Source organism: Eriocheir sinensis, chromosome 11 (genome assembly GCF_024679095.1).
Source record: "Eriocheir sinensis breed Jianghai 21 chromosome 11, ASM2467909v1, whole genome shotgun sequence".
NCBI classification, from domain to species: Eukaryota; Metazoa; Arthropoda; class Malacostraca; order Decapoda; family Varunidae; genus Eriocheir; species Eriocheir sinensis.
Window position 1 is genome coordinate 9,417,071 of NC_066519.1, and position 72,089 is coordinate 9,489,159.

Below are 72,089 nucleotides of genomic sequence, written 5' to 3' on the forward strand. Positions count from 1 at the left end.
AAGACACCAGAGAATGTTGATGAATTAAGATCATTTCTCGGGTTAATTACTTTTTACAACAGGTTCATTCCAAACTTAGCAACCATAGCTCACCCTCTATATAACCTTCTGAAACAAGACACAGAATGGAAATGGACAGAAGAATGCACCAGTGCAGTTAACCACATAAAGGGCGAGATAACTTCATCTAGATTTCTCACCCATTACCAACCAAATTTGCCTGTAAAACTTGTATGTGATGCATCGTCTCATGGCTTAGGAGCAGTAATTGCCCATGTAATGCCGGACGAGTCAGAAAGACCTATTGCATTTGCTTCTCGTTCACTTAATCAAGCAGAGAAAACTATTCACAGATTGAAAAGGAGGGATTAGCATTAGTGTATGGTGTAACTAAGTTTCACATGTACTTATATGGGAAAGCCAAATTTACCTTAGTCACAGACCACAAACCTCTTCTTGCAATACTGGGTGAAAAGGCAGGTTTACCAACCTTGGTAGCCGCCAGATTGCAAAGGTGGGCAGTCAAACTAGCAGCTTACTCTTATGAGATAGAGTATCGTTCTACCAAGAAAATGGGAAATGCGGATGCCTTATCACGTTTGCCAGTGGAAAGGGCTCCAGAGGAACATGATGGAAGTGTACTCATGGTAGAATGTCATAACTTACCTATAACAGCTAAAATGATAAAACATGCCACTAAACAAGATCCAGTGTTGTCACGTATCTTGCAGTCATTAGTTACTGGTTATAACACAGTACCAGAGCAGGCAGAATTTCAACCCTATCTAAAGGTATGGTCAGAACTGTCAGAAGCACAAGGATGTATTCTAAGGGGAGCCAGAGTGGTTATCCCAGAAAGTTAAGGAAAAAAGTCCTGAGTGAGGTCCATGCTGACCATCATGGTATTGTAAAATCAAAGGCGATCGCAAGGACGTATGTGTGGTGGCCAGGAATAGACGTCATGATAGAGTCATGTGTAAAACAATGCCCAAACTGCTCAGCATTTCAAAATGATCCCAAGCCAGCACGCATGCATCCTTGGGAATACCCAAGACACCCTTGGCAAAGATTGCATTTGGACTTTGCAGGTCCTTTCCTTGGTCATTCATTTCTAGTAATTGTAGATGCCTACAGTAAATGGCCAGAGGTAATACCCATGAGTTCAACCACTTTTTTCTTTTTTTTTCAGCTTAGGAGAAGCTTTTTTTTTTTTTTTTTTTTTTTTTACTTTTTTTTGAGCTGTCTGTCTTAAAAAAAAAAAAAAAAAAAAAAAAAAAAAACAGCATAAGCTACTATAATAGCCTTAATGCCAGTCTTTGCCACCCACGGACTTCCAGTTCGCATTGTGACGGACAGTGGTCCACAATTTTGTTCCAGTGAATTTTCAGAATTTCTAAAGGTCAATGGAATAGAACATACTAAGGCAGCACCTTACCATCCCGCCACCAATGGTGAAGCAGAACGCTTTGTGCAGACCTTTAAGCATAACATGAAATGTAGGAGTGCAACGTCTGCAGACATTATTGCTCATGTTAGCAAGTTACTATTGTCCTATAGAACTTCTGAACATTCTGTTACCGGACAAACTCCTTCACAGCTATTGATGGGTAGAAGAGTCAGGAATAAATTGGACTTACTAAAACCAGACTTCTACATACAACAAAATAATCGCAAATGGCAACAAGTAGCCAAACATCAAACTGTGAATGAGTTCAAACCTTCTTCACCGGTAATGGTTCGTTCTTACAACACAGATGTGAAATGGGTCCCAGGCCAAGTTACTAAAGACCTAGGACAAATGCACTATGATGTCAACGTTGGTGGACGTGTATCGAAACGTCATGTCGACCAACTTAGACCTAACACGGCTCCAGCTCAAGAAATAGAAGGAGACCAAATCGATGAAGAGCTATTGCCATTGGAGAGTAAAGAGATAGATGTACCTGATCATTCTAGTGACTCTAGTGATACTTCTACTCCTCCAGAAAATGTAAATAGGAGAGTTCTTCCAGCTCGGAGCACGAGAGGAGTTCCTCCAGAACGCTTAAATCTGTAAGGTTTCCTTTCTTTCTGACAGGGGGAAGGAAATGATATGTACGTAGATTAAGCATAGTATTAAGTATTTATAAGTTATGCATTAATGTTAAGTTTTCTTTGTAAGCGCCCAGACAAAACTATGTAGTAACAAGGAATCCAAATCCCTTTATATAAGTTTTGATACCTTTATACTTTTGTATGTTTATATACTAGGATTGTATACCATATGTAAGTTTCAGCTACATATAGCTCCTAGAGGATTCCACACACACACACACACACACACACACGAGGACACAAGGCGCTGAGATTCAGGGTGTAATGTAGAGCTTACTCAATAAATACTGTGTGCCTCCACGCCTATCCATCCCCCTCAAGACCGACACCACGGACACGTCGACGAGGATGGGATATAACCAGTTGTCACATATTACAGGTACGTTATAGTGCTGTCAAGAGTAATTAAGTGCTGGTAGACTACAAACACAACAGGCGGCACCTAGGGCAACCGGCAACTCCAACTTCTTCGGGTGTGCGTAACACACGGCCAAGGTCGGTTGCCCGTATCCACATCCACAACGCGTACACAAAGCACTAGCCCCGTATCGACATGGCGTCGTCTGCTAAAGTAAGGGCTGTCTCGGCTTATGCTGCTATTACCCAAGTTATGGACTTGTTGCTACAGTTAAATGAAAGGAAGAAGCGGTTGTGGGTGTGGCGTGCCTGCAGTTCCTCCGTGCCAGAAGTTCTCATTGTTACCATTGTACGTGTCCGGCCAACCCACTCATCTAGACTCCGACCGCATAAACACGTGGCAAGAAGAGAGCAGTGTTAAAGATGACTGCTCTCTTCTTGCCAAGAGTTAGGTTTGGTTTATGTGAGCCACTCACCAAATACGTTCTAACACACTCAAAGAAATGGTGAAATCGTTTCTGTTTGTCAGAAACATCTGCCATGGTTCCTAATGAGTCTGGTGTGTGTGTGTGTGTGTGTGTGTGTGTGTGTGTGTGTGTGTGTGTGTGTGTGTGTGTGTTGTTACTCGATCCACGTGTTTATGTGGTCGGAGTCTAGACGGGTGGGTTGGCCGCGCACGCTAGTGGGGACAATGAAAACTTCTGCACGGAGGAACCACAGGCACGCCACACCCACAACCGCTTCTTCCTTCCATTTAACTGCAGCAACAAGTCCATAACTTGTGTAATGGCAGCACAAACCGGGACAGCCCTTACTCTAGCAGACGACGCCATGTCGATTCAATGCGTGTTTTGTTTACGTTGTGAGTGTGGGTACGGGCAACCCAAAATCTGGGGCAACCGACCCTGGCCGAGTGTGACGCACACCCAGAAAAGTTGGAGTTGCCGGTTGCCCTAGCTGCCGCCAACGCGGTGGGAGGGAAAAGGCCCAGTGCGACACCAGCTTACGGACAACCGACAATTCGCTCCCGGTTGGGCGTACGGCCGTTGCCCGTAGCCCCAACGGTTGGAGGTAAACGGCCAGTGTGACACCGCCTTAAGGCAGTGAGACCGTTGATAAGGTGACCGCCGGTGATGACGTCATCGGACTCCCAGTGAATCACAAGCGTGTTTTTAGAACTGTCAACCAATCGTATGCTAGGCAGCCGCCTTCAACTGCGGCTTCAAAACAACCGGTTCTCTCTTCCCGTTCTCTTCCTTTTTCCAAGGTACGTATTTTGAGATTCTACTTGGACAGAAGTTCCTCACAACCCCCCCCCCCCCCCCCCCCCCCTCCCTCCCACTCTCCCCAACTGGCTTCATCGTTTAATAAGTCTCTCTCTCTCTCTCTCTCTCTCTCTCTCTCTCTCTTGCTGTACCCCCAATGTTTAGAGGAAAACGGCCAGTGTGACACTACCTTTTAAGGCAGCGCGCGTGACGCCGATGGTAAGTAGACGCGACCCGTACATGTCAAAGCAGCGCGAAACTCGGGGTGATAATGCGTGAAAGTCAGGGTGGGAAGAATTTAGTACTAAACGTGAAACTCGAGGATCGCGAAACTCGGGAGTGTACTGTATACTTATTTCAAATTTCTAATTTAAATCATAATGCATACATCTTTAGCATCTTTTAATATTATACTCACTATATGGAACTTTAAAGGAACAACATAGAGCATTTGACGATTGTTTGTGGGAAAAAATATTTAAATTCCCTATTTCTTGCATTTCCCCGTTTCTTAAATACTACTAGTAAGTCAAGTGTCTCTATACCGTAGCTATGAGAAAAATGTGATTTCTAAATAATAGCAAAAAAATAGTAAGAAAAATTATTTGGAAGTACGCCGCATGCATACTTATTTTGGTAGTTCCACCAGGGCCACCAGATGGCAGGTAGTGTTCAGTGAAGGACCCAATTGAGGACTGCACAGTTTCATCATTTGCAGGAGAACTTATATACGACATGTGACTTATGAGTTGTGTCCATCTTCTGTTTGGGACTATTTCTTTGTAGGAGTTAACTTGTCTTCTTATTTTTGTAGTAGATGAGTAGTCATATTTTCTTGTCTGGATCTGTTGCCTTGATGTTTCTGTTGATATATTCCCTTCATTATTCTTTCTTCTTTATAGGCAGTCGAACAGAATTCTCTGTAATAGATAGTGATATCTTTTATCTCTTCTTCGGTTGGTCTTGGGTTGCACCAGCAACCTATGATGCTTTCTATTTGACGTGTGATGTCTTTCTCGCTTAAGCCATTGTTGATGACTACCTGGGTAGATTGATTTCTTTGTGGACTTGCTCCCAAGTACTTAAGTGCATTAGTGATGGTGGAGTCCTTATAACGCTGGGGGTACACACACACACACACACACACACACATTCTTTTTGACCACTCCCGTGGCACAACTGGTTAGAGGTCCGCGCTACAAGGCTTCACGACCAAACAGGCGGTGGTTCGAGCCCCGCTCAGGCCGGATTCTTTCCGTTGACTAGGAGTGGTTACTGTCCCCCCTTGAGCAAGGGTGATGGAGTGTGTGGTGTGTGAGGTCATGGCAGTACACAGAGATCGACGATAATGAGCATACACTTGCTCATGTTGGGAGGGTACCTGCTGGCGAAAGCGAGTCCAACTCGTGATCAGGCCGTGGTAAATTACACACACACACACACACACACACACACAATCTCACACACACACACACACACACACACATTTTATATATATATATATATATATATATATATATATATATATATATATATATATATATATATATATATATATATATATATATATATATATATACTACTATTAGTAGCAGCAGTAGTAGTAGTAGTAGTAGTAGTAGTAGTAGTAGTAGTAGTAGTAGTAGTAGTAGTAGTAGTAGTAGTAGTAGTAGTAGCAACAGTAGTAGTAGTAGTAGTAGTAGTAGTAGTAGTAGTAGTAGTAGTAGTAATAGTAGTAGTAGCAGTAGTAGTAGTAGTAGTAGTAGTAGTAGTAGTAGTAGTAGTAGTAGTAGTAACAGCAGCAGCAGCAGCAGCAGTAGTAGTAGTAGTAGTAGTAGTAGTAGTAGACCTGGACTTTGAGGCGACGGTGGTTGATAGTCGTATCAACCATAGGCTCTGTTAGCTCAAGAACAATATGTTTAATAATGTTTGTAATACTAAATAAAGATGGTTGTGAGCCACAGTCATTGGCAGGTTGGGGCCAATGAACTGCTTTGCGAGAGAAAATGAGAAGAGATACCTCTCACAACGCAACTCTAATGGATGAAGGCCGTATTATAAGAAAATAAATAAATAAATAGTAGTAGCAGTAGTAGTAGTAGTAGTGATAATATTATTATTATTATTATTATTATTATTATTAGTAGTAGTAGTAGTAGTAGTAGTAGTAGTAGTAGCGGTAGTGGTAGTAGTAGTAGTACCAGTAATAGTGGTAGTACAGGTAACTCACGATGTACGCGAGTATTGTGTCCTTGAAGAGGTCACGTAAATCAAAAACAATGTAAATCAAACAAGAGGTAGGTTTCTATTGAAAAATAAATATTCATTCAGTGGAGAGAGAGAGAGAGAGAGAGAGAGAGAATATCCATATCTCCAAGATATCCACTCAGGCACTCAATCTCAGCCTCACTCGTGTGAGGAAGAAATGAGGGACACCATGAGCGACTGGCTAGTATTGGTACCGGTACCGAGCAGTCTTTTACCGGTACCGTACCGTAAAGCTGGTACCGTTAGTACCGGTACTGGTACCGGTACCTGCGCACCCCTATTGTTGAGTAGCGTGGCAGTTTGGATACTTTATTGTTGTTCAAGTGACGCGCGGGAAGAACTGAGCTCAGCTGTGTGGCCGCGGCGCCGTGTGAGTCCAGTTGCGTGAGACATCTAGTGGCCACTCCATAAAATATCGCGTATAAGTAAAAAAAAAAACGTGTAAATTAAACATTTATTTGGATTTTGGACCCCGCGTTATTTAAAAAAAAAAAACGCGTAAAGCAAACTCGTGTAAATCGAGAGTTACCAGTAATAGTAATAGTTGTAGTCAGGGGAATATTAAAAAAAAAAGAGAAATGTTGCAATTACTCTCATAATCAAAGCTATTTAAGGACCAAAGCAGGAGTCACAGCCTTTTCATACATATTCAGATATTTACCTGCCAGATAGATGCAAATGCTGACCCACACCATACATATGGACGCCTAGCCTTAGGCCGCGGCCACACAGGGAGCGAGAAACTTTAATACATAATAACCAATGCAGGTGGCCACACTGGCAGCGAGCAGGTAATGGCGAGAAAGGGAGGTGATAAGCGAGAAAGAGAGGAGAGTTAAAGATTAACTTTTCTCGCGCGAGATCACTCAGTCAGAATGTGTGACATCACAGGCATGTTTCCATATTATATGCCATAACTAAACTCATACATTAGATAGGATATTTTGGTTAACACCGTTAGATGCAGCAGTGACTGGAGAACTCGAATGTTTGTGAAAATTCAATAAAACTGAAACTAAATAAATAGTGACGAGTTGAAGTTAAAGAATCTATCCGTAATGTTTATAACACGTTTTACATATAGCTATCATTTGCATCGGCTATGAAATAAAGACTAAAATAAACATTTCCATCTTATAGAGAAAAGCCTCCTGAACACGATGGTATATACAGATTTTTCATAAAACGCCAAATAAGTGAAGCACGAAACTGTTTATGAAAACTTTTCACCTCATCCCTCGTGTGCACCGACGGGGTGGGTGCTTTATAGCAAGGTGCTAGGAGTGTGTAGTGTTGCTAGGCTTTACTGCTCCGCAGCGTCGCGTTGCCATGACAACCCTCGCCTCGCCTCGCTTTTTGTGTGGCCATAGAAACTCGCCTTGTCACTCTTGCTCTCGCTAGCTTTCTCGCTTTCTGTGTGGCCGCGGCCTTAAGGTCATCAGTAAAAGGGATGCTCTCCTAATATGAAATGAGGAAACACAACTAGAACCAAACTATGGAACATGAAGCCAGTACTACATACATTTATAACTTGCTGTATGTATATTTGTGCAGAAGTCAAATTTCTTTAGACTTTTTAAGATAACTTGAAGGGATTAAAATTTACATGGATACTACTTTTCTAGGGGTTACTACTACTATTACAACTACTACTGCTACTACTACTACTACTACTACTAGAAGACACTGACTTAACACGAGATATGTTCCAAAGAAAGTTGAATTCATCTTCACCTTCATCTCATACACTGATGAGCTAATGGAAAGTCTTTGGCATTGCATCTCCTCTGAGCTATTACTTTGTACTGTCTATTACTACTACTACTACTACTACTACCATTACTTTTGACTAATTCTCCTAATTCTCTAGAAGATGGAATTCATCCCTCACTAAAATATACAATCTTGGGGGATCAACTTTAACATGTATATTTAAGGTATTTAACAGCAAAGCAACAACACCACTATCTGGAGTCATAACAATGGTAATGAAAGACACGGTCCAGTCCTAGGCATGGCAACTCATACAGAGCTTCACTATACAAAAGTAAGTCTGGCTAGGCAGGTTGCAACAAATGACCTCAAGTAATGGAGAATATGCCTCTCCACCTTTGTCAAGCCGTGTATGTGTACATAAATGAACAATGACGATGAAGCCGACATGAAACAAGATATGTGGAGTTTGTTTGCTAGTCTGTGCACAATTATCTTTGTTATTACTTCGCCATACCTCAACTTTTTGATGCATGTGTTCATCTAATCATCCTGTCTTATAGTTTCCCATTCTTTTGCCCCTTTCCCTCTCTGCCACCAATACTACTTTCCCACTCTCTCCCTGCTGCCTTCACGACCTTCCTCTTAAACCAACTCTCGTCTGTTCTCACTCTTTTTGCTCCAGTCTCTCACTGCAACCTAACAACCTTCCTTTTATACCAATTCCTGTCTGATCATTTTATTTTCTCACCCTTTTGGCTTCATTCTCTCTGTCAACCCTCACAACCTTTTTCTCATACCACCTCTCATCAGTTCATTTTATTTTCCTTCTCTTTATGCCTTCTTTTATCTCTCTGCCACCCTCACAATCCCCATTTTACATTACCTGTCCTTTGCTCATATCATCTTCTCACTCTTTTGCCTAATTCTCTCTCTCTGCCAACCTTACAATCCATCCTACATTACCAATTCTTACTCTTTTTAGTCATTCTCTCCTTGTGAACCCAACAATCTTCATATTAAAACAACCTCTCTTCTGAGAATGACACACACAGACTGGCATACAAACTCAATCCCAAACTGTTAAAATAATTTTTTGTCTAAACAGGAGGCAATGCAACTAAATGCAACTAAATCTTCCTCAAAATAACATTGGCATTCCTTTTAACTATCAAGCTACAAGGTCACTCATACAAAAACAGTTTAAGGGTACTTGTTTGCATAGTTCTTTGCATGTAAGGTGATGAAAAATGGAGTAATTTTTTCATGTGGGTCATCTAGGGTTGCAAGGCCAGAAGTATTACCACAGTCAAACCCAAGATCAAGCCAGCAACAGGTTGTGCCATGTGTCCTCTGTCTTCTGGAGATGTAACAAGTGTGTGTGTGTGTGTGTGTGTGTGTGTGTGTGTGTGTGTGTGTGTGTGTGCGTGTGTGTGTGTGTGTGTGTGTGTTCATTCAAGTGTCCTGTCATGTGGAGGTGTTACTTGAGTGTGTGTTTGTGTGTGTGTGTTCAATCATGTGTCCCTTGCCCTGTGAAGGTGTCACTTGAGCCATTATGATCTGACAGGGTTCAAAACTCCATAACAAAACAACAACTCTTACAACATAGAGAGAGGACACAAATCACAAGAAAAATAAGTGTTCCAACCTCTTCTAATTGATGTTTGAGGCATTGTGACTCTTAAGGGCTTGCATGAAAGCTTGAAAACTTTGCAGTCAAGGCATTATGAAGAGCTAACATGGTTCAAAACTGCATTACACAACGACTCTTATGACATACAGAGTGAGGACACAAACCACAAGAAAAATAAGTGTTCCAACCTCTTCTAATTGATGCTTGAGGTCTTGTGACTCTAAGGGGCTTGTATGACAGCCTGAACGAATTAACAGTCAAGCCATTATGATGATCTAACATGGTTCAAAACTTCATTACATGTCAACAACTCTTATGACATGCAGAGCACACAAGCCTCAAGAAAAATGTGTTCCAACCTTTTCTAATTGATGCTTGAGGTCTTGTGACTCTTAGGGGCTTATTTGACAGCCTGAAAGAATTTTCAGTCAACACTCTTAATGGATCTCTAATGCAGAGAAGGAAGAAAGTACCGTATTTCCTGCCATATAAGACGCTCCGGAGTATAAGACACACCTATAATTTGGCAAATCCAGATTTCCCGGAACTTGATGTATGTGCAGTATTACATTTGGCCACCTTACTTACAATTATGACTATGATACCGTATGTTGCTTTGTGCCCTTTTCTGTATTCAGTGTTCCATTGCTGGTTGAAAAGTTACTGTGCTCTTACCCCAAGCAGCTGTGACTTTGAAATGGTAAACAAAAGGGTTGGTTGGTAGATTCACTCAATGCGCAGTGTGCAGGCTGTAACTTTCGCCGAGCTACTGAGGGAACTAATCACACAGGGATGTTACGTTCGATGGGCAATCTTGGTCTTGATCTTGACTTTCAGGGACCAGCTCAAGTAGAAGTAGATGTTGATTAATTTCTGTCAATCATATTATGTTTCAATATAGTTATTTTTACAATGAGAAACAAAAATGCGTTTACAATAAACACTTTAGTCATCCTCGGATATCCATTCTTTAGAATATGTATCACAGAAAATGTCAGCTGACCAGGCCATTGCACAGCAGAAATACCTCCAGACTATGGTAATCCGCCCAAGTCTGCCCCACGGTAGCCGAGCTGAATCATGTCAGGCAGCACACTGCTCCACCAATATTGTTCTCGTGTAATAGCCGCTTTAACCATCACCCAGCACACTGGTGACTGGCGCTATGGTGGAATTGTGTTTTGTGTTTCCTGTTCACGCCACTCATCGGCTCCCACGTGTGGCACATCTTCTTTTTGTGACCTGTATGTTTTTTTCGCATCAGATGTCCTCCTCCTCTCTTCTGCTTATTCACATTTTCCTTTTCTATTGCATCACACTATTCATTATTTAAGGCAATCAGAATTTGTACCTTCGGCATATACCGCGCAGGGGTAACTTTTTGGCATTTTCTGAGTGAAAAAAGTGCGAATTACACGCCACAAAATACGATATATTTAATTTTTGGGACATCATGGAACTATTATATCAAACGGAGGTGTTTTGGGTGTTGGTTTCGTGCTAGTAACAATAACCCCAACCCTGGGGTCGCGACCCCAAGTGGGGTTGCCAAGTGTTTTTCCTGGGGTCGCCAAGACCTCAATATATCAAACATGGTGCTATTATATTATAATAACACATATACAACTAAACTACAGTCTATTCATTTGGGCAAGGCCACTCACGGTAGCTTAGTCCCAGCGACTCCACTTCCCCCTTTTGGCTGGGTAGCTCCGAGTTGGATGATGTAACCTACTTGTCATGTTAAGTAGTCAACATAAAATGGTAAATAGTGATAATAAAATGTTAAGTAGTCAACATAAAATACATATCATAAAATACATATCATGTCAAAGATTTTTCTTTCCTCCATCATGTAAACTGTAATTAAATCACCTTGGGCAGTGCTTGAACATAAATCAGCAGTTTATGTTGGATATGTATTTTATGTTGACTACTTAACATTTTATTATTACTACTTACCATTTTATGTTGACTACTTAACATTTTATTATTACTACTTACCATTTTATGTTGACTACTTAACATGACACGTAGGTTACATCATCCAACTCGGAGCTACCCAGCCAGAAGGGGGAAGTGGAGTCGCTGGGACTAAGCTACCGTGAGTGGCTTTGCCCAAATGAATAGACTGTAGTGGGGTCACAGTCAAGTCTAGAGGTGCATGTTTGGGGTCGCCTGAAAAAAAGGTTGGGAACCACTGCCCTAGGCTTACCAAAACCTAACCATCGGGGTATAAGATGCAGGGTGATTTTTTTTACTCTTCTTTTTTGAAAAAAAGTGCGTCTTATATGGCAGGAAATACGGTAAGTCCACCCAACACACAGCTATTGTAAAACCTTGACAGACAGCCAGACAGCCAGCTTCTACTAGTGACACTCTCTCCCTCTCTGTCTCTCTCTCTTATTACAGTTCTTCTTTCACAGGTGCCTTTCTTCCAGCATCAGGGTCATTCTTCCAGTGCTTGTAGGTAAGAAGTGCCACATTCTTTGCCCCGATGACGCTCATCTCCATGGCGCTCCCAGCCCACTCTATGGCATTGAGGTGGTACAGGCCAGGCACTAGTTCAAAGTTCCCTAGAGTCTGGTTGGAGGAGTAGTGGGGGTAGGCGAGCCACGACACAACATCTGTTGACTCCCGTCTCTTGAAAAATATGTCCAGATGCTCTTCAGGGATGTTGTGTGGAGAAAAGATCTTCCAGACACCAACGGCATTTTCTTTACATGTCCCGTCCTTCACAGGAGTTTGGAGGCCAAACGAGTTAAACATAAGCTTGGGGTTGGTGACAAGGACCTCATCCAACACCTCGTCCTCAGTCATCATGAGGCTCTCGGGCCGCAGCACACCCCTCACCATGGTGGTGCGGATGGCCTCATAGTGGCCTGGGAAGGTGAACTGCTGGGTGAAGTTAGCCAGCCTGATCTTGCTCTTGTCACTGGTGAGTGGCGTGGCCAGGACCACAAAGTCGTACTCTTGCTCCCTGCTGAGCTCCTCACCCTCTGGTGCTGCATTATATTCCTCTGCTGCAGCTGCTGCCACCTTCACCTCAGCCTCAGTGAAGAGTGTGTTCTTGAGCCCCTCGACTTCCTTTGACCTGACCTAAAGGAAAGGTGTGGTGTTGGCAGTGCAGAAGAAAGATGTCATATCTAACAGTGATAATCTGCCTTAAAAATGCTTTGACAAGTTCCATTCTGTCCTCCAAGATACAGTGAGGCATGGGTAGGTTACATCTATTTTACAAACAGTGAGCTTGATATGAATATTTTTTTGTTCAGATCCAAACAGTGAGTTACAAATACATAATCATCACTTGACAATTACAAGTCTACTTCACTGACTTCACACTGGCCTGTATCCCAAGGTAATGGATTCTTCCCACCACAGGCTCGTGGGGCCAATGTATTGGATAATTTGTTGCCAGATATATACATAAATAACTGAAGGTAAGGCATTCAACCTGATGAGAAACATAAAAGTTGCTATTCAATATCTGGATGAGGAAATGATGAAGAAACTGATTGTGACAGTGATTCATCCAAGGTTGGAATAGGCAGCAACAGTGTGGTTGCCGAGTATAAAGTTGAATAGAAGGAAAGTAGAGAGGATTAGGAGGATAGCAACAAAGTTGGTTCCTGGACTAGGAGATTTAACAGACAAAGAGAGATTGAAGCATTTGAACTTACCAACATTGGAACAGAGGAGGGAGAGAAATCTGATTGCAGTGTATAGGGTGCTGAATGGGATGGAGAAAATGGACAAGGAAGATCTAATAAAATGGGATACAAGAGAATCAAGAGACCATGGAAGGAAGATGAAAAAGAAAGGCTGTTGAAGAGACATGAAGAAGAACAACTTTCCACAAAAAGTAGTGGAGACCTGGAATGTCCTGGAAAGAGATTCAGTCCATGCAAAGATGATTCATGAATATAAGGCCAAGTTGGATTATAGTAGATATAGAGACGGGACAGTACGAGCAGAGCTCCTTTCCTGTATACCACAACTAGGTAAATACACACACACACACACACACACACTCACCATGAACCTGTCTGGGGTGTCGGTGCTGGGAGCCACATGAGTCACCTGCCGGTGCAGCAAAGACGCACGGGAATGTTTGAGGAGCTCCTCCGCGATACGCTTGTTGCCTCCCTCCACAGACCACAGGCTGCTGTCTGCACCAGCCAGGGCAATGAGGCCTGTTGGAAGGAATGGGAATAATGTAGAACATATCCAGGTCAGTCACTGACTTGGGTATGTTCATATGAAGTTCAAATTAGCACTCATATTTGGGAAAAACACTACAAGCAGACCCCGTTATCTAACCATTCAATGTTCGTTTTACTCTTTTAGTATGTCAAAATAATTACCTTTACTCATTTTCTCAGCCTGTAATCCTTGCTTTTTTATTTTCAAATTTGATACCAGGTACAGTATTAATTTTCAAACTGTGTGCCAGACATGTCTGCCAGCCAGCTAATGATGCTGGTAGCTAGTCAAGTGGAAGGTTCTGCCCCACACTCACATTCTCTGCTGTGCTGATTTGACCCTGAGGACCATTACTGCCATGGCTCAACCCACAGCATGCCCTTTGTGGCCTACCATTATAATGAGTCACAAATGAATGATTTAAGAGGAACAGCTCAGGAGTGGTTCAAGTTCACAGAGAGGCCAGACAGTGAGATCCCATTTTTAAAGCACAAGGAGACAATCCAAGAAAACAAAAAAATTGGAGAAAGAAACCAACATCTTGCTGCTAGCTCCAGTATAAAGGAAACCAGAAAAACTCACAAGAAGGCTTTTCAAAATATGGCCATTGAACAGGATGAAGGAGCAAAAATACTGATTTAACTTTTGCATTTGGATGTATATGCCCCTTCATACGCACCATAGGAAACAGCATAAAGATCAAAACGAGAGTACATATAGCCTAGCAATGAAACACGTACATTCACATAGCTGCAGGCCGCGACGTGGGCCAAAGCATCCCACAGCAGCCCTAAACGTCCAGCCGCTTATCACAGCCGACATTCAAAACAAATGTTCCCGCTCTTTCCTAGAGCGCTTAGATTTCTCTCTCTTTTTTTTTTCCCCTTCAGCTGTTTCCTATGCTGAAAAAATAAGCAAAAAAACCCTCCAGCACACGCAGGCACACGGGTCTACACTCATATTTCATTGCCATTTCCACATGTGCATTAAACTCTAAGCTGTTTTCTATACTTTTCCAAGATGTGTGAAAGGTTAGTAGAAGTCATATGATAATACAAGAGTAGATCATAAGGTAGGAAATGAGATATGAGTACATTAATGAAACCAATTTTAACACCCAAGGTAACCACATTGATGTGAAAAATAGAACACACATTCCCTGAGAGTGGTGTGACTGTCAGGTGTGTCAGGGTGTGGAGGCTGGCTGGAACTCAATTGGGCCAGGAAGGGGGATTTGGGGGTCAACAAGAGGCACTGAAGTAATGTGGGGAAGGGTAAAGAGGGAGGGAAGCTGGTGAACTGCTCGACCTGAAGATTCCCTTACCCTCTTTTGCATTTTTAATTTCTTTCTTGTTATTCAATATTGTAGAGGCCACTGATTTAGCTATAACATGTTCAACACTTCTTAGGTCTATCTTTTTTCTTTATTCTATAATCCTCCATGATCCAGTGATTAGTGTGCCTAGCTACGAATCTAACAGCCTGGGTTTGAATCCTGGCCCGGGCAGTCAGCGTGCAGCCCACCAAGCTGTTCATCCTTCCTTTCAGCTTACTCAATAAATGGGTACCTGGGAAAACCTGGAGAAGGTAAACTGTAGTATCATGGATGTCACACTGACCCTGTGTTCTGAGGTAATGGGTTCTTCCCACCACAGGCTCAAGGGCCAGTGTGATAGAGATGAGTACTGCCACCATGTGCAGCTATAGCATATGCACCCAACTTTACCTCACCTTTTTTCCACTTTTACATGGAAATTATTTCTTTCCTAATTTCTAAGACGAATTTTCTAACTTTATTTTGCTGGCTCATGGCTAAAGCTATGTTACACAATAACTGAAATAAGGAAATCAGGGAAAGGGAGCAGAGGTGATTGTAATAGTTACAGGGGAATAAGTCTACTCAGTGTGGCAGGAAAAGTGTATGGAAGGGTTTTAAATGAAAGGATGAAGAAAATAACTGAGAAAAGTGTAGGCGATGAACAAGGGGGGTTTTAACCCGTGTGGGTCGGGTGACAGGAATTCCCGCTCGGGCGGAAAGCGTCGGGTGGCGGGAGTTCCCGCCATCCGACGTGCTCGACTTGGCCAAAAATAGCACCTCTTCCCAACATCTTATCTCTGCCGTGCTGCAACCTAGACACTTCAAATTTATTTCATCGTGGAGAGGAAGGATTGGCGATGAAAAAACAGTATAAATTATTATGTTTTCTTTAGAAATTGCCACACAGGGCATTGATAAAAGACACCTATTTTTCAAAATCTATCAACACCGCCCGCGCCCTGCAAGGACGACAACAGTCCTCTAGCCTGACCCTTATGGGTTAAGAAAGGGAGGGGTTGTGTAGACCAAATATTTGCACTCAAAATGTTAGTTTAAAAATACTTAAGAGAAGGATAGGAAACGGTTTGCTGCTTTCATGGACCTAGAGAAGGCACATGAAAGTGTTGAGAGGAAGCGGTTGTGGGATGTTCTAAGGATGTATGGTGTGGGAGGGCATTTGCTGGAGGGAATCCGATCCTTCTAAAAGAATCCAAGTGCCTCTGTACGCGTGAATGGTGAGTTGAGTGAGAGTTTCGGTGTTGGTGTGGGTGTGAGACGGGTATGTGATGTCACCATGGCTTTTTAATGTGTACATGGATGGATGGATGAGAGAAATGAAAGTCAGAGTGGGGGAGCTTGGTCCAAGGCTGAAAGTGAGAGGTATGGAGGAGTCATTAGTGGCAGGCCTGTTTGCAGATGATATAGTGTTGTTGGCAGTGAATGAGCAGACGCTGCAGAGGATAGTGGATGAGTTTGACAGGGTGTGTAAGAGGAGAAAGCTGAGAGTGAATGCTGGAAAGAGTTATGCTGGAATCCACACATCTGCGATTTTTCCTCTGCGACTCACTGCAATCCCGAAAATGTGAAACAAGTGGTGAAATCACAATCTACTACACTCTCGCTGCAACAATCGTAACAGGAATCGCAGAGTCTTTCCGAAGCGTAGCAGTGTCACCACGTATCATGGGTGATCACGTGATGCGGCCACCGCTGCGATTCATTTTGGAATGTTCAAAATAGATTGCAACTGCCTCTGCGATTCCCATATCACTCGACTCATCGCAGCGTGAACGCAGTGAGAGCGCAGCACACTGCAACTTGGCAACGATATCGTTGCAATGATTCCAGTGGCCTGCGACAAATCGTTGGCGAATCGAGCAACTTTCTCATCGCGAGATGTGGCAACGAGGTATCACAGTGGCATCTCCTATAAATAAGCTGGGTGAGCGACGTTCCCTTGCTGAGACTCCCCACTGCCGTGCTCTGGTGACGACTGCCTCTCGCTCTGGCAACCACCGCTCCCACCCACAGCGTGCCACACAATGTCTTGTGCCCTTCAGGACACCTACATCATGCCGAAGACCAAGAAGACCAAAGTCTCACCACCAGCACCTTACACCTACCAATCCACCAAGCCCCAAACCACCACCATCATCGTCAACATCGTCCAACACACCCTCAACACCTGACGACCATCCTGCTTCAGGGAGATGTTGGCCACCTACCATTCTGTGGAAGTAATCGGGAATCCACATGAAGTTATACATGTACCCAAGTACTTCGGGCTTTCCTTTACTTCCTTTTCTGAATCAGCTGTGCAACGTATTGGAGGGTTATTATGTGCAATCTTTCAAAGGCCACTATAGCTGCCACTGAGGATTCTTCACAATATCACTGTTGATAAAGTCAATGAGGCTCATGGTGTTGGCGTTGCTACTCTGCAGGGGTAGACTGGTTAGTGTAAAAGTAGGTGGACCTACCCCTTATTCACATCCCTGTGGGGACACCCAGCAGGTGGTCACGATTAATTGCAGTACATCAATGTGAAGTCGAACTGTAAACGAGAGCAAGTCGAGCAGCAGTCAAGCAGCATTCTTTATCCATTGCAATAATCATGCATACGTCGCAGGTGCTCACGATGTGCTCACGATGAATCCCTGCTGAGTTTGCAATAATTGCAGCAAGCTGTGACACACACTCGATCTTTTCTCGCTTTGCCTGCAATGATTGCAAAGGTCTACGACTAAACTAAGCCAAGAGAAGATGGCGCAACTATAAACACTTGCCTGCGCCATGACTGACTGGGGCTGACTAGCATCCAGGCCCCTCAAGAAAGCCTACTGGCGCTATAGGCATACACGTAAAAATAAAAAATAAAAAATAGAAAATAAAAAAAAATAAAAAAGTGGATATCGAGCACATGTCGTTTTGGATCGTGAGACCTTTCTTGTCGCAACAAATTGCGCTTCTCGGGTGGCAAACGAGCTGCGACTCCAAGATTTTTGGTATCGCGGTGAGTCGCAGAGGCCAAATCGCAGATGTGTGATCCCATCATAAGGTTATGGTATTTGAGAGGGCGAGAGAACAGGTCACTGATTTTGCAAAACCGTACAGAGTTAGAGCAGAGGGTACAACAAAGTGTAGTTATGGGAGGAGAGAATGGAGGAGATGACTGAGTTTATATATTTAGGGACAGTTTTATGTAAGCATGGCAGTATGGAAGGTGAGGTGAGGGAAAAAGCAGTGCAGGGCAGACAGGTAGTAGGTGCACTGGAGAGAGTTATGAAAGGAAATGTAAGCATGGAGGTAAAGAGGGGAATAAGGAACAGTATTATCCTGCCAACTCTGTCATATGGATCAGAGATGTGGACATAGAATGTAGCACAGCAATCGAGAATATGTGCAGTGGGAATAAGTTATATTAGAAGTGCATGTGGTGTTTCAGGATGGGATGGAGAAAGTAGTGAAAGCGAGTATGAGCGGTTTGGTATGGGTGTGACAGCAAAAGGAGTGGATTGTGGAGTGGTGGAATGGGTGAAGTGAGGTGCGTTGAGATGATTTGGACACGTGATGAGAATGGGGGAGAATGAATTCGTGAAGAGAGTGCATGAGGGAAGGACTGAGGGAGGGGGTGTCAGGGAAAGACCACCTGTGAAGTGGATCAATAGGGTGAAGGAGTATTGGAGTGAGAGTGTTGGAAGTAGCAGGACTGAGTGTGCTGAGAGTGAGTACCAGAACAGGGAGAGAGGGAGTACCAGAACAGGGAGAGATGGAGACACTTCTGCCATGGCCACCCTCTGGAGGAAAGTTCCCACGAGGAGGCAGGGCATTGAAGATATAGATAGAATTGAAAAAAAATCATAGCTACAGGACAAAATATGTAGATACCTCACTGCATCGCTGAACCTTACACAACACCAACACGACATGGGATCAGGGCTTCCTGGGGCCGATATTCCACTGCTTTCATTCCAGCATTCATTGTAGCAACTTAAACCGGCAGCGTCAGCAGACCCATTTTTGGGCTCCCGCGAGTCGGTCTGCTGAAACGGTGGACCCCATATGGGGCTCGACTCAAAACGCCTAATTCGAGCTAATTGTATGCGGTGGTGGCATAGAGCAACCCACCATGCATGCCCTGGGTCACTGTGGTGGGTGAGTGATTTTGAGGTCGGCTTATTTGTCATAGGTGGTGCTGTAAGGTCATGACAGACTGAATTAGCTATCCATATAGTAATCACTTGTCAAATTCTCTAAAGTAGACAACAAGTGACTCTCGGCTAGATGCCACGTGTCATGAGACTGTTTATTTTGTAACATACACCACTCCAAAAAAATGGAGTTTGAGTATAAATAAATATTTTTAACGGCTTTATGATTATGAGAGGAGTACTCTGATATACGTTCCATGCTCTTTTCTTAGTCTCAAAATGTAGTGTAATGGTGCCGTTTCTCGGCCACTTCTCAGCTTTCCCATAGCCGAAGCCCACGGGTTAATTATATGAATAGAAAACACCCAATATAGCACAATTTGTGGTAGCATCCCTTCACTGTAGAACAGCCCACTGTAATTCATGTTTATGCTTTAGCACAATCTGCTAACTGGAATGGTGCATACAAAAACTCTGGAACAGCCTCCCTCCATTTGTATTTTCTCTTGCCTACAACTTGAACTATTTCAAGAGGAGAGTATCATGACAACTCTCCTTCCAAAGATGATTTCTCTTCTGTCCCCTCTTTTTGGGGGGAGGGAGGAAGGGGGGCTGGCACAGCGCTTAGCAGACTTTTTTATTGTTTTTTGTCTTTTGTCCTTGAAATGCTTTCCTTGCTGGAAAAAAAATTGGCAGAAACACCCTAACAAATTAACAGCCTAAGAATGAGCTTGAGCAATAACAACACCCACCCACTAAGGCGTGCATTGCTGGTGTCTGGCCATAGTTGCACTGCGCCACAGACATCACCAGCTCATTGATGGTCTGAGGGGAAAGGCCTTTCTCCATCAGCCAGTCTGTGGTGGACACCTGTGTCATCCTCAGCATATCCTTGCTCAGTGCCGAGAGCAACGATGCCACGTCCTTGAAGGCCTGGCCCTCTTGCTGCAGCCTGTAGATTCTGGACAGCAAACAGAGAGGAAGGAGTAAACCCACACTTGACATTTAAATGTTTACAGTATATTGGAAGCAAACCAAAGGCAAAACATGTTATAAAAAGTGTCCACTCTTTACCATCCCAATAAAAGGTAGATAGAGGATGACACCCAAAGGTAAAGAAGGCCAGGCAAATGAAGTGTGAGCATGGGGGTAAAGAAAGGGTATAGGAAAGAGTGTTATCCCCCAACTCTGGCATATGCATAAACAACGTAGAGGTAAAATGTAGCACAGCAGTCAAGAATAAGTGCAATGGAAATAAGCTATATAAGAGGTGCATGTGTTGTGTCAGGTTGGAATGGAGAAAGTAATGAGAGCATGGACGAGGATTGCTGTGGGTTTAAACAGCCAGCGGTGTGTAATTTGGAGTGGCTGAATGGGTGAAGCGTGGTGGTGGTTTGAGGTGGTGTAGACACGAGAAGATTGTATTAGAACGAATTTGTAAAGAGAGTAAGGAAAAGGTTGAACAAGGGGGTGATAGGGGAAGACCACCAATGAAATGGATTAATTTGGTGGACGAGTATTGGAGAAGGAGTTGGGGGGCAAGAGATTGAGTGTGCTGAGAGGGAGTGCCGGAACAGGGAAAAGAGGAGACACTTTTGTTGTGGCCGCCCCCTTGAAGGAGGTTCCTGTGAGGAAGCCGGGCACTGGATATAGATAGATTAGTAAATAGATAAAAATGATATGCAAGAAACTTAGGGTGGTGGGCAGTGCCTTAAGACCCATCACCAGAACCTCCAGCATCTCTGCAAAGATTACTGCATCACTGTTAAAACAAGCTGGGTGACCCGGGTATTGGCAACAAATGCTCCACATTGACTTTGGTCCACAACTCTCCTTAAAACCCAGTCCACTCCAGGCAAACAAGACTGTTCTGTCTCAGCACTGCTTGCTCCAGTACTGCTACCCTATATTCTTGTTTTTTTGCTTGCTAGCTTGCACCAATACACCCACATGTTTTTTTTCCCAAATCCCATTCTGCAGAAAAGGTCCAGAATTAGGCTAGGATAGGCAAAATGTTAACAAAAAAAAAAACAGTAAGGCATGCGTGCTGTGGTGTGCACTGCAAGCAGACAGTGCTCGCACACAGAGGCAGGAACAAAGGGGTGGTCTTATTTTCCTGGTGTGTCGGTGTTGACAGACATGCAATACTCTGGATTGGCTGCAAGTCTGCAAACCCAAAAAAATTCAAAAATGATCTTCACATTAATTTATATTGCAGGCACCCTACACTTTTGTGGACACTTTAATTACCTCCCTAAGATGAGTACCATTGTTCATGCCACACCAGTAGTAGATTTACCCTCCTTACTGATCTTGCCACTGCCAGGCTTCCTTCTCTCATGGAGTCCAAAAAGATCCACCATCAGCCTTCTGAACTTATTTGAGAAGTGAGGCAGTTTGGTACCCTCCAAGAGAATCAGATGTTCCAAGTGCCAACATACAAAAAACATCAGAAAGTTTATCCAGACATGATTCCATGGTTATTCCAATCCAGACACACTCTAGGTTGGGAGCCACTGTTGTCTGCTGCCAATAACCTGGTATAAACAACTACCACCACCACCGCTACTTACTTTATGAAGTCTTGGAGAACAGCACCCGGCACTTTCTTGATACGATAGGCATCCCAGCCATAGCGCAAGAAGAGTTTGGCGGCATCGATCAAATCACTGTTGCTTGAGGTGAACACGTAATCCTCGCCGTTGAACAGACCCGTTAAATGGGGGCAGGTTTTGGCATGGCTGAGGCCTGGTAGGAGGAGACTGGTCAGAAGGGGATGTGAGGCTGGACTACACTGATTCAAGGGTTGAAAAATCTGGCATGCAAGGACTGGCTATAGTTTCTCAATCTGTGTTCTTTAGAAAGGCAAAGGATACATGATGACTTGACTGAAGTACATATGTAAAAGGATGAAGAGCTTTAATAAGGATAATGTTATAGAGGTTCTGGCAATACAATAGTGGGCTATGACTAGTAGCCATGGACTTAAGTTAGATAAATCCAGATTCAATAAACAGATAGGAACTGGTTTACTAATTGAGGAGTGCATGAGTGGAACAGGCTTGGTAGTCATGCGGTGAGTGCCAGTATGACAGACACCTTTGAGAAAAGATTAAAAACTTCATGTAAAAACTCTAAAGGGAGTTACCATGCACAGGCTTCTATACTTACAAGTGTCAAGGGGAGGGTGCAGGAGGGTGTTTGGGGATAGCCAGGGGTAAGGTTAATTAGGCAGGACTCAAATCCCAAAACATGAAGATTGTGTGTGTCTGTGTGTATTTACCTAGAAGTGATATACAGGAAATGTGACACTTGTGGGGCAGTGTCTCCATGTCTTGATCAGTCAAATTTAGATTCTAAATAATCTAAGAACTGGAGGATCTCCCCCTCCAGGGCATTCCAAAGCTCAGTGCATTTACATGGAACACTGTATTTCTTGATATCCTTCAAGCACAATGTCTTCTTTCTTTCCTTATCCTCTTGTTGTTTTCCTATCCCATGCAAACAGGAATTCTCAGTCAATTCTGTCAACTCCCACCACTGTCTTGAACTATGCAATCTTGTCATCTTTCTCAAGATTCTTTCTTTCAAGGACGGCAGCCCCAACATTTCCTATCATTATATTCTACAATAGATCTGTTAAACTGGGAACCATCTTTGCTGATGCTGTTTGTGTTCTCTTGATTTTGTTTATATTATTCTTGTTGCATGGGGACCACATTACTGCCACATACTTCAGCCTGGGGTGGATCAGGGCCAGCCAACATCATCATCCTGTCCATGTACATAATGAAATGGTACTATAATGTTTGCCAACGGTTTATGTCTCCTACAATATTGTTAATGTCATCTGGGTGCCAAATCATCCTGGAGCAACATTTCCTGGTCCTTTTACACTCATGCTTTTGTGATCTGCTGGTTACTTGTTGAAATTCAGTGACTTCCTCTTAGTTCACTGAAGTCTCACATTGGGTCACTGACTGGTGAAAGAAAATAGTTTGCCAAATTCATATATTCAAAATAACAGGAAAATCATTAATTGGTACTACAGCCCTTGGAGAGTTGATCTTTGGGGTCTTACCTTGTATCACATATTTGATGAATTTCATGTCCACATGATACTTGTGTTCTGGCTTCTTTTTTGTTCTTCCTTCCATTCTTAAGTTTATCTTTGCCATCATTAACTCTTTCATCTCTTCCTATCAACATCTACCTTTCCTTCCTGCCGGAAGTATGCCTTTGTACAGCCTGTGCCTAAGAAGGGTGACCGTTCCAATCCCTCAAACTACCACCCCATAGATTTACTTTCCTGTCTATCTAAAGCTTTTGAATCAATCCTTAACCGGACGATTCAAAAGCACCTTTCCACTTCTAACCTTCTATCTGATCGCCAGTATGGGTTCTGCAAGGGGCGTTCTACTGGTGATCTCCTTGCCTTCCTAACTGACTCTTGGTCATCCTCTCTTAGCCGTTTCGGTGAAACCTTTGCTATTGCGCTGGACATATCAAAAGCTTTTGATAGGGTCTGGCACAAATCTTTGCTTTCCAAACTACCCTCCTACGGTTTCTATCCTTCTCTCTGTACCTTTATCTCCAGTTTCCTTTCTGACCGTTCTATTTCTGCTGTGGTGGACGGTCACTGTTCTTCCCCTAAACCTATTAACAGTGGTGTTCCACAGGGTTCTGTCCTATCTCCCACTCTCTTTCTGTTGTTCATTGATGATCTTTAAAAAACGAACTGTCCTATCCATTCTTACGCCGATGACTCCACTCTGCATTACTCAACTTCTTTTAATAGAAGACCCACTCCACAGGAACTTAATGATTCAAGGCTGGAGGCAACAGAACGCTTAGCCTCAGACCTTACTATTATTTCCGATTGGGGCAAGAGGAACCTGGTGTCCTTCAACGCCTCAAAAACACAGTTTCTCCACCTATCCACTCGACACAATCTTCCAAACAACTATCCCCTATTCTTCGACAACACTCAGCTATCACCTTCTTCAACACTAAACATTCTCGGTCTATCCTTAACTCAAAATCTCAACTGGAAACTTCATATCTCATCTCTTACTAAATCAGCTTCCTCTAGGCTGGGCGTTCTGTATCATTTCCGCCAGTTCTTCTCCCCTGCACAGTTGCTATCCATTTACAGGAGCCTTGTCCGCTGTGTGTGTGTGTGTGGGGGGTCCACTCACACAGCTCTCCTTGACAAAGTGGAGTCAAAGACTCTCCGTCTCATCAACTCTCCTCCTCATACTGATAGTCTTCAACCTCTCAAATTCTGCCGCCATGTTGCCTCTCTATCTTCTATCAATATGTATTTTCATGCTGACTGCTCTTCTGAACTTGCTAACTGCATGCCTCCCCCCCTCCCGCGGCCCCGCTGCACACGTCTTTCTACTCATGCTCATCCCTATACTGTCCAAACCCCTTATGCAAGAGTCAACCAGCATCTTCACTCTTTCATCCCTCACGCTGGTAAACTCTGGAACAATCTTCCTTCATCTGTATTTCCTCCTGCCTACAACTTGAACTCTTTCAAGAGGAGGGTATCAGGACACCTCTCCTCCCGAAATTGACCTCTCTTTTTGGACACTCCTTAATCTCTATTCAGGAGCAGTGAGTAGCGGGCTTTTTTATATATTTTTCTTTACGCCCTTGAACTGTCTCCTTAGCTGTAAAAAAAAAAAAAAAAAAAAAAAAAAAAATCCCCCCTCCTCTCCCCAGCACTCATAGAGGTCTTTGATGTAATATCCCACTCAGCAGACTGCAGTGGGCTAGACTGGCAAGAGTATGGACTGTATTAACCTCTTCAGTGATCTAGAGCAGTTGGTTCGGCACCCTACACCTCGTATTCCTGACGGCCTTGGAGACACACCTAACATTCTAGACCTTTTCCTAACGACTAATCCTTCAGCTTACTCTGTCAAACTATTCTCTCTGTTGCGCTCCTTCGATCACAACCTTATTTATGTATTCTGTCCTATCGCTCCTGTACAGCCTCTGGACCCACCGAAGAGGAAATGCTTCTGGCATTTTGGTTCAGCTCGGTGGGATGATCTGCTGAGGATGTACTTTTCTGATTTCTCGTGAAATGATTACTGCTTCTCACGCCCGGATCGTTCTGCCTCCTCCTCCAGCCTCCTCAGTTTCATAAATGTTCCCCAAACCCAAACTTTTGTACTCCTCGTCTTCACTGAATTCAGCTGGCGCATTTCTCCCACCATGTGCTGTGCCAGTAAAATTGCTAAGTACCTTGTGCTTACTTTTTCTACTGTCCAACATCGCCGATTACTCTTCCCAGTCTCCCACTCATGTCTCTATTATCAATTTACCCCTCATTGGGGATAGGACACCATCACTATGGCTTAGGCCATTGTTAATCCTACCAAAATAGGTCAACAATCATTGGTCCTGGTCTGGGCACTGGGCAGTCAGAGCGCGGGGTAGCATGTCTTGTCGACACAGGTATCTGCAGCTGTGTGTGTGTGTGTGTGTTTACCTATTTGTAGTCTACTGGGCCCATGCTAAGCTCTGATAGTCCCATCTCCATATTTACATTTATCCAGCATTTCCTTCATTTGTTGGACACTGCTCGCCTGCACCACCTCTTCCCGCAAGCTGTTCCATGTGTTAACACTTCTATGTGGAAAACTATACCTTTTTAAGTCGCTCAAACAGGTTCCTTTATTAAGTTTCTTCCTATGTCCCCTCAGCCCCTGCAGTCTCGCAGTTAAGAAGAGATCATCTCTATCCACCTCATCAAACTTATTTACCAACTTATAAAGCGTGATCAGATCTCCTCTCTCACTTCTTTGTTCCAGTGTCATCAAGTCCATCTCCTTCAATCTGTCTTCATACGTCATATTCGAGAGTTCTGGGACCATTTTAGTTGCAATTCTCTGTATCCTTTCCAGCTTTCTGATATCCTTCTTTTTGTGAGGCAACCAAACAACTGCAGCATAATCAAGCTTTGGTCTTATCATTGTTGTTTTTATTTTCTACATCATTTCTTTGTCCATAAAATGGAATGATACCCTTATATTTTGTATCATCCGGTAGGTTTCTCCAAACAGCTTGTTTATGTGCTTTTCTGGGGACAGTGTGTCTTGCATCGTTTCTCCCAAATCTTTTTCTTCGTGTACCACCTTAAAGTTTTCTTCTCCCATCCTGTATGTTTTCCTTGGTCTTTTTTACTTTTCCCCATTTCCATAACATGGCATTTGTTTGCATTAAATTCCATCTCCCATAACTGGCTCCATTTATACACTCTGTCCAGGTCTTTTTGCAGCTCCTCACAATCTTTCTCTGTCCTCACTTTTCTTATTAACTTTGCATCATCTGCAAAAAGGCTCATATAGCTTTATATACCCTTTGGCATATCGTTTATATATATTAAGAACATTATTGGTACCAGAACTGAGCCTTGGGGAACTCCACTCTCTACTCTCCTCCAATTTGACTTCTCCTCTCTAATCACTGTCCTCATTTCTCTTCACGTTAAGTAATCCTTCATCCACTCGATAACCTTTCCGCCCATTCCACCCCACTGCTGTAGTTTCCAGATTAATCTTTTGTGCGGAACCTTGTCAAAAGCTTTTTTCAAATCGATATATACGCAATCAGCCCATCCTTCTCTCTCTTGCACCACGTCTATTGCTCTTGAGTAGAAACAGAGTAAGTTAGTGACACACGATTTCTCTTTTCTAAATCCAAACTGTCCTTCATTTATCATGTTTTCCTTTTCTAAATGTTTGACCCATTGTTTTTTATTATACTTTAACAAATCTTGCACATTACACTTGTCAAAGAGACTGGCCTATGATTTAGTGGTTAAGTTTTATTTTCACTTTTATAAATTGGTACAATGTTCACTCTTTTCCATTCTAAGGGCACCTTTCCTGTATTTACAGAGCATGTTATTATGTCATAAAGTGGCTCCAATAATTAATTTCTACACTCTTTTAGCACTTGTCCCGAGATTCCATCCAATCTCATAGCTTTCCTTCCATCTAAAGTTTTCATCAACTGTATCAGTTTTCCTTTATCAACTTTTACATGATTCAGTTTCCTTTCATTCCAATTTTCGAGACCCCAGTCAAAGTCGGTTTCTTCCATAAACACTCTATGAAAATTTTTATTTAATATTTCTGCAATTTCTTTGTCCTTTTCGTAGATTACATTTTTTTGCCTTTAGCCTTTCCACTCCTTCATTTCTTTTTAACTTCATGTTTACGAATTTATAAAACATTTTTGGTTCTTCTTTACATTTAAAAACTATTCTTCTTTCAAATTCAGCTTCCTCCTCTCTCCCTATTTTCACATAATCATTTCTTGCTTTTTTATATTTGTCCCTATTGTTCTTATTTGATCGTTTCTTTAAATTCCTCCATGCCTTATTTCTAATTCTTCTTGCCGTCTCACACCTCCATCCAAACCATGTTTTCTCTCCTTTATTTTTTTTTTACTGTGTAGAACTGAACATATATCCCTATTCCTCTGTTGTAAATATTCATAAAAGTGTCATATTTCTCTTGAATATTATTACTCCTCTTCATATCAGTCCAGTCTACCCCACCGAAGAAAGTCTTGAGTCCAACGTACTCTGCCTTAGTGTAGTTTTTCCTTTTTTCCTTATTAGCCTCTTCTTGATATTCACATCCTTCCAAAGTTTTCATCTCCAATAGTTCATGGTCGCTCTTTCCTAAGGGGCACTCATGACTGACTCCTTCATCCAACTCCACGTATTTTTTATGAAAATTAAGTCAAGTCTTGATGGTTCGTCATCTCCTCTTAACCTTGTTTCTCTTTGCACCCACTGTGTCATCAGGTTATCTGTTACCAGCTTCAATAGTTTATTTCCCCAAGTATTTTCACCATCCTCTGTTACAAAATCTTCACATTTCACTTTTTTTCAATTGAAGTCTCCTGTTAATATTACCTTTTCATTATTTTTATTTCATGTCAGTTCCCGCACTGAATTTTCCAGCATAGTGTTATATCTTACTTCAGTCCAGCTTTTGGTTTTAGGGGGACATAGGCTGTTATTATGTTATTCTTCTCTCCACCTTTTACCAGTACCTGCACAGCCATCACCTCCGCACTGTCATTTCCATCTCACTTCAGTCACTCAAGTTTTGTTTTGTCATTATCATCACTCCTCCCTTTCCTTCTTTCCTATCTTTTCTCCAAATGTTGTACTTGCTCTTTCCCTCCAGTACAAGTTCCAGTTCTTTTACAAGTTTTGTTTCAACTATACATATAATATCTGGATCACTCTCCCTTAAATAATCATAGTTCAATTTTCTTTGAAACAAAACCATCTATGTTTGTGTACGCAATCTTTAAACCTTTCTTCCCTTCTCCCTTTTTTTCCCCTCTTTCCATCAACACCTTTACTCCCTCTTTTCACCTCCTATCCACCATTTTTCGTTTATCATTCTCCAAAAAAATTTCTTCTTTTCTTCTTCTGATCTGTCATCATTTCTCTTTTTCGCTTCATTTATCATTTCCTTAGATTTCATTCTTTCATCCTTTGACATATTTCTCCTCTCATATATTTGCTTATATTCTTCAGAGTTGTTTTTTTTCCATGATCTATTTAGAATGGTTTCTGTTGCCATTTGGGACCTTAGCTTTATCTTTAGTGGTCTGTTTTTTCCTTTCTCACATCTTCCCAATCTAGATATTTCATCTACTTCTTCCTCTATCTTTTCCTCCTCTTCAGTATTCATATTTCTCAATACATTTTTTACCTTACTCCTCTCATAACTCTTTCTCTGAGCATTCAGTTTTTTTTTCTTCCTTAACACCAAACACTATGACACAATTTTCTTTTCTGCCGTGTCTCTCACCATTGCTTCTCTATTTTTTAGTACATTCACAACTTCTTTTTCTATGTCTTGCCTCTTTTCCTGTTGCTGTTGTTTTAGAATTTCCCTAAAGCTCGTTTTTTCCTTGTCTTTTTTCTCACAATTTCTAGACTCATTGGAGACGGGACTAATCTACTTAGCTGTTGCTCGGGCCCTAATCGACTGTGTATTTACCTAGTTGTAATTTTACAGGGCCTGGGCTTATGCTCATGTGGTCCCGTCTCCGTGTGTGTGTGTGTGTGTGTGTATTTACCTAGTTGTAGTTTTACAGGGCCTGGGCTTATGCTTGTGTGGTCCCATCTCCATATCTGTATTTGTCCAGCTTTTCCTTAAAGTTGTGCACACTCTTCGCCCATACTACATCCTCACTTTGTGTGTTCCACACCTCTGTTTCTTTGCAGGAAGCTATATTTCTTTATGTCTCTTAAGCATCTTCCTTTCCTCAACTTTTTACCGGGCCCTCGTGTGTTGCTGACGTTTCTTCCTTCTCTTAGCAGTAACTCCTCATTGTCTACTTCCTCCATTTTAATCAATAGTTTATAAATTTGTATTAGGTCTCCCCTTTCTCTTCGTTGTGACAGTGTTAGTGGGTCCATTTCCTTTAACCTTTCTTCCTATGACAATCCCTCCAATTCTGGAACCATTTTTGTTGCCATCCTTTGTATTCTTTCTAGTTTTTTTTTATGTGTTTCTTCTAATGGTGAGACCACACCGTTTCCACATATTTCAATTTTGGTCTGATCATAGTGGTTATTATATTTTTCATCATATCCTTATCCATGTAGTGGAATGCTATGTCAGGAATTAGGTCAGTTAACCAGGGGATTAGACAAATTAACTATTTCCCTTATGGAACTAGTCTCGGGCCAAGAGTTCAAGTCAACTAAGAGTATCGTCTGAGCTCAAATAAGCCTTGGATGGTACTTACATACTTCGCTCATCGGTTCCCAGACCGAGACAGTATCACCATATTCACTGCCTGAAGACTAAACACATTTACCATGAAAGGAATAACAATAGTTCAGTGTTTCCTTTCATGAAATAACAAATAATTGCCCTTGCAGAATTATAATTAAAGGAGCAAGGATAATTTAACCGATCGAAAGCCACACCATCTGGCGAGGGAAATTCAAAATACCCCTTCAGACCCACGTGGTTGGCTTTCAGCCCACAACATCACCTGCTCTCAAGCTAACAACACCTCAGCGCTCGCTTTCGCCCCACATTAACTCGCGGCAGTGCTGACTTAAATTTAGTCTCGAGGACAACAGGACTCCTCCAGAACTTAATTCAAGAGACCACTTCTTTTGAAACCCTTCGAAAAATGAGTGCCTCCTACAGTGATTACAACTAGGTATTACTATCAGGCCTGTTAGGATTATCGTTGTAACGCTGGGAGGTGGTTTTAGGGGAAAGCCCGGCACCCCTGCTGTATTTGTGGTAAGTGGTTTGTGTCTCTTTTTGTGGAGTTGTCCTGGTGTGGTTCTAGTGTCTTGCGAGAAACACAACCGTTGGGTACGGTAAATTCACTGTATCACAACAGCTAATCCTAAATTTCTTACCATTCTATACGTATCCCCAAATATCCTATTAACATGACTCTCAGGCTGATGATTATCCTGTATTGTCCCTCCCAGATCTCTCTCTTCTTGAACTTTTTTTAATATTTCTCCATCTCCCATTCTATATGTCCATTCTGGTCTCCCTTCACTCTTTCCCATTTCCATTACAGGACATTTCTTCACATTGAGCTCCATCTCCCATTTCATACTCCAGTCCCAAATCTTATTCAGATCCTCTTGCAGAATTTCAAAGTCTTTATTGTTTCTTATATGTCTCAGCAGTCTATGAGTTTGTACTTGGCGGTACATACGTTGCTTTTATCGTCATTATTTCTCTGTTTTTGTCCTCCAGATTAACACTCACTATTTCTGCCTTTCCTTTACCATATACTGCTGATTTCACTAATACCTCCTTCCTCATCATTATCATCACTCCTCCACCACCTTTACCCTTTCTATCCTTCCTCCATACATTGTAATTATTATCAAACACTATTTGAATGACCTCATTCAGCTTTATTTCCGTTAAGCATACAATCTTGGGGTCTTTTTCCTTTAAGTAGTCTTGTAGTTCCAGTTTTCTAGATATTATCCCGTCTACATTTGTATACATCACACTTGGTCCCATTTTGTTTCAATCGTATCCAGCTTCTGTTTTCTTTCGGCTTTTCCCTTAAATACCATTTCTTTATTCTGTCTCCCATAATTCTCCAAAAAATCTCATTTTCCTCTTCTGATCTTGCATTATTTCTCTCTTTTGCCTCTGCTTGCAAATCATTCCATTTCTTCCTTTCTTCTTTTCTATTTTTCTTTATAAATATTTCCTTACATTTGTCTACTTCCCTTAGTTTAGTTGTTCTGTATAATATTTTCTGTTACCTTTTGTGATTTTAATCTTAATTTAACTGGCCACATTAACTTGTATGTAAGGGCCCATCCTAACAATCTCTTCCACCTCCCCCTCAAGGTTTTGTATTTCTTCGTCATTTAAGTTTTTCAGTATGTCTTTTTGGTTTATGTTTTTTTTTTTTTTTTTTCATTCCGAATATTATAACACTCATTTTCTTATCTCTCACTAAATCTTCATTCTTTTTTATGACCTTAACCATCTCTTTTTCTACATTTTCCTTCTCCACTTTTAGTTGCTTTTCAATTATTTCCGGCTTTTTCATGCTCTACTTTCCAGGTCTTCACTTCACCCAACACTTCCTCTCTGATCCTCTGTTCCTCTTTGCACACCATCTCCTTCAGATTTTAATCTTCCTTTCCTACCACTCCTAGGCCTTCCTTCATCATTTTTTTCATATTTTGCCAACTTCTCTTTCAGCTCATTTTCTAGAATCCGTATTTTTTCCCTTTCTTCTATATTACGCACTCGTGATCAGAGATCCCTTTGTAACTAGTTCCCTGTTCTGTAAGTCATCCTCATCTCTGCTCTTGACTATTCTGATCCATTTGTCTAATTTCCTTTCCATAAGCAAAATTCTTTTGTATATAGCTGATTCTTAACTTGCAAATCCAGAAAACTACAACCATACCTTGCATCTCCACTGCTCCCTATATCTGTCCATCGTTCCTTTCTTCGTGCTACAAATTCTCTTCTTTTCGGTGTATTCCACCCCAAATCATCCTCCCTCCCACTCATCTTACAAACAGATCAAAATAGGAGACAAATCCACACAATAATCATCGCCCAGGCCTTTGTAAATACTACAACCCAGGTATCAACGAACAGCCGATCCCTGCACAGGGAGTGCGCTGAGGACTGGTCTCGTCACACGTCCGTTCTGCTCCGCGTCTGCTGTGTGTGTGTGTGTGTGTATTTACCTATTTGTAGTCTACAGGGCCCGAGCTAAGCTCCAATAGTCCCGTCTCCATATCTACATTCATCCAGCCTTTCCTTCATTTGATGGACACTGTTCGCCTCCACCACCTCTTCCTGCAAGTTGTTCCAGGTGTTAATACTTCTATGTGGAAAACTATACTTCTTCAAGTCACTCAAACAGGTTACTTTATTTAGTTTCTTTCCATGTCCTCTCAGCCCCTGCATTCTTACAGTAGAGCAGAGATCATCTCTATCCACCTCATCAAACTTATTTACCAACTTATAAAGTGTGATCAGATCTCCTCTCTCCCTTCTTTGTTCCAGTGTTGTCAAGTCCATCTCCTTCAATCTGTCTTCATACGTCATATTTGAGAGTTCTGGGATCATTTTAGCTGCAATTCTCTGTATCCTTTCCAACTTTCTGATATCCTTCTTTTTGTGAGGCGACCACACAACTGCAGCATATTCAAGTTTTGGTCTTATCAGTGTTGTTATTATTTTCATCATCATTTCCTTGTCTATATAATGGAATGCTACCCTTATATTAAGCATCATCCTGTAGGTTTCTCCAAATAACTTGTTTATATGTTTTTCTGGGGATAGTGTGTCTTGCATCGTTACTCCCAAATCTTTTCTTCATGTACCACCTTTAAGTTTTCTTCCCCCATCCTGTGTGTGTGTGTGTGTGTGTGTGTGTGTGTGTGTGTGTACCTTCAGAAGTGAAAAAATCACAATAACTACAATAAAAAAAACAAGTACAGGTAACTCTCAATTTACGCGAGTTTGGTTTACAAGTTTTTGAAATAACGCGGGGTCCGAAATCCAATAAATGTTTAATTTACACGTTTTTTCACTTAACGCGATATTTTAAGGAGTGGCCACCAGATGTCTCACGCAACTGGACTCACACGGTGCCGCGGCCACACAGCTGAGCTCAGTTCTTTCCGTGCGCCACTTGAACAACAATACAGTACCCACGCTGCCACGCTACTCAACAATAGGGGTGGGCAGGTACCGGTACCAGCTATATGGTACATTACCAGTACCAGACTGCTCGGTACCAGTACCAGACGGCTTGGTACCGTTACCAATACCAGCCAGTCGCTCATGGTGTCCCTCATTTCTTCCTCACCCGAGTGAGGCTGAGTGCCTGAGTGGATATCTTGGTGATATGGATATTCTCTCTCTCTCTCTCTCTCTCTCTCTCTCTCTCTCTCTCTCTCTCTCTCTCTCCACTGAATGAAGTGAATATCTATTTTTCGATAGAAACCTACCTCTTGTTTGATTTACATTGTTTTTGTTTTACGCAACCTCTTCAAGGATACATTACTCGCGTAAATCGAGAGTTACCTGTATTAGTGAATGTTTTATAAATACTGTAGATGACTAAAGCACCACCTCTACTCCTGCTGACAAAGACTTACCAAACTGAGACACAAAGTTGCTCACGTAGTGGTTGCTTGGGTGAATGACGGAGCCACCGACCTCATACTGAAAGCCTGCTATGGGGAGAGTGGCCAGCCGTCCCCCAACATGCCCTGACTCATAGAGGTCAATCAGCACGTCATCCCCGAAGAGGTCATGGAGGAAGTAGGCAGTGGCAGTGCCTCCAATGCCACCCCCGACAACAGCTGCAAGAGGCATTGTGTTAGGAGGCAGGATGGCATGAAAGAGACTAGAGTTGGGGGATCAGAGAGGCCATCTTCCAACTCTATAACTCCATAAATCAACACACCTTTAACTTTCACTCCAGAAATTCAACATCAACAACTCAAGACTTAAGTAAATGACTATTTACTCCCTCTGGCATGTCATTAATAAATACTAGGAAAAGTATTGGTGCCAATACCGATCCCTGAGGCACTCCACTCTCTACAGTTCTCCATTCCGATTTTATGTCCTTAACCACTGTTCTCATCTCTCTTCCCCTTAGATAGCTTTCCATTCAGTTCTTCATTTTCCCTTTCAATCCTCCTTTATTTTCTAGTTTCCATAGCAGTCTTGTATGTGGAACTTTGTTAAACGCCTTCTTCAGGTCTAGGTAGACGCAATCAACCCATCCGTCCCTTTCCTGTATTTTATGTCACTTTTGAGTAAAAGCTCAGTAAGTTTGTCACACATGAGCACCCTTTTCTAAATCCATACTGTTTACTAGTGATTAAATTTTGCTCCTCTAGAAATTGCATTCATTGTTTCTTTATCACTTTCTCACACATTTTACATACTACACTGGTCAATGATACGGGTCTGTAGTTCAGGGGCTCTTCCTTCCTTCCATTTTTGTATAAGGGGACCACTTTGGCCCTCCACCACTCCTTAGGCACTGTACCAGTTGTTATTGAGCATTTAATGATGTCATATATCGGTCTAACCAGCTCATTTCTGCATTCTTTCAATATATACCCTGAGACTCCATCCGGTCCTACAGCTTTCCTCTCTTTCAGCTCCCCCAACAACTCATATATCTCCTCTTTATTTACTGTAACTTCTTCCATATGAACATTTATCTTGTTTTCTTGTGGCTCATTAAATATTGATTCATTAGTAAAAACATGCTGGAACTTTTTGTTTAGTAACTCCGCCGTCTTTAGGTTCATCGATTCTGTGTGTGTGTGTGTGTGTGTGTAAGAGGCACCATTTTGAAACTTAGTGTACTGGTGTGAGAGTGGCCGCCCCAAGTTTCATAAATTTCGTAATGGGTTATTGTAAACACTCTACTGACACTCACAAACACTTTGCTATTTTCCATTACACTTAGGTTCTGGAATGAATGATAAGACTTTCTTTTGGTGTAAATACATCCTTCATTTGAAGGGGAACCACATGAAGGAAAATATTTCAACAGGTTGTCTGAAAACGATATACAAATTGTAGTTGTGACAGAAAGTACAGACTTAATAAAATTGGCAACCATGGTTTTAAATAATGTAACTGAGGGATGGGAGATCAGAATGATAAAGTTAGGAGGGCGAGATGGCTAGTTAGTGCAGTTACCGGGTGCGGTCGGTTCAAAAACTATTCTCTGGCTGGGTCCGTCCAAGAGGACCTCAAGAGAGTCCACCAGCACTACAGGCAGCACCTAAAAAATAAAAATAAATAAAAAATGCAGTAGAGGGGCAGGGGTAGGGGAACCGGAATCGGAGTCGGAGTAGCAACTTTGAAATTTCCCGGAGTCGGAGGCAGAGTCAGAAAATTTCAACTCCCGACTCCACACCCCTGCTTGTCACAATTACACTTCAATACAATAACTGAGACTATTGTTGGTAAAAATGTAGTTGATCATTTTCGATGTTTTATTTATTGGTAGACAAGAGTAAATAAATGACAGATGCAAGGCTCTCCTCATTAAAAATCTTTCTTGCATGAAAGCCCTGCAAATCAAGCAGAATTGGACTTTTGAAAAAAAAAAAAATTATATTACAATATTTGCCGAGTACCAGCTCTGGGTGTATCAGTCTCACCTTCAAAGAAATTTATCAAAAAACATTTAGAGCATCAAGCAACTCGACATCCCCCTCCCAAAAAAAACTCTAGGACTGCCAGCTGATTGTGTCTCCATGAGGCCCCTGACTCCTGCTTCCAGAATGTTACACTCCACCCACAACTGACTGCTGATTATTGTATGGGGTGAACCAAGACCTTGGGTGGGCACCTGCTGCTACCAGGAGGGTGAGCAGGTCTAAGGTTTAAGGCCAAAAGGTGAGGGCGGAGTGTAACACTGAAAGTGGAAGCCTCCTATGGAGATCAAACAATGGATGCTACATTTACTGTCGAAATGCTTAACGCCCTAATGTTTTTTAAAATTTCATCGAAGGTGAGACTGATACACCCAGAGCAGGTACTCAGCAAATATTGTAATATAAGTAGAATTTTAAAAAAGTCCAATTCTGCTATATTTTGCAGGGCTTTCATGCAAGAAAGATTTTTAATGAGAGAACTTTGCATCGATCATTTATTATCTCTCGTTTACCAATAAATACAACAACGAGAATGATCAACTACATTTTTATTTACAATAGTCTCACTTATTGTAGAGAAGTGTAACTGTTACAATTCCCAGAGAAACACAGGTAGTTTACTATAATTGGAAGCATATAGTTCAAGCTTTGTGGGCCCAAAGATGTAGTTAGTAGTGACACCCAGTAAGGATGAATGTACTCCACTGGCCTGTTTGCCACTAAACGTTTTGAAGCATAATACCACCAGAATTTGAATTTTCTCATTCTTTCCTTTGGCAGAGGGTGACATTGCTATTAATCTAAAAAGTGGCATTCATAGTGTAGTGCGGCGACTAGGCCTGATAAGGGAGCCTCCCATAGCCCACTTGGTGAGGGGGGGGGGGTACCTCTTTGGCCGACTCGGTAAGGAGTGGCTCTCCCGTCACGCTGGTCGCAGGTTCAATCTCAGGAAGCCGGCGAATACCCTCTCCTTGTCCTGATTAATTTTTAGTTTGTTTCGATACACGTAGACGATGTGTGGGGCTAAGAGAATAAACACCAGCCAGGGAGTGAGGGAGGGGCAGGGGTGAGGGAGGGGTTAGGGGGGGGTGGTGTGGTTGTGTGGTGAAGTGGGCACACGTGTTTCGACGGCCTGCAACAGTTTGGGAATACAGCTTGGGAAGTAAAAGTAAACATTGGCATGATGAGTTGTAGGGATGTAGTTACATATGTGTATAATATTATATGTAGTACATTTAAACAAACAGTAAAGGAAATTTTAATTATTTTTTTTTATTGCGTTTTATTGTATTTTTAGTGTATTGTGCTTTTTAGCATTTTTTATTATAGTTTTTTTTTTTTTTTTTTTTTTTTTACATGGGAAATGGGGGGATATCGATGAAAATCGAAAAATAAAAATTTTTTTTTTTTTTAACCTCCCTAACCTAAGAGGGGATTTCCTGTAGTAGAAAAGAGGAAATCCAATTTCAGGGCATGACAGTGGCGGCATAGCGGTGGGCATCCTCTCCTGTAATTCTGTTGAGTTTCCCCGAAAGGGTAACAGGTAGGATGGCCCATGCTCTCCGAGGTAGATAGAAAATGGGAATATTGGAGGTATGTCTCAAAGGGACATTGTGGAGTTATGTCTCAAAGGGACATTGTCAACACATAGAAATTAATCTACATAGGGGGGAAAGCTGTGTAGAGCGGCGACTAGGCCTGATAAGGGAGCCTCCCATAACCCACTTGGCGAGTGGGGTACCTCTTTGACTGACTCGGTAAGGAGTGGCTCTCCCGTCACGCTGGTCACGGGTTCAATCCCAGGCAGCCGGCGAATACCCTCTCCTTGTCCTGATTAATTTCTCGTGTGTTTCGATACACGCAGAGGACGTGTGGGGCTAAGAGAATAGTAGAAAAGAGGAAATCAAATTTTGGGGCATGACAATAGCACTAAATAGCCTTGTTAAATACATACAAAATAATCAAGGTAAAGGTTCTGTATAACTCCGGCACCTTAATATTGGTCTATTTTCTTTCAAACTTTCACAAAACCCTTTGCATACATCTAATACATTAGTAAAAAGTGGTGGACAAATACCGCCACCTGTTTTAGGGTGGTTAGCGATGGCGGTAGGTAGTGAAAAGGTATATACATAAATTTGTTTTGGTGGTGATGCGGACATTGGGATGTGAGCAGTGTTGCCAACGATCTGGTTAGCGATGGTACGCTTAGTTAGCGATTAGCCCACGCATATGAGACCAGGGGCAGTATTAATAAAGGGTCCAAGGAGTCCTTTTAGAATGGATGCTAGAAGCTGTTTTCCTTCTAGCATTAGGTTTTAACTTTACTGCTAGGAGCTGGTTTCTCCTTTAATGTAAAAGGACGAGTGGCATTACTATTATTTCTTTCGCCACGTCTTGTCGGTCTTGGTCTTGGTCCTGGTTCGGTGCCACCTACAGCCTTTGTAACGGCTTACTCCTTCAGGGCCAACACCCTGAAAATCTAAAAGCTTGGTTGTATATGGTTACAGCCTCTTGACAAAACCTATACGACAAAGATTTAAGGTTTTATGGCATTAATAAACTTATTTACAAGCATATTAGCGTGACTGTTTAGGATGATACGTATTATCCTTGCTTGTCGACAAGTTACTGACATCAATAAGCCCAGCTTCGCAGCACGCAGTGTCCCCAGCCCCGTACTGTGCCCCGTCAGCCCCTGTCTCCCTGCCATGCCAGCTGGCTTCACGAGGAGGCCGCATTGTTGCAATGAAAAGGCAATGGTGTTGGCCACCTAGGTGGAACACAGAAGCCCCGGCATCACCTTTGCGACTATGAAAGCCACTGGGTTGATTTACTTATGCACTCTTCCCTTGTTTCCTACTCAACCAACTGTTTCTGTTGTCATGTGGCTTCTACTAACTCTCAAGACTTTTGGAAACCCATGGAAAAGAATTATAGAAAGCAAAACAAGTGTGAATATAGCAATGAAATGTGGTAACGAGAAATGAAAAGCTGCTTGAAGTATTATTTTTTCCAGTGGGTGACATTATTAATAAAGCCTACCGTGGTGTTAACTTGTTAGCAAACTGAGACTTCCTCTACTATTTACCTATGAGTTAATAGGATAACCTTTATGCTGTGGTGGAAACTAGACTTATACCTCACAGTGATGGTGCAAAAGTTGTATTATAACTATTATAGTTGTGTTATAGTCTGCCAGTTCATAAGCTGCATCAGCATGTGATGGATAGACTTTAGTAAACATAGACTTTCTCTTCTTTCTTGTGAGAAGAGCAAAAATATAATCCATTCTGTGATGAAACTAGTTTGTATACTTGACTGACAGGTGCAGATTTTTTACATGTATAAATTAGCCTGTGGCAAAACAAGAAAACTACCTAACTATTCTACTTGGCTTTTGACAGATGGAAGTTGTAGTGCCGGTATTAGTAAAATTGTTTGTTTTCTGTGATTGAAATATGATGAAAGACAATGGAATGGAATAAACAAACAATGGAAGATCAAAGTAGCTGATTGTCATCAGAAAAAAATGGATGTTTTAATGGATGCAACTATTTATTTTGGTGAATAATAAATCAAATTGCAAAGAACTTTATTATTGACCCTAAAATATTTGCTTAACAATTTCTACTCAGTGATGGTACAAATTGATGAATAACTTATCAAAAGATATCAGAAAAAATGACAAACACCACAGTAAATCATTTAATAGTATATTGATACCCTTTTTTCCCCCAGAGAGGAGTAGGTATAGTGACTATTAATTAATACTTATTAACCTTTAAAGTGCGGGCTTGTTTTGCTGTGCTTGTTCTCCCACACGGGCATATTCTGGCAAAAACAAACCTCACTTCAACCTTTCATGCCTTAACTTCTATTTACCTCAAATGACTGCATGAAGTACTATCATTGTAAAGTACGTACCCTTAACGATCCTTTGACACTAACTTGAACACTATATAACCATTGCTAGAGCAAGTACAGAATATTGAAGTAGGATCACTGAAAACACATTATTATAGACAGTTTTCCACCCCTAGTGGACTTCCCTTCTATGATTTAGTAATAAAAAGCATAACTTATATACAATTTATGTGAAATGCACCCCTAAAAAATTAACTTCCGGGCCTTCCTGATGCCCTTGATGGGTGTTGAGGTCAAAGGGCCCCCATCTTGGGATGAAATTGACTGGAAGGTGAGAATAGGTGGGATGTCAAGTGGACATCTTCTCAAAGCTAACACAAGGCATACACTGACCAATAATTAGTCAAGGGAACATGGTTGGGTATTGTTTGAAAGAAAACAACATGCTTACCCTACTTCACCACAAACAAATTAATTTGACGGCGCACTAAGTCAAAAAATGCCTTGTTGACTATTGTTGACACCCGCGGTTTGAGCCCAGGCACCAGCTGTCAACTATTGCCGACACCCGTGCTTTAAAGGTTAACTGACCAACCTAATGTAACCTATGATATTAATTAACCTATAAATACATTTGTAGCCTAGCCCCATTAAATTAGTAACAAAGTCACTTTAGCCCCACAAAATTTGTCAGTTTGGCTCACTTTATCTTGGCCAATCTAGAGTAACTGAGTAATAATCCTGGCACCTGCTTACTCCCCTGCTTGACGTTGAGCAGATGTTCTCTTCTTCTCTGTTGAAGGAATCCATGCAGTCATTCTCCTCCATGGCAGGGTAACCAGGTGGGTATTGGTTAGCAGCTTCCTTCACGAAGTTGTGCAGGACGTGCTCCTGTCTCTCTCTTTCCTTCACCTCCTCGTATTTGACAGGGAATGCTGGAGGCACAGCACTGTGGACTCTCCCACCTCCATAAGCCGCATCTGCATCATCACCACCACCATCATCAACATCATGTTGATCATAAATATGTGTTCTGTAGGAAAATCATTAATCAAAATTAATTATTGATGTTATACTCAGATGCTTAAGAGGTGTTGAATGTTAACAAAGTACTCTCAAGGGCTTCAACTTAAGCACAAGAACAAAAAGTAATCCAACAAAGGTCATTTTAATTTTTTAGTGTTCAGAAGCAATTTTGCAGCATACGCTATAACTGCGTGTGGCCTCGGATTGAAGAGATTGAAATGAATACCCTAATATAAAAACAAAAACACACAAGTACCTACCTTAAACTAAAGCAGTTTCTAGTGTTATATATTATTTTATCCTCTAAATAATAGAATAGCCATGAAATGTGTGTAGGAACCCAAGCAGCCGCAGGCGGCTGACTAGATCGCAACGTCCAGTGGCAGCCGAAACCTGTGGCTCACCAAAGCTAAAATCCAATAGGGGGCTCCATTCCCCCCAACCCTTCTTAGGGTAACTAAAAGACAGGTCAATACACATTAACCTCCTCATGGAGGGGCTTCACCCCCCTTGACCTCCCTGTGTCTCCACATTTCATCGGAATGGGTTACTTCGCTGCCCTCGGCTGTGAGGGTTCCCACACAATCACATGGCTATTTTCACACTTGTTTTGATTTCTACATTCTCTTCTATGGTTTTCAATGAGGCTTGAAGGTTAATAAGACACATATGACAACAGAGAGCTGTTGTTTAAGTACGTGACAAGAAATGAACAGGTGGACAATTTTTGCAGCATTGCTCATAAACATTTGTGATATACTTCTTATAGTCTGGATGTAATACAAACGTCAGCTAGGCGGTCCCAGGTAATTGTAAAATTAGGTCAAGCCACAAGATTTGTGGGGTGAGTGGCAACTAAGATACTATTATTTAAATAAACTGAGCAGTCATTTACTGAGTCATTGATTATTGATTTCAATTTATTTCATAGCACAGTGTGCTGCCTACTTAATTTATCTCTGGATAACAACAGTAAATATATGGAATTTCAAGGATTCTGAAAGGAATAGGCAGCAGCAGGTTAGTTTCCTAATTCAAGTTATGCTGTGGAGTTACTAATTTAACCATGATAGGTTACCATCCTTTGGTGGGTCAGATTAAGTCAGTGGTGTAGGTGAGCTTTACTCACTCAGTAAATGCAGTCTTTGCTTTTCCCTGACAACTTAAGTTGGAGGAGCTGAGGACGAGGTGCCTCTAAACTATTTTTTAACCTACACTAACACGTATTTATATTATGTACTGTACGTACCTGTTGATGTGTCTGAGCCGGGCTGTGTAGCTGTGCACCTCCCCTGGGCCCCTGAACAGCTGTTCGTCTTGGTCTTGGGCTTGATTCACTGGAGGTTACTCAGCTTGCCAGTTGTCGTTATACTTTGCATAGTAATTGTGTTTGTAGCATCACTGACAGGCCCAAGGGCCCCTCCACCTTGGGGCCTGCCTCTCCGACAACGATGCCCGCAGCCCCTTCACCATTTAGTTCTCTTATATCACTGCATTAGTGTCTCGTGTAACCATTTTTACAAGCTCGGAGTCAGTAATTTATTGGCACAGCACGTCTGACACGATAATTAGTGCGTGGGGGCCATCACTCAGCTGCAATTATCGTTATTATATTGAGTGAGACATCCGAAAATTTAGCTTTTAAGGCATTAAAAGTCCTCCATGAGGACTTTTACATTTTCGGCGAGAACTAGCAGGAAAGTTGCGACTTCTAGAACCTAGCAGCAAAGTTAGGAGGAAACTCACTTTAAAAGTTGAATTTCACTCCTAGGACCCTTTATTAATACCGCCCCAGGTCCACCACGCGTGGTTATTTTTTTTTTTTTTTAGAACATGCACCTTTACCTAATACTATACCAGGCCCAAACCTTCACAAAACCCTTTGGGTATAGGTGCGTGTTCTAAAAAAAAAAAATAACCATGCATGGTGGACCTGGTCTCACATGCGTGGGCTAATCGCTAACCAAGCATTGGATCACTGACAACACTGCTCACCTCCCAATGGCTGCCGCCACCACCAAAACATGTAGGTAGGATTTTTCACTACAATCGCTAACCATCCTAAAACAAGTAGCGCTATTTGTCCGCCACTTTCTAATAATGTATTAAATGTATACATATGGTTTTGTAAGGGTTTGGAAGAAAATAGACCAAAATTAAGGCACCGGAGTTATACTTGTAGTGTGGCGACTATGCCTGATGAATGAGCCTCCCATAACCCACTTAGCCAGTGGGGTACCTCTTTGGCCGACTCGGTAAGGAGTGGCTCTCCCGTCACGCTGGTCGCGGGTTCAATCCCAGGCAGATGGGGAATACCCTCTCCTTGTTGTGATTAATTTCTCGTGCGTTTCAATACACGCAGAGGACATGTGGGACTGAGAAATAGAAAAAAGAGAATAGAAAATCTTGTCATTAAACTGGTGGCAAAGCGGTGGGCATCCTATCCTGTGGTTCTGTTGAGTTTCCCCGAAGGAGTAACAGGTAGGATGGCCCATGCTCTCCAAGGATAATAGAAAATGGGAGAGTTGGAGGTATGTCTCTACGGGGACATTGTGGAATAGTGAACCGATAGTGGTCAGTGTCTAAGGTCTCAACACACAGAAATTAATCTACATAGAGGGGAAAGTCGTGTAGTGCGGCGACTATGCCTGATGAACGAGCCTCCCATAATCCACTTAGCCAGTGGGGTACCTCTTTGGCCGACTCAGTAAGGAGTGGCTCTCCCGTCACGCTGGTCGCGGGTTCAATCCCAGGCATCCGGGGAATACCCTCTCCTTGTTGTGATTAATTTCTCGTGTGTTTTGATACATGCAGAGGACGTGTGGGACCGAGAGAATAATAGAAAAAAGGGAATAGAAAATCTCGTAATTAAATACTGAACCTTTACCATAATCAGTACACAAATTCAAATAAGTGGCTGATAAATGAGTGATGTACTGGGGGTGATGTGGCACCACTGTGGAGAGGGTCGAGCCCCTCCCAAACGGACTTCATAATTGAGTCTGACTATGCAGTGACTAAGAGTGAGTGTGTGCCAGCCTCACCTATCCTGGGCACGGACTTGCCGGGGTCCTGGTGCAGCAGCTGTGCCGCGGACCATCTGTGCAGCGTCAGCAGCGGCAAGATGGCCAGCAGCCTGCCTCCGCGGACCATGGTGACCCCCGTACTCGTGCGCTGCTTGCCCCTCCTCGGACGACTGTGGTGGATGTCCGGGTGCACTACGCCACTCCCACACAGGCGAGGGTGCTGCGGCGGCGTGCTGCAGGGCGCGGCACACACTGTCACGGCGACACGGCCACAACCTCAGCCCACAAGGCAATACAACTCAACACACCGGGTTGTTGCCAGGCTGACTCTCTCTCTTGCTCTTGCTCTTGCTGTACAGGTGACCCGTTGGAGAGTCAGGCCTTCGTATCGGCGTCACATATGACTTGAGATTTCTCTCCAGCCAGGCCTTTGTATCGGCCGCTCCTATGATTGATTGATTTATTGTTGCAGGTAAACAACAAGGGAGAAGGGAGGAACATGCCATCCCAACCCCCAGGCAGTACAGTGTGATTATACAACTATTAATTAATACATGTGTAGGTAGCACCATGAAACTAAAAAGATACAATGGTAGGAAGGAAAGCACAAGGGAGGGGGCGGTACCTCCCCCTGGACAATAAGACAATAAAATGTGGGGACGGAGAACATTGCCCAAGCACTAGATGGGAATGAATACAGAGATAGAGTAAATACTATAGTCCTTAAAGTAAAATACTGCAGAGATCACAGCCTTGTACCACACACGGCATCACCACCTTGGTGCAAACTGAGGGTGTTCTTTGAGGATATCAAGGAGGACATCATGGTTCAGGAGTCAACAAATTGTCTGGGGCAGGTCAAGGCAGTCCACTTAGCAATGAGAGGGCATTCCATGACATAGTGATGCAGTGTGTGGCCCCTCGGCCAGGCACAGAGCGTGCAGCAGACACCAGGGGAGTTACTAACCTCCCAGTAGTACCTATAGCCTAGCCTAAGGCGCATTGCTACCACATCCTGAGGGGCACTGTGTCGCCCATAGGGGTAAACACAGCGCTGGGAGACACTAACATAGTGGAGGCTGCTGGCGCTGCCATTGTCACAGCAGTGTCTGAGTTGGGTAGCAATGCTATCACGTGAATAATGCCTAAGTCTATTCTTAACATAGCTAAGCGTATAGTCGGTGCCAGGGTCCACTGTGTCATCCTGAAGGGCACGTCGAGCAAGGCAGTCTGCCTTCTCATTGAGCTGGATGCCCACATGGGAGGGCACCCAGGTGAAGTGGACCGTGGCACCTGCGGCCTCAAGGGCATGGACGGCAGTCAGGCACTTAGTTACAAGATCACAGTCGGTAGGGGAGGAGGACACAAGTTCATGCAATGCAGCCTGGCTATCGACAAACAAGTAGACATTTTCGTGCAAAGCTGCTACAGTGTGGAGAGCCTCAAGGATGGCATACAGCTCAGCCCGGGTCGAGGACAGGTACCGCGGCAGCCGCCTGGTAACCTCAATGTCAGTGTACTGGGTGGTGGAAGCGTAATCCCGGATAAACACGCCACAGCCCGACCTGCTGCCATCTACGGAGCCATCACAGTACACATGGACAGCCCGAACACGGGGGTACTTGGACAGTTTGACCATGAAGTGATCCTGGAGGACATGGGGAAGCCAATTACGTTTAGGGAAAGGTAGTTGTTCAGCGTCTACACTGACACGATAGGGAGGCCAGGCAGGTTGGGCCGGGGAGTAAATTAGGCCTAAGCACGCTTCTAACACACCCGTCTCTGCTAACAAGAGATAAATTTTCCTAAGGTAGGAATTAACAGGAGCCCTGGGGTCACGGTGCAGAGTTACCAGTGCCTGTTGAAGGGGCACTGCACCAGCACGAAGCAGGCGGCTGACGGTGCGACAAGTAATTTCCCAGATTCTGTCCACAACACGAGGCAGATTCAGTTCTGCCCTCATGACCTCAAGTTTTGCAGTTCTGGGGCACCCCAGAATGAGGCGCATGGCCTCATTTTGAATAAGTTCCAAGGGGTGAAGTTGTGCCGCACTAAACTGTACCAAAACAGGGGCAGCATAATCAATGAGGGACCTGACGACAGAAAGGTAAAACATCCTGAGGACAGGGATGCCGACTCCAAGGCCCCTGTTTGCCAAAACCTTAAGAGGAGCTAACCTAGAAAGGCAGATGTCCTGAACATGAGTCGACGCTCTGCAGAGATTTCTGGAAGCTGACAAGGGCGCCTAAGTACTTGTATGTAAGAACTCTAGCTAAAGGAGTGCCATTAACACTGGGCAGGTGAGAAACTCTCCTCCCACTGGCTTGAAATTTCGTCTTAGTTTCATTGATGACAATGCCCATTTGTTCACACAGCGCTGACAGTTGCTGCAAAGCTAAACTGAGAAGAGCAGGACAGCTGCATTGCACAAGGATGTCATCTGCATAGATAATGACCTGAGTATTGCCCGGAAAGGGCCACCGAGCAATTTTGTCCATTAAAATGTTGAAAAGCATGGGGCTGAGGACACCCCCTTGCGGTGTGCCCAGCTCAAACACTTCCCCCGTGGAGGTAGCACCCTGGAAGACCACTTGCGCCCTCCTACCATACAAATAGTCCCTGATCCAGCTTAAGTCTTCCACGGACACCCTTCAGAATGAGTTCTTCCATTATGACATCCTTGTTGGCCCTATCAAAGGCCCCTTTTAAGTCCACAAAAGCTCGACAATTCACGTCCGGATTACTAAGGCACTTAAGAAAACAGTCACTTGTGGAACGGCCCTTCATAAAACCATGTAAGTTTGGGGAGAGCCGGTCCCCCAGCTTATAGAGAAGTCTGTTCAAGATCACCTGCTTTAACATTTTACACACACAGCTCGTCAGGGAGATAGGGCGAAAGGTGCCATAACCCTTGGGGATGGGAACGATCAATGCAGCTTTCCACGGAGGGGGGAGGCAACCTGCGGCAAACAACATGCTGAACAGGTCAAGCAGGGGGTTGTCACCTTGCACAACGAGTAAGGCATTAAGAATGTCGTAAGTCAACCCGTCGTGGCCCGGGGCTGTCGACTTGCCATGTTTGACAGCAAGAAGGAGTTCATCGTGGGTAATGGGGACACATGTGTCATCCAGAAGCGTGACGTGGTGCTGAACGAGGGCCATCTGCCGCTCCCTGTGGCGGGCAAGTTCAGCCTGGTGTTGTGCAGGGAGAACACCAAGGGAGAAGGGTTGTAGTCCAACTCGTCCCATCGCCAAGTCGTCCCATCGCCAAGTCGGCCCATTGTGACTACCAACTCGGTCCATTGCCAACTCGGCCCACTACCAGCTCGGCCCACTGTATATCAGCTCGGCCCATCACATCCAAATTTACATTGTTAAAGCTATTTAGAGGTTTTTGCATTGGGCTTTTTATTGTTGAAAGTGTTACATTGGGCTTCTTATTGTTGAAAGTTCAAGGCAAAAGTTAAGGGCAAAATGCATGAAACTATTAAAGCATGCCATAATTCATAAAAAATAAAAACATACGACTAAATTCATAAAACTATAAAAGCATATGTCATAATTCATAATACTATAAAGTCATATCGTAAAATTCGTAAAACTATAAAAAAAAGTCATAATTCATAAAAATATAAAAGATACGTCAAAATCATAAAATCATTAAAACGTTAAAATTCCTAAAACAATAAAACATAATAAAAAGCAAAAGACATTGCTAAAAGCTTCTTAAAATAATAATGTACATATTAGGAAACATAGATGGCAATATGATGAGAAACTGCCTTCAGTAATTGTTTGGCCGATCTTTCATCATTATTATATTCGTCCCATAGTTTTACAAGTTGGCCGTGATGTTTATTATACTTATGTTGCTGCTTTCTCAAAACCTTCCCTTCTGACAGCAGCCGCACCTGTAAATTAACTATCTTTGCCTCATCATGTAGGAGCTTTAAAAGTAAATAAAAATTTAAGTTTCCTTTCCTTGCCCTTAAGTTTATTCTGTTTTGCCATCCCTCAACATCATTATTTGTTCTGATGCTCCGACCGAAGACGCACCACGTGTGAGGAGGCCATATTGCAGAATTGATCCACGTGTCTTTCACATAATTTAAAAGGCTTATGAGTTCTTTCACCCCTGCAGCTTTCCTATAAAACCTGATAAAAAGCTCTTCTATATGTTCCTGTGGCATGTATGGGAGCGACAACAACTGCCTTAAAAACTTGTGAGTGCCGACATCGTTTGTGTAAGAACTTTGAAGGCCTAATTCTTCCACTTTCCTCCACACAGCCTGGCCCCAGTGGAAAGCACAACCACGGATCGTAACATTTGGTAAAATGTCGGGAATAGCACGCCATACACTGCCTTCAAAGTCAATCAAAACTTCGTCAATTTTAAGGGCATGCTCACCTATCAGCTCTCTTATTTCACAAAGAACTTTTTTGTAGTCTCTGCGCCTTTTTCCTGACATAAGCGCAAACAAAAGGGGAACTTGCTTCAATTGTCCATCATATTTTACAAATGCATGGATGCTGAACAGTTGTGTAAATGGTTTGCGTACTATTTTGAAAGTAGCATCGGCATACCACTGCTTCGCTTTAGATAGTAACTGAAGTTGATCATCTGTGGCAAATATCAAATGCCGTCTCTCTCCGACAGTAATGTCCCGTTGCAAAAAGTGTTCAGGAATGTGGGCATCGCTAATTTCGAAATCGAGGTCTTGCGGTTCTCGTGGTCGATTTGCCTTCCGTTTACGATTTCCCTGCCTTGCAAGATTTAATGGAGCCGGTAGACATGAAAGAGGAATGGTAGGATTTACTTGCTCCCGAAGTACCTCGTCAACAATATCAGAAGCAGGGCGAAAGACGTCTTCCATTGCCTTTTCCTTTACGAGTGTACACACCTTACTTTTTACAGCACAGCTGGTCTCGGGTGGATGGCAGTGTTCAGCATGCCCTCTAATAAAAGTGTTACCCACTTCTTTTACTGTCGCCAGGCATGCGATTTTTTTGTTTCTTACCACACACAATGAATACTCACGTTAGTTTTTCTTTTTAGTGTGTAAGAGTAGCCGGTGCTGTCAATAAGTTTCGGATTTCCTCTTTGTGAAGATGATTCAATCTTTTCATATGTTACTGTCTCCCTTTAGGGAGACATTTCCATTGGCGTAGGATCCTGAACTGAAGAACCACCACTGACATTTGACACTCCACCTTCAAAAGAATCCAAATTCTCGCTATGCACATCACTCATTGCCACTGCATCCTCAAAATATTCCGTGTTTGCACTTGAAACTACACAAGTTTCCCCCCGGACTTTGTTTTTCTTGAATACACATGTGACACATCCAGTCAATATAACCTTCTTCAACAGCAGCCCTGTATTGCTCCCGGGTGATCCCACTTCCGCAGGTCCGGTGCTGCCAGTAGCTACATCCATCACATTGCAGTGCTTCCTGTCATATGTAAAGAACACGTTACAGTTTGAAACATACAAGATTATTATTACACATGACATGTGTGACATGTCATTGGAGTACTATTTACTTTAAAGGTAAATCTTCTTACCTGGCGGGGACGGACAGTTTCACAGCATATCAAGCACTGGTCAGCCATGTTGTCCTAGCTGCTTGAAGTCTAGCAGTAGGTTCGTAACCATATCAATTTTATAAGCTATGGTTCAGTCTCGAAAACTATTCAAAGCCTTGAACTCCATATACGAAACAACTATTACAATGAGACACTTAAGTACTTGTATAAAGAAGGTTTCTAACCAGATTAAGTAAGCTATTCCGCCAGAATAATATAAATTCCAAACCACTTTTCATCACGATGCTGCATCACCACCGTGCAACGGTGCAAGGCATTTCACGTCGCTCGTCTCTCTCTCTCTCTCTCTCTCTCTCTCTCTCTCTCTCTCTCTCATCTCCCCTTCCTCGCGTTTATCTCCCCTCCATCCGGTCCCCTCTCTCTCAGTATTTCTTTCTTTTCAAACAATTATAACAACAACCAAATAATTTATAATGTTTAGGGAAACGATTTGTCCTATAATTGTTTCTAAATGCAGTTGTTATTATAGTCATTAAATAATGTATGGAAAGGAATAATAAAACCTTTACACCTACCATTGCGTAATATTGCTGTGCGTGTGTTCTGCAGCATTTCAAATATACATTTGAAGAAAGTAAAGATACAGAAAAGTACTAAGAACTTATTCAGTGTATGTGGAAGAAAAGGAAGCAAGATTGACGAACAAATTCAGTGCTGTTGCAAAAGCTATACTGGACGACTTCATCTGAACTGATCTGACCTGAGGAAAAGAAGAACGAAAACATTATAATATTTGAGTAAATCCCCTTATTCTGCTAAAGGTGGGCCGAGTTGGCTGTCAAAAATGGGCCGAGTTGGCACAGGCAATGGGCCGAGTTGGCTATCACAAATGGACCGACTTGGCACAGGCGATGGGCCGAGTTGGTTACATCGAATGGGCCGAGACGGTTATGGGCCGAGTTGGACCTATACCGGGAGGAGACCCTCTGCCACTGGCGCATCAGGTCCTGGGCCCGGCCCGCAGGGTCAGGGTCACTCACCAGCCGTTTGGTCCTCCCTCTCACCCTGTTGACATGGTGCCAAACCTCCCGCAGGGAGCGGGTCTTGCGCACGCTGGCAAGGAAGGCGACCCAGTGTCGTGAGCGGGCCTCTTGTCTGAGTTCAGTGAGGTGGCGCGCCACAGCGACCATGGCATCGCGGGCAGCCCGATCGGCGGGGTCCTGCTGCCAGCGCCGCTGGTACGAGGCAAGGGTCCGCTGACAGTTGGAGACAGCCGGGTCCGAGGCGTAGGTCTGCAGGCGGCGCTTGGCGGGCCTTTTAGGGGCCCTGCCAGTTGCAACAAAACTCTCGACGGTGTCCAGCAGGCCGTGGTACAGCGAGGCGGCGTCGGTAAAGGATCCCTTCACAGTATGGTACCACGCCCCAACTTCGGCAACGAGGCGCGGCATCCGGGCAGCAGGGATACCCAACCGCTTCCGGGACACAGCAGGGGCAGGCTGGATCGGGATGGTCGTCTCCAGGGCAAAGTGGTCACTCAGCAAGCACCTGGAGATAAGGGTCTTGGCAGTAAAAGCTGGCATGTTAAAAAGAGTGACATAGTCTAACCTGTCCCCCTGAACATGTGTGGGCACATTATCCCCCGTGAGGACAGCCGTCTCGGAGGCATCAAGGAAGGCCTTCCAGCGGTCACCATTGACATTATTGGTGCGGTGGCTGGCAAGATCTCGGTGGCGAGAGTTAAGATCCCCCACAAGAACAGTCGACGGCTCCTCATGGACATAATCAGGAAAGTTAGCAAGATTTAAAGCCCCCGCATGAACATACGTGTTAACAAAAAATAGGGTTTCACCCATATGGAGTAAAGAAACAGTGATATATTCAATGCCCTCATTAATACCCATGTCCTCAAAAACTATCGCCGTCCCCTGTCTGACATACGTAGCCATCCCCCGGGTGCTGCCTGCTGCGCCATCTAAGACATATAAATCATACCGCCTCAGGTCCGACACCCGTGGCCCAACCTCCTGAAGAGCAACGATATCTGGCCTATGAGTGATGACATAGGAGTGAAGGTCAGTGAAGCGGGCATGTAGCCCGTTGACATTCCAAGTTAAGAGTCGGACACACTCACTGGTCAGGAGGGGGTGGTTGCCGGTCAAGGAGTGGGGTGATCCGATGATGGAGCTCGGCCACCTGCTGAGTCAGGGAAGCAAACTGCGCCAGCAGCACCTGGAGTGTGGCCTCCCACTGCAGTGGAGGATCAGCAGGTGAAGTTGAAGGACCCGTCTGGCCATGGCGGGGTTCGGCCGTTCCCTTGGCAGCTGCAGTCACCACAGCCGGTGGGGTTGCAGGGGTGTTCTGCATCTGGCCCTCAGGGGGAACCACACTGTCCCCACTATCGGCGTCCATGGCCTCACCAGCAGACGGCAGGGCAGGGCACAGGGCCGGGGCCGAAGATGGAGCAGGGGCTGGGATAGAGGAGAGCTCACGCGCAGGCGGGGGCGTGGAGACTCGCTGCTTCAAGGCCGCCACCCTGGAGATCGTTGCAGCCAGCGTCTCCTGCAGCTGGGTGACCGCAGCGAGGATCTGATGGAGGACAGGGGTCGACCCATCGACAGCGGGGGGACTGGCAGCCGGCACAGGGGGGACGGTAGGCTGTGGCTGGGGTGCCGGAGCAGGAGCCTGGCGAGGCACAGGGGTGGCAGTGGGTGAGGCTGGGGCAGCAGGGGCGGAAACTCGGACGTCGAGGGAGCCCCCGGGCCCAGGCCGAGGACTGAGGGAGAGGAGCAGGTCGGAACACAAGCCTAGGGCGGCCTTGCTGAGGGTGGTGGTCAGGCGCCGCGACCCGAGATGGTTTAGGCTTCACCGGGCAGGAGTGGTAGTGGGCGTTATGCTCACCACCACAGTTGCAGCACTTACGGGGGACGGGTGTGCCCGCCTGGATCTTTTGGAGGCACAGAGCTGATTTGTGCGTGCCTGCACAATACCGGCACCGAGGGGCCGATCTGCAGCGCCACTCCTGATGGCCCCACTGGCAACAATGGCGGCAGATGTCGGGCTCCCCCGTGTAGGGCTCCACAGCCTTACGACCCACCCCGAGGAGGTGCACCTCCGTCGGGACGTGGCCAACCACCGCTCCAAGAAGCTGCGGGCGAGGGGCCGTGCCCGCATACCTGCGCTTTATCCACAGGAAGTTGTCCGGGGTCTCAATGAGGTTGGCATTCATGTAGAGCGGCACATTGTGGATGATGACAGTGTGCTGCCGCTCCGCTGCATTTTCGACCAAAACTATGTCGAGGAACCCCTCAGTGATGAGCCGCTTGTAGAAGGCGACGTCGTCCCTAACCGTGAGATAAGGTCAGAGCCTACCCTCCTTGAAGAGCGGCTCCAACTCACCGTGCTGCTTCAGTAGAGAAGCAAACCATGCGTATTGCTGGGCTGGTGTCAGCCCGGCCTCGACGGGGAAGTCTAGGCGGCGGCGGGTGGGTAGGCGCGGGGCAGCAGAGTCCGCGGCTGGGTGCGTGTCCTCCAGGGGCACCTCACCGTCGACCAGGACAGTCTCAGAGCTACGAGACTGCACACCCTCCATGGGTGCGGCGGCAGCTTTAACAGGAGAGGCAGTGGGGGAGAGGCAGCCAGGATTATCCGGCTTGAGCCGCTTGCTAGCGCTGGCCACGTGGTCCTCCGAACAAAGGCGAGGGTCAAGTTCGGCAGAGTCGTCCAAACCTTCAGTCTCCTCAGACCACAGGCGCCGTTCCTCAGGGGCAGGACACTGCCCGGAAGCCGCCGAGTAGGAGTGCTCGTCAGCCATGTCCTCTTGACACCGTTTATTCCGTGGAAGGCAGGGCATCCACGGACGGAGCACAGGACAACGCACGTCTACACAGCGCGGCCGTGTAGACGAGACTGGCAGCTCCTATGAAAGAAAAACAAAACATACAGAAAGACGGTGTTCTACCCGAGGTATGATATCATTGCCTACATCTTTCACGCCACATGCTCTCCAAGAACTCCCTCACCGCCTCAATCACTCGTCCATTCATCTCCCCACTCAGCCCCAGCAGCACAAACATCCACTCCCTTCCAGTCCTATCATTCTTTTCACGTCCCATCTCATTCAGAAACACCTGCATCATTGTCGTTCTCTCTCTGTCATACTTCTTACATTCCAGCACCACATGCTGTACATATCCCATCCTGGGGGTTGGCTTATGGGGGGTCCATGGACTTAGGCCTGGGGGTTGCGTTTTCTTTTCTGAACATATTGTTGTGCTGGAAGTTTCTCCCGGGGTCTATGGGCCTCTGGAAGGCTCCGGGAGGAGTGAGCAGGGGGGCGGGGAGCAAGGCTCCGCCCGCGCCCCGCGGGGCCCGCGGCCAGGCGCCAGGCTACATGTTCATTCTTGTATGATCGAATATATACTGTAACGTTCTAGACTGTACTGTTCGGTATATATTGTTACGCCACCCCCCACCACACACCATCCACGGGCAGGCAGGCGGCGTGATCCCCAGAACAACCACACGGGCACCATGGCAGTCACTGACAACGGCCCACACAGCGAAGAATCGATTCTTCCCGGCACCCGGTACCGGTACCTCGTGCCGCGAAGCCTCATGATCACTCAGGTACCGGGAAGCCTCATGATCACTCGGCACTGAACATTGCCGCTAGTACCGGTACGGTTTGGATCTTAGTGACGCTCGGCGCTCGCCCGCCTCCATGTGGTATCACGCGGTATGGGCCCTGTGTGGAGACGCTGAGTCACTGCCTCGCTGACCGTCTCCCCAAGTTCCCACCATTTTGCCCTGCTTTCCGTTTCCATCACAGCTCCCGTTTCCATTATTTTATTATTTGATTTATTTATTGGAGTTACTGGATAATTCTTGATGTCCGATTCTTTTTCTTTTTTAGGTTGCTAATAAATATTGTTATTGTTATTAGACTATGATCGAGTACATCCATAATAACTATACATGCTATTTTTTATCGAAAAAATAAATATTCACTTCATTCAGAGAGAGAGAGAGAGAGAGAGAGAGAGATTTACATAGATTTACATAGAAAATCAGACCACACAGACCCCATGGTCCAGACTTGGTGGTCTGTCCTTAAACCTAAGTGATTTTACATTAATCAGAAGACTCCAAAACGTTGCATTTCTACTCTAGTTGATATTAAGTTGAATGAAGTGACGGTCGAGCTTATTTTTGAAGGAGTCAATCGTGTTACACTGGACCACTGACGGTGGGAGCTTATTCCATTCTCGCACTACAACGTTGGTGAAGAAAAATTTGGTGCAGTCTGAATTTACTTGTCTACATCTGAGTTTTACGCCATTGTTCCTCGTGCGCAAAGTGTCATCGATCATAAACAATGTTGATCTGTCTACATTCGTGAAACCATTAAGTATTTTAAAACATTCGATCAGTTTTCCTCGAAGGCGACGTTTCTCAAGAGAGAACATGTTAAGGGTAGAAAGCCTTTCTTCGTAGGATTTGTTGCGCAAGGAAGGGATAATTTTCGTTGCCCGACGCTGAACACCTTCTAATTTAGCAATATCCTTTGCATGGTGGGAGACCAAACTGTACCGCATATTCCAAGTGGGGTCTGACTAAACTGTTGTAGAGCAGGAGTATTACATCTTTATTCTTAAATAAAAAGTTTCTTTTAATGAAGCCCAACATTCTGTTCGCTTTATTTGCTGCATCGATGCATTGCTGTGAGAATTTGAGGTTTGACGCGATTTTGACCCCCAAGTCCTTGACGCATTGAACGCTTTTGAGTTTAACGCCGCGCATTTCGTAATCAAACTTTTATTCCTCGTTCCAACTTGAAGGACCTGGCACTTGTCTACGTTAAAGGGCATCTCCCATCTATCCGACCAAGCTGAAATTTTGTGCAAATCCTCTTGGAGGCTTTGCCTGTCTTCGTCAGTGAGAACCGAGTTGCCAATCTTTGTGTCGTCTGCAAATTTACTAATGCGGTTATTGAGTCCAACATCCACGTCGTTGATGTAAATAATGAAGAGCACTGGGCCAAGAACCGAGCCCTGAGGGACGCCACTAGTGACAGGCGCCCACTCTGAGTTAAATCCGTCAATCACTACTCTTTGTTGTCTGTTGCTCAACCAATTCGCGATCCATTGGTTTACCTGACCGTCAATACCTATTTGTTTTAATTTGTAAAGTAATTTATGATGCGGGACTTTATCAAACGCTTTCTGAAATCAAGATAGACTACGTCCAGTGATTTGGTTACGTCATAAACAGTGAAGAGGTCGTTATAAAAGGTTAATAGATTTGATAGGCAGGATCTTTTGTTTCGGAAGCCATGTTGTGAGTCCCCAATTAATGAGTGGCTTTCAAGGTAACTCACAATTTTGTCTCTAATTATGCCCTCAAGTAGCTTACCTACAACCGAAGTTAGACTAATGGGCCTGTAATTACCTGGTACTTTTTTGTCTCCTTTCTTAAAAATCGGTGTCACGTTAGCCTTTTTCCAATCTGAAGGGACAATGCCTTGTCGCAAGGACATATTGAATACGGTTGTGAGGGAGGAGAGTATTTCGCTCTTTGTTTCTTTCAGCAGAGTTGGATATACTTTATCAGGTCCAGGACTTTTATTTGTTTTAAGTGATTTGAGGGCTTTAAGGACTTCATCGGGTTTTATTTCAAAGTTAGACAATGCATGCTCGGGATTTACATTAGTACTGGTGTTGGTGGTGGTGGTGGGAGGACTGTTATTATTAAACACCGAGGAAAAGTAATTATTTAATAGGTTTGCAACGTGTTGGCTGTCAGTCACTAGTGCACCGTCGCTGTTTATTAAAGGTCCAATTCCACTTCTGATCGCCTTTCTGTTGTTTATGTAACTGAAGAAGGATTTCGGATTATTTTTACAGTTGGCTGCAATATTTTCTTCATATCTACGCTTTGCCTGATGCACTAATCATTTTACTCGTCGCCGTGCATCATTGTAAAGTCTAATGTTTTCGGGCGTGCTTTGGTCTTTCTTTAACCTGTAAGACAATTTTCTCTCCTTGACTGAGTGTTAAAAATCGCTAATAAACAAAGGAGGACTTATATTACTGTAAATTCGATTCTCGAACAAGGTCACAAATGTGTCCTGCTGAGTGAGTAAGTGATTTTAAAGTTTAGCCAGGCGTCCTCTGCATTGCCGTCATCTGATAGTTGCATATCTATTAGTTTTCGTCGGATTTCTACGAAGTTGGCTCTTTTGAAATTGGGCACCTTAACTTTATTTTCAGTCACCGATGTTTGAGCTCTAATGTCAACGCGCACTAGTTTATGATCGCAGGAACCGAGGTGTTCTCCTACCGTGACATTACTGACTAGGTTATCTTGGGTCGCTATAACAAGGTCAAGTATGTTATTTTGTCGAGTTGGTTCAGAAACCATTTGGCTTAGATAATTTTCCTCTAGAAATTCGATCATTCTATGGGACTCACCTTCTGTACCCGACAGTGTCGCCCAGTCGATATGGGGAGGTTAAAGTCTCTAGTATCAGTGAGTCGCTGTTATTAAGTGACTGCCTTAAGACGCTGTACATTTCAAGATCGCCATCAAGTGATTGCCCCGGAGGCCTGTAAGTGACAGATATATTTAAATTGACTTTTGCAATGTTTACTCGCACGCACAAATGTTCAACGTTACTGTTTCTTGGTGTTTTGTCAGTAGGTTGCAAGTAGCTTTTGACAAAATGGGCGACACCACCCCCTCTACGGTTTACACGATCATTGTTGAAGAATCTGTAGCCAACTATGTTATATTCGGAACTTAAATCAATATTAGTGGTGTCGATAAATGTTTCGGTTATAGCAATTACGTCAAAGTTTTCTGTCAGAGCAAGACATCGCAGTTCATCAAATTTGTTTCTTAGGCTACGCGCATTGAAACTAAGGACTCTTAGGTTATCTTGAAGCTTGGTAATAGAGGTACTGGAGGGTTCAATGTTACGAGTCTGTTGCGGTGTGAGGTGTCTATTTACACGGGCGGGATGGAAGGACGTGGCTGAGAGTCGTTTTTTTTTGTTAGGGCGTTACGTAAGGCGTTGTTTAGGAGCCTTCCAAAACATGCTGCCCCGATGGGGGACAGGTGTATGCCGTCCCTTTGGAAAAGTCTACTCTGGCCGTAGAAATCGTTCCAGGCGTTAAAGAATTCGACGTCAAGCTCTCCGCAGAGAGTCTGCAGGCGGTTGTTGAGGCTGAAGGCCTTACTGTAGAAGTCGCCCTCATCCCATGTCCGTGGTAGAATTCCTGAAATCAAAATATTAGGGGATTTAGTCTTATACTGCTGGATGAGCCTACGGTACTTGTCCAGCAGTTCCTCAGACCGGGTCGTGGTGACGTCGTTTGTACCTGTGTGGAGAACAAAGAGTGAGTCATTAGAGGCCTCAGCGGAGACCTCGTCCAGTGCAGCTGTGATGTCGTCAACACCAGCTCCAGGATAACAGTAGTTACGCCTACGACGGGGACTCTGCCACAGAATTCAACCACCTGATGGCGAATCATAGAGTCACCGACCAAGAAGGTGCTCTGTTCCTCGTCCTCCTCCTCCAGTCTGGCAAATCTGTTGTAGCAATGAGTAGGATAAATGGCTCTAGGTGCGGGTCTGGCTCCTCCTCTCACGGGGGTGAAGCATTCAGCGTCAGCTCTACCGGTTCCCTGTGACGTGCCTTCTTCGGAAGGTGGCTGGGCATCGAGTGCAGGTGAGGAGGGTGATGAGGCGTCAATTGCAGGAGGGGCGACGATGTTGGCCTGGATAAACTCCTGCAAGGTATCAACAGTACTTGTTAGTTCGGTGATCTTCTTCTCGCCAGCCGTCAGCCTTTCGTCCTGTTGAAGGAGTCTCGTTTCCATCTGCTGAGTCAACAGGCAGATCTTGCAGACGGTCGATCGTCCTGAGAAGAAATGACCAGAGAAGTTTCCTGTGCAAGTCGAACATTTCTTTAACGCCATCTTGGTAAGGAGGAAGTATCTATATTTGCTTTGCTTTTTCTTTTTCGTAGGGCAGAGGGACGCGTGCGTGAATAAGCGAGAGAGAGAGAGAGAGAGAGAGAGAGAGAGAGAGAGAGAGAGAGAGATATATGGGAAGGCGTAGGAGCGAGATATGGATGGAGGAGGAAGAGGGCGAAGGAAAGGGGGAGAGAGGGTGGGAACGAGATAGGGAGTGAGGAAGGAGAGACAGAGAGGGCAAGTGGGGGTAGTAATGAGAGAGAGAGAGAGGGGAGGGCAATGGAGAGGGGAGACGAGAAGAGGAGGGGCGAAACGCGAGAGGGAGGGAGGGAGGATTACTGGTCTCTGGGGAATAATCTGGTCAAGTCAGGTCAGGTAGGTCTGAACACCTGCGTAGGAAGTGGCGTCGGAGTGGAATCTGGAAATATATAAAGAATGTGGCGGAAAGAGTGTAACACTGTGTTTTGTGTATAGGTGTATATATGTTTTACAGGGCGCTACTGCGAGAGGGTAGATACAGGCGGAGAGAGGTAGTAAAAATAAGGGCAACACTTAATCCTGTCCAATGAAGCACGTGGTCGCACAGCAAACAGCACACCTCTGCGGGCAGCTAACTCGGTTGACAATAAGCAGTATGCAGCACGACGCGAAATAGCACACGGCACACAGCACAGCAAGATCTACAGTACAGTTCAGTACAGCACACGAGGGTGGAATCGCAAGCGAGAGGTCACGGAAGTGGGAGCGCGTGCGGTTTGACCTCTCGGGGTGAGGGCAAGGCGCTGACTGAGGTGAGTTTTCTTTACAGGAAATTTATTTGGGAATTTCATCAGAAGTCATTAAGATAAAAAAATACTCCTTCGGGTACCGGTACCGGTACTAACGGTACCTGAGTTTTCGGTACAGGTACTACCGGTACTCAAATTAACGGTACTTGCCCATCCCTACTCTCTACTGCCGACTCAGCACCTCTCCTGCCCGGCGGCCGGTGGCCACGGGCTCCCCTCTGTCTCTCTTGTCCCAACAAGTAGAGCTGCACCATGCTGAGCTAACATTGCATCATGCTGCAATTTCATCACATTACACTTACAATCATTCACATACAGCACATTCGTAACAATATATAGGAGAACAGGCCGAGAGGAGTCAGTCCCATTCATAGTAAGCTAGTGGTCAGTGAAGAGTCAGAGTGAATTAATTGTACTACTAAGGAAGAATATAAAACTACAGAAGCTGTGCAAGGTGTTTACATATCTCCCTCCCACGGAGTCTCCTGACGGCGACACGGAACCCAGAGTAACACGTCCGGCATAACAATTGGCATCAGGAGTGTAGCCATTTGTATTTTCGCCATGGAGACTCGTTCCCAAGCTGCCCACAGAGACGACATGTTGACTGAACTTTTGGAAGCCTTGAGACCACAGGGGGAGAAACAAGAAAGAGCACTCCACGAACTCAAAGAACAACAAGAAAGCACAGCAACAGCAAGAAGAAACACTCCAAGAACTCAAAGAACAACAAGAGAGAGCGCAGCAACAACAAGAAAGAGCACAGCAACAAGAAGGAACACTCCAAGAACTCAAAGAACAGCTAGAAGATCGCTTCATAGGATTACAGCTACAGCTAAAAGCAGTACAATATGAAAGTAAGACAGTGAAAAGAGAAATGACTGATGTGACCACAAACTTGGGACAACGCCTGATAGAAGTGGAGAAAGAACACGCAAATCTTCAACAAGAGATGGAGGTGGTACGGGAGACGACACGCAAAGAAATATTAGAAGTAAGTGACAGAGTGAAGTCCTTGAAAACTGCTTGGCTGGAAACGGACAGCCAGTGCCTGCAGGGGCTAGTTGTAACCAAGATGCTTCTCCTACGCAAGTCCGGGGTAGTTTAAGCCCTGTTACGCCTGAGTTTACCCCCGCGAGAAGTTCCGCCAGCACCATAAGTCTGCTGGGGTCGCCTGTTAGAAAGAAGCCTCAGGAGTTTGATGGCAAGGTCTCCTGGGAGGCTTACCGCGCTCAGTTTGAGCTGTTGGCAGCTCGGAATGGATGGGATGACCAAGAGTGCGCGGTACAGCTGGCCACTAGCCTGAAAGGGGCGGCGCTGGAGGTCCTTGCTCAGCTCGACAATGCGACAAAAGGCAGCTACAGCGGGCTGGCACAGGCGCTGGAGCAACGATATGGGACCAAGCACCAGAACGAACTTTTCAGGGTTTGGTTCAGAACCCGCAACAGGAGGCGCGGTGAGTCTCTTCAGGAACTCGCTCAGGACCTTGAGAGCATGGCGCACAAGGCATACCCAGGTGCCACCCCTGACCTGCTGACGGTTTTGCTGCGTGATCAATTCATCGATGCCCTGGACAGCCCTCAGCTGAAGATACAAGTGAAGCAAGCTAAGCCAACATCAATGCAGGAAGCTCTGGCACGTGCCGTGGAGTTTGAATCCTTTGTTAGGTCTAGCTTGTCAAGCTTCAGAGACGACTCGATTTCTGGCTTTAGGGCACGAAATGGTGCTGTCAGCGACACAGACAGGTTCCAAGGAACGTGCTGGTACTGCGAGAAGGTTGGGCACAAGGAGAACGAATGCTATAAGAGGAAAAAGGAATATGAAGGTGGCGCTAGGAAGAAGCCCAGAGAAGGACCCAAGTGCTGGACCTGTGGAGAAAAGGGGCACTGGAAGAATGAGTGTCGGAAAAATGCGCCCCGGCGAGACCACCACTGGGAAACTAAGGAGGACTGGTTCACGGGGGGAAACGACCAGTCTGTCCTGTACATGCCCCGAAGATATCAATGTACAGGAGAACCACCATGACGAGCTGCCAAGTGGAGGGCAAGGTTGACGGAGTGTTGTGGCCTGTGGTCGTCGACACAGGCTCGGAACGCACACTGGTGCAGCCTGACGTGGTGAGTCATCGTCGGCTTCCTAAGACGTCGCATCGACTGTGCGGAGTCACTGGACACTATGCAGAGCTCAGAGGCCCAGTGGACGTGAAGTTTGAGCTCGGAGGAAAGGAAGAGTTCCTCTCTGTCTACGTGGCTGATATGGACGACCCCTGCATCCTAGGTATGGATTATCTTGTCTCCCACAGGTGCGAACTAGACTTCCGCGCTAAGCGGCTGACTGTAGGAGGAAGGAGGGTGCCACTGACGACTGTGAACAAGGAGGGCCTGCCAGTGACAGTCAAGCGCACCACCATTATTCCTCCGAGGTCAGAGATGCTGTTACCCTGTCAAATTACGGGTGCCCCCCCAGCTAGTCTGTGTGTGGTAGAGAGTGGAAGACGATGCCCGGTAGAAAACGGGGTGATTGTAGGCAGTACTTTGGCAGACCCTGCTGCAGCGGAAGTGCCTGTCGTCGTGGCCAATGTCTCCTTCAGCCCAAAGAAAATAAAACAAGGGACCATGCCCAGCTTGCAAAAAATGTGGGCCCCATGTGGGCAACTTATGGGAAAATGTGGGCAAAAATATGGGTTCCCAGTTGGGCAATCTTGGTGGGCCCCGGATAGGCAAATATGGGCCCCACATTTGCCCACATGGACCCCAGATGGGGGATGCAACAGGGTATCTGTGTGGGGCCCAGGTGGGCAGAGTGGGCCCCATGTGGTAACCATATGGGCATGCACGGACAACATTCCCCTAGATGCACAGGATGATAGTTCCTGCCGCCCGAAGATCCATTGTTGGAGCTCAAATGATATCCCTATGTACATCAGTTTATTGCCTTTTGTTGAAAGTAATTTCCTGGTTTCAAATCCTTGAAAGTCACCTTTCAAGGATTTGAAACCAAAAATTACTTTCAACAAAACAATAACTGATACATAAAGATGTCATTGAGCTCCAACAATGGATCTGGCAGCAGGAACTATCATCCTGTTAACTAAAATACAGTATCCATGCTTATCAATCAGAAGCAAATTTATCAGACAGATGTGCCAACAACATTGAATACACTCCATGAGAGCACAGTAAGAAAGCCCAGTCTTGGCAATGACCTTTCTCAGGGGCCAGGCAGCCTAGGAATCACCAACAACAACCTGAGGCAAAAAATATGTACTTAAAACTAAATCCTGGTTTATTGCTTTTTGAAAACTACAAAAACACAAGTTATTTTTCACCCTACTGAAAATAATGCACCGGTTCCATAGGCCATGAATAGCCAGCCAACCAACTAATTCTGAACATGGGTTTGCTGGAAAATAGTAAATGAAATTACTCAATGCAATAAAATCAACACATATGAATAACAGCAGAATAGGATTTGTACCTGTCTACTACTTTTGTGCAAATACATAAATTGCTTCTCCTAAGAGCATGAAAGCCCAGCTGTCTCGGGGTCATGCCACTCAAATGTAGTTAATACAAAAACGTAACAGGGGTAGGTGGGTGTGCAAGAGCTATATAAAACAGCCCATACTGCACAACTAAAACAACTTCAAATAATGTCCTCATGAAGAAATACTCTGATTATTGCAATTTGGGTTACCAGCAGTCATTATATACACTCGACGGAGCGCAGAAATCAGTCCAAATCTTCCACATTTGATTCTGTTATGGCCTTTTTTTTTTACAACAAAGAGGCAGCTCAAGGGCACACAAAAAAAACAAGAAAAAAAGCCCGCTACTCGCTGCTCCCAAAAAAGAATCAAAAGAGGTGGCCGAAAGCAAGGTTAAATTCGGGAGGAAAGGTGTCCTGATACCCTCCTCTTGAAAGAGTTCAAGTCGTAGGCAGGAGGAAATACAGATGAAGAAAGATTGTTCCAGAGTTTACCAGCGTGAGGGATGAAAGAGTGAAGATGCTGGTTAACTCTTGCATAAGGGGTTTTGATAGTATAGGGATGAGCATGATTAGAAAGTCGTGTGCAGCGGGGCCACGGGAGGGGGGGAGGCATGCAGTTAGCAAGTTCAGAAGAGCAGTCAGCGTGGAAATACCGATAGAAGATAGAAAGAGAGGCAACATTGCGGCGGAATTTAAGAGGTAAAAGGCTATCAGTAAGAGGAGGAGAGCTGATGAGACGAAGAACCTTAGCCTCCACTCTGTCCAGAAGAGCTATATGAATGGAGCCCCCCCACACGTGAGATGCATACTCCATACGAGGGCGGACAAGGCCCCTGTATATGGATAGCAACTGCGCAGGGGAGAAGAGCTGGCGGAGACGATACAGAACGCCCAACCTCGAGGAAGCTGATTTAGCGAGAGAGGAGATATGAAGTTTCCAGTTGAGATTTTGAGTTAAGGATAGACCGAGGATGTTTAGTGTTGAAGAAGGTGACAGCTGAGTGTTGTCGAAGAATAGGGGATAGGTGTTTGGAAGATTGTGTCGAGTTGATAGGTGGAGAAATTGAGTTTTTGAGGCGTTGAATGACACAAGGTTCCCTCTGCCCCAATCGGAAATGATAGCAAGGTCTGAGGTTAAGCGTTCTGCAGCCTCCAGTCTGGAGTCGTGTACTTCCTGTTGTGATGGTCTTCTATTGAAAGAAGTTGAATAATGCAGAGTGGAGTCTTCGCCGTATGAGTGGACAGGACAGTTTGTTATGGAAAGAAGATCATTGATGAATAACAGGAAGAGAGTGGGTGATAGGACAGAGCCCTGTGGAACGCCACTGTTGATAGGCTTAGGGGAAGAGCAGTGACCGTCTACCACCCCAGAGATAGAATGACTGGAAAGGAAATTGGAGATAAAGGAACAGAGAGAGGGATAAAATCAGAAAGAGGGCAGTTTAGAAAGCAAAGACTGGTGCCAGACTCTATCGAAGGCTTTCAATATGTCTAGCACAACAGAGAAAGTTTCACCGAAACGGCTAAGAGAGGATGACCAAGAGTCAGTTAAGAGAGCAAGAAGATCGCCAGTAGAACGCCCCTTGCGGAATCCATTTGCGATCAGATATAAGGTTAGAAGTGGAAAGGTGCTTTTGAATCTTCCTGTTATGGATTGATTCAAAAGCTTTAGATAGACATGAAAGTAAAGCTATAGGGCGGTAGTTTGAGGGATTGGAACGGTCACCCTTCTTAGGCACAGGCTGTACAAAGGTATACTTCCAGCAGGAAGGAAAGATAGATGTTGATAGGCAGAGACGAAAGAGTTTGACCAGGCAGGGTGTCAGCACAGAAGAACAGTTTTTAAGGACAATAGGAGGCACTCGATCAGGTCCATAAACCCTCTGAGAGCTGAGGCCAGAGAGGGCATAGCAAACATCATTAGGAAGAATCTTAATATCAGGCATAAAGGAGGCAGAGGGGGGATGAGAAGGAGGAATATGCCCAGAGTCGTCCAAGGTGGAGTTCTTACAGAAAGCTTGAGCGAAGAGTTCAGCCTTAGAGACAGATGAGACGGCGGTACTGCCATCAGGGTTAAGGAGAGGAGGGAAAGAGGAAGAGGTGAAATTGGAGGAGATATTTTTGGCTAGATGCCAGAAGTCAGGCTTACCCTCTAATGATACCCAAAATAATAGTCAACAAAGCAAGCCTCCTCCTACCGTGCCTAACAGTATATAGCTAGGAAGTATTATAGCATGAGGCAGAATTTTCGGTAAAAATTATCTCACTAGTCTCATTCCAATTGCAGACAACAACAAATAAATAGGGCAAGGGCAGGCCTATAACTATTAACACTCAGCCTACATATATACAGCAGTACCCGGTAAGTCAAAGAACAGATACAGAGTAGATAAACATGTACAGTACGCCTACTACATGTACGTCATAATAGTACCTACAACATAAAATACCCACCAAAGCAAGGGAAAATTCGGTACAATTAATGAACAACTGGCACCTAAATTAAAATTATTGTTGCACACTCACTTTTTTCTCCTCACCCGTACGTCAGGTGGCCACCACCGGGGGTGTCAACAGCAACAATCCACTATACATGCAATAACACTAGCTGGCAAGTGCACACTCACACCAACATACAATTTACAGGCTCTCACTGCACAGAGTGCACCCTCGTGCTCACAGCATTCCAACCAGAGTTAAATTAAGTTAGATTACATTAGGTTAGGTTGGTTTTAGTTAGGTTAGTTTTAGTTAGGTTAGGTTTAGTTACATTAGCAGGAATGGGTGTGAGCGTGAGGGTGCACTCTGCGTAATGAGTGCCCAATTTACGTAGGTATACCATCCAAACCTGCACTCACACACAAGGAATAACCACTCACACGTACTCACACACCTATGTAGATGTGTATTGATCTAGAAAAAAATGTACACACTGATACACATATATTTCGCCCCAAACAGGTTTTCTCCTGACGATGTTAAGAAAAAAGGCAACTGCACACCATAACAAGTAATACGAGCAACATACGTACTGTACTGTACTACACAACACAAAACACATCCACACACATCATACTGTTAGTATTAGATGCAAACGGCAGGTCAGAGCAACAAGGAAATCACCAAAGACGGGGGAGGAAAAGAGCGATCTTACTGTACACATGTTCTTGTGTATTTGCTGGGGCCCGTGAAGGCTGTGGTACCACAACCTCTAGGTAGTGCCCAAAAGGTGCAAGTAGCAGGTGGATGACTGTTTGACTTGAGTTGCTCCGTTTTCTTGAGAAAGGTTCTGGCGAGTTTTAGGATCTTGAAGGCCAGGCCAGGGTCTTCGTTACCACTCAGGAGGTCTGTGGATGTGGAGTGAGGCCAGTGAGTGGAGGAGTTTCCCTGTTTCTGGTTATGGTGTTTTCCCTCCAAAAACCACTTGATCTTGATTTTACAGGAGACTCAACAGTTTCCCCTTGAGTCAGGCCTTTGGAACAGCAACTCCTGTAAAGAAAAGTAGGTAAATTTATAGCAGAGGTCAGAATAGGATTTGGGGGTTGAAATTATTTTTTCCTGATAGATTTCAACGTGCTCTTTATGAATTTGATCATTTTTCCCATCAAATTTTTTTTGCCCCCCCACCCGCTCCTAACCAAACCAAAACTAACCTAAATTCCAGGGGGGAAGGAAAAAAAACTTATTTTTTCAATTAAAAAAAAAAAACCTGCCCCCTAACATAACCAAAACTAACCTACCCAAACCTAACCAAACCTAAGCTTGTAGCAGTCACCGCTCAAATTCCGTGTTCCTTCCCCTCAGTGACAATAAGAAAATGGGGTGCTGCAAAGAAAGACCTAAGATTCTGTGTTTTCATGTTTAATGTTCGTCGATCCTTTACTCCCTCTGTCTTGTAGCGTCTTCAATGTATAACTTTCCTTGTCCTCGTTTATCTTCCACTGTCTGTCTTCGTCCTTCTATTGTCAAATTATACACATAGTTGCACACATACACATCAACACATATGTCACCCACACTTCACAACATTCACACAAACGCTTACACAAACAAACACCTATTCCATGTGCTGTCCTCGTCCTAATGACCTTTGTGATTTTTGTCCAATAAAGTAACCCTGGCAGATATGACTTTCTCTATCCGTGAACCGATTAGCACTTAGAACACTCGCTACCACCAACAATTGGTGACCCTGCAGTATTGCTATGGTTCAAGGTGGCTTATAGCCGGTGCCGTACCAAGGGCACTCTCTCCCAGAGTGGAGGACCTGGGCAGGGTAACTTGTCCATTCGTCCGCCCTCTCCGGGGGCAAAAATCCTCACCTCCATTCGGGGTTCGTGGGGCTGAGCACTCAGGTCGGGAGAAACATTACGCCGTAGGCGTAGTTGCCACCTTCAGGGTTCTCCCCCGCCCTCCCCCAGGCACCCTCTGTGCCCTCCTCCGGACGCCTTCTGCGTCTCCTCCAGGCACCCTCTGTGCGCCCCCTCCAGGCACCCTCTGTGCGCCCCCTCCAGGCACCCTCTGTGCCCCTTCCAGGCACCTTCAGCGCCTCCTCCAGGCATCCTTTGTGCCTCCCTCTCCAGGCATCTTTTGTGCCCCATGGTGCTTCTCCAGGCGCTCACCCACCCACCCCCACCCCTCTTCCTCCCTGCTTTTCCGCTGGTCCGGCGACTGAGACACGTACATCGTGTGACACACTACACAGACTCAGTGAACACTCAAACACAGTGCCACATATTACTGAGACACACAGTGCCACACACTCAGTGTACACGCCATATACAGACTCAGTGTACACGCCATACAGACTCAGTGTATACGCCGCCACACATCACACAGACTCAGAGAGACACGCAAACACAGTGTGACACCCCACTGGGATTACTAGCTGCCCCCTGGATTAACCACCGCCTCCTGGATCTTCCACCGCCCTCTTGGATTATCCTACACTCGTGGATCTTTGTGTACAGTGCAGTGTGTCCAGCAACAGTTCAATGCAGCGCGTCCCCAGCAACAGTTAGTGTCACAGTGTTACCTACTAAGCATATAGTGTTGTGTTACAGTGCCTTTTTGAACACTGGTTCACTCCCCGAGCCACAGAGGCCCCTGGCACGTGCCAGCGCCTATAGTACACGCAGTTCGTTCTACTCTCACGGCCTGCCGCGGCTCCTGGCATATGCTAGCACCTCTCACTCCTCAACCGGCTGTGGCTCTTGGCACGCTGGCATCTAGCACCTTACCACGCAGTCGTTCGACGCCCTTACGGACTGCCGAGGCCCCTGACACGCTGGCAGCTGGCGCCTTTAATACACGCAGTCGTTCTACTCTCACCGACTGCCGAGGCCCCTGTCACGCCGTCAGCTAGCGCCTTCACACGCAGTTCCCTCGACGCACTCTGACTGCCGTGGGCCCCGGTGCGTTTACACCAGTGCCTGTTGCCCATCTCCACGCCGCTCGACCTCACCATACCTGACGACGACATGCAACTCTTCCTCTACTTCGGCGGTGTCCTTCAGAGCACCACTCTTCTGCTCAGGACCCGTCTACGTGGTTCGCGATTTGGGAGTGCGGATTCAAGCCTTCCAGGATCTATTAAACAGCCAACCACTCAACTCACCGCAGCTCAACTCACGCAGCCCAACTCACGCAGCCCCACCTCACGCAGCCCACCTCACGCAGCCCACCTCGCGCAGCCCAACTCACGCAGCCCAACTCACGCTGCTCAACTCCTCGCTGCTCAACCCCTCGCTGCTCAACCCCTAGCTGCTCAACCCCTCTCTGCTCAACCCTCGCTGCTCAACTCATCGCTGCTCAACACTTCAGCTCGACTTACCGTAGCTGTCCTTATTGCGCTACTCATCTCAGCTCGACTCACCGTAGCTGTCCCCTACGCGCTACTCACTTCAGCTCGACTCACCGTAGCTGTTGTCACCGCATTACTCACTCCAGCTCGACTCACTGTAGCTGTTGTCACTGCACTACTCACCCCAGCTCGACTCACCGTAGCTGAACACTACTCAACGCAATGCATCTCAGCGCAACTTACCGCGCACCTCAACGCAACTCTACTCAGCGCAACTCATCGCACAACGCTACTCAGCGCAACGCATCACCGTCTGCCACAGCGCCCCAGCACCAGGGAAGATTTCGTTCCTCCTTCCTCGTCACTGGGGGGGAGTAATCTGTAGCAGTCACCGCTCAAATTCCATGTTCATTTCCCTCAGTGACAATAAGAAAATGGGGTGCTGCAAAGAAAGACTTAAGATTCTGTGTTTTCATGTTTAATGTTCGTCGATCCTTTACTCCCTCTGTCTTGTAGCGTCTTCAATGTTTAACTTTCCTTGTCCTCGTTTATCTTCCACTGTCTGTCTTCGTCCTTCTATTGTCAAATTATACACATAGTTCCACACATACACATCAACACCTACGTCACCCACACTTCACAACATTCACACAAACGCTTACACAAACAAACACCTATTCCATGTGCTGTCCTTGTCCTAATGACATTTGTGATTTTTGTCCAATAAAGTAACCCTGGCGGATATGACTTTCTCTATCCGTGAACCGATTAGCACTTAGAACACTCGCTACCACCAACAACCTAACTTAACCCACCTAACCTAACCTAAAGTATAGGGGGTGGGGGAAAAAGGCCCCAAAGTGTGAGGTGTGGTATGAGGGAAGCCTGGGAGGTGATCTTTTTTTCCGTGCTAAGGCACAGTGTTTGGATGTGAATTAATGCAAGGAACTATAGATGGTCTGAGTCCCGCAGCAAAATGTGCCAGATGTGTGATAGGGGTGTGGATGAGACGGATGTAGGTAAAAATGGCACAGGTAAAAATGGCACATGTAAAAATGGCACGGTAAAATGGCACAGGTAAAAATGGCACGGTAAAATGGCACATGTAAAAATGGCACGGTAAAATGGCACAGGTAAAAATGGCACAAGTGTTAAAGTAGGAAAAAATGGCACATTTAAGGCCGGTACTCATGGTCTTGGCTGTCACCACTCACTTTATTCACTGCTCACCTATATTTGTTGGTAATTATATAGGTGTTGAAAATACCCTCTCGTTCGAACCTTCAAACCCAAGCTGGTTTAGTGAGTGGAACGTATACTTGGTACAATTTGGAGAAAGTCTATTTATATTTGTTGGTATCGAAAATGAATCTGAACACAATCCTAGCATTCATTTGAATCTTATGAACCAGAAAAAGATTCATTGTGAACATTTGTATATTGAAGACAGCTCAGTCAAGCCACTGTAGCAGCCAAAAACACACCATCATTCTCTGCTAGTGGCATTACCAGAACACCACCATGGAAATCATAAGTAATAAAGGAAAAGAGAATATTTGTTTTCAATACTACATGTATACAAGGCAGATCTACTACAAGATCTACTACGATTAGATGGAGATGTGTTAAGAAAACTTCGTATTGAAAAGGTACCATGACCACCAACCTCGAGATGACTGATTCTGTACCAGCAACTGCTCATAACCACACCCCTGATAATGCTGCTGTAGCATGCAGCCGCTAAATGCATCGCCAACATGAAGACAAAGGCGGCAGAAACTGAAGATAAACCTGGACAAATGTACAGCACCAGCCTGGAAAGCTTACCATCTGAAGCAAAGGCATTACTTCAAAGAGAGGACACCATAAAGAAAACTCTGCGTAACCAAAGATCAAAACTCTATCCACCAGTACCAGAAAGACTTGAGGATTTGAAACTTGCTGGAGAATGGACTACTACAGCAGGGCCCGAACCAAAGCCATTCCTGTTCTTCGATAATGTGTAGTGCGGCGACTATGCCTGATGAATGAGCCTCCCATAACCCACTTACCCAGTGGGGTACCTCTTTGGCCGACTCGGTAAGGAGTGGCTCTCCCGTCACGTTGCTCGCGGGTTCAATCCCAGGCAGCCGGCGAATACCTGATCTTGATTAATTTCTCGTGTGTTTCGATACACGCAGAGGACGTGTTGGAAAATAGAGGAAATAGGAAAAATAAGCTCCCGGGGCATGACAGTGGGGTACCTCTTTGGCCGACTCGGTAAGGAGTGGCTCTCCCGTCACGCTGGTCGCGAGTTCAATCCCAGGCAGCCGGCGAATACCCTGATCTTTAATTTCTCGTGTGTTTCGATACACGCCGATGGCGTGTTGGGAAATAGAGGAAATGGAAGAAAAAAAACTCTCGGGGCATGACCGTGTAGTGCGGCGACTATGCCTGATGAAGGAGCCTCCCATAACCCACTTAGCCAGTTGGGTACCTCTTTGGCCGACTCGGTAAGGAGTGGCTCTCCCGTCACGTTGGTCGCGGGTTCAATCCCAGGCAGCCGGCGAATACCATCTCCTGGTCTTGATTAATTTCTCGTGTGTTTCGATACACGCAGAATTCGTGTTGGAGAATAGAAAGAGAGAAAATACAGCTCCCGGGGCATGATAGTCCTGTTATACCCCTTCGGGGTGTAGCAGGGGTATAACTGTATTTTCTCTTTTTCTATTATCCAACACGTCCTCTGCGTGTATCGATACACACGAGAAATTAATCAAGACCAGGATAGGGTATTCGCCGGCTGCCTGGGCTGGGATTGAACCCGCCACCAGCGTGACGGGAGAGCCACTCCTTACCGAGTCGGCCAAAGAGGTACCCCACTGGCTAGGTAGGTTATGGGAGGCTCGTTCGTCAGGCATAGTCGCCGCACTACAAATGGACCAGAAACTAACAACCGAATAATTGTTTTTGGATCTGACGAATCACTACAGTTACTTGCTTCTGCTGAAACATGGTTCATGGATGGTAACTATGCAATGGCTCCACCTGGATTTTTGCAGCTTTATGTAATACGCAACCCAATCGGCAATACTGCACCTACTACTGTTTATGCTGGTCTGCAGACTAAAACACAAGAAACATATGAAACCTTGCTTCAATCAAACCTGAATCGCTGCCACGAGATTGAGCTCTACCCAGACCCATCAACCATAATTGTTGACTTTGAGCAGGCGGTTATCCAAGCCATCAACAATGTTTTTGGACCAGAGATTCGCACACAAGGTTGCTTCTACCACCTGACTCAAAGTACCTGGAGAAAAATACAAAAACTAGGCCTGACCGACCATTACAGAGAGAGAGAAGAATTTCGTCAATTCTGTGGAGAAATTGACTCACTTGCATTTCTACCCGTTGAAGATGTCCCAGTAGGAATGCAAGTACTCAAGGCTAGATGTCCTGACGAGGCAGTCCCACTGCTAGAATACTTCGACCAAACCTATGTTACTGGTACATATTGTTATGCCGGACGTGTTACTCTGGGTTCCGTGTCGCCGTCAGGAGACTCCGTGGGAGGGAGATATGTAAACACCTTGCACAGCTTCTGTAGTTTTATATTCTTCCTTAGTAGTACAATTAATTCACTCTGACTTTTCACTGACCACTAGCTAACTATGACTGGGACTGACTCCTCTCGCCCTCTTCTCCTATATATATACCGAACAGTACAGTCTAGAACGTTACAGTATATATTCGATCATACAAGAATGAACATGTAGCAAAAGTATGTGCGACTTGGCAACAGTTCCCGCCTGGCGCCTGGCCGTGGCCCCCGCCCCCCTGCTCGCTCCTCCCGGAGCCTTC

The 72,089-nt window shown here is 44.7% G+C and overlaps 1 protein-coding gene across 1 annotated transcript; it reads right to left on the bottom strand.

Annotated features, from left to right (window-relative positions):
• Nucleotides 1-7,897: 7,897 nt before the first annotated feature.
• Nucleotides 7,898-43,959, bottom strand: LOC126996813 (prenylcysteine oxidase 1-like). The gene is made up of 6 exons (XM_050857675.1): nucleotides 43,663-43,959; nucleotides 33,692-33,898; nucleotides 21,579-21,753; nucleotides 19,758-19,966; nucleotides 13,369-13,526; nucleotides 7,898-12,429 (listed from the first exon to the last, which is right to left on the bottom strand). The coding sequence occupies exons 1-6, from the start codon at nucleotides 43,769-43,771 to the stop codon at nucleotides 11,737-11,739; spliced, it is 1,551 nt and encodes a 516-aa protein (XP_050713632.1). The 5' UTR covers nucleotides 43,772-43,959; the 3' UTR covers nucleotides 7,898-11,736.
• Nucleotides 43,960-72,089: the final 28,130 nt, after the last annotated feature.

What these genes read in the sequence shown, in the direction of transcription:
- LOC126996813 (XM_050857675.1), bottom strand. Translation starts at nt 43,771, where the DNA reads ATGGTCCGCGGAGGCAGGCTGCTGGCCATCTTGCCGCTGCTGACGCTG. An exon ending in CAAGTCCGTGCCCAGGATAG is followed by an intron (nt 33,899 to 43,662) that starts GTGAGGCTGGCA and finishes TGCCTCTTGCAG; the next exon opens with CTGTTGTCGGGGGTGGCATT. An exon ending in ACACCCCAGACAGGTTCATG is followed by an intron (nt 12,430 to 13,368) that starts GTGAGTGTGTGT and finishes CCTTTCCTTTAG; the next exon opens with GTCAGGTCAAAGGAAGTCGA.